The following is a 70,489-nucleotide window of genomic DNA, read 5'->3' as shown; positions in this document are numbered from 1 at the left end:
CTTTATCTTCTAGGAAAACTGCATTGTGTGTCTCTTGGATCCAAGTGTGACCTTGGGGGATATAGAACATGTATCCTTTTGATTTCTCAAGATAACCAATAAAGTAACATGACTGAGTCCTTGAATCCAGCTTTCTTTCATTAGGATTATACAACTTAGCTTCTGCTTTACAACCCCAAACATGGAAATAAGTAAAACTAGGAACTCTCCCATGCCATAACTCATAGGGTGTGGTAGATACTGCCTTGCTTGGAACTTGATTCAATATATGATTAGCTGTTTTCAAAGCTTCTCCCCACAAGAATCCTGGCAATTTTGATCTGGACATCATGCTTCTAACCATACCAATAAGAGTCCTGTTTCTTCTTTCAGAAACACCATTCTATTGAGGCGTTCCAGGTGTGGTGTACTGTGCCACAATACCATTCTTCTCGAGATAGAGAGCAAATGGTCCCTTTTGCTGCCCGGATTCAATGTACCTGCCAAAGTATTCACCTCCCATATCCGATCTAACAACTTTTATGACCTTCCCTAACTGTTTTTCTACTTCTGTTTTATAATTGACAAAACAATTAAGGGCTTCTGATTTTTCTGTAATAAGGAAAGTATAATTGAGCCTAGAAAAGTCATCAATGAAGTTAATAAAATACTTATTGCCACAAATTGTTTTGACTGGGAAAGGACCACAAATGTCAGTGTGTATGATCTCTAATAACCCTTGACTCCTCTTAGCATCCATTTTTCTAACATTAGTCATTTTGCCCTTTAAACAGTCAACACACTCATTTTCAGAAGTAAAATCTAATTTTGGAATTAATTCCTCCTTTGAAAGTTTCATTATTCTTTCTTTATAGATGTGCCCTAGCCTCTTGTGCCAGAGAATATAAGATGTGTCAGTTTCTAGCATCCTTTTGTAACCAACATTCAAAATTGAGTGATTATTTGACTCTACTGAACATTCTAAACTCCACAGATTGTCTAATAGAAAAGCAGTACCTAAAACAGAGTCTAGACAGTTCTTTTTAAAGATTTTCAAACACTCATCATCAGCAAGGAAGGCAAAACCGTCTTTAACAATTTTAGAGGCAGAAATTAAGTTTCTTCTCATCTTTGGCACAAAGAGCACATCTTTTAATTTTAAAACAAAACCAAAAGTTAACTTTAAATTTATAGTCCCAATTGAATGAACTGCAACTCTGGTCCCTTCCCCTACATAAACATTATAAAAAGTATTACCAATTTCCTTTTGATTTTGAAAACCATTTAAAGAGTTAGTTATATGTACTGAGCAACCAGTATCAAACCACCAAGAATCAACAGGTACTTCACAAAGATCTGACTCAACCCAGACAAGTACTTGTTCCTTTTCTTTACTCTTTACATAATCTTTGAAAATTTCACAGTTAACTTTTAAATGGCCCTTAGTTTTGCACCAAAAACATTTTAGTTTAGACACATCTTTAGGTTTAGCCTTAAACTTGATAGATTTTCTCGGGGAGTCAATTACTTTAGCAGAATTATTGAACTTATTAGAATTCTTAAAGGGCTTAAAACTCTTACCGGAACAAGAAAAGCCTTTGTTGTTAAACAGCTTCTTCTCATTTGTAGTCTGCACGAAGTTGATATCCTCATTTTCTTTGCCTCTTTCTTGTTTTTGACGAGCTTCTTCTTGCACACATTGTGCAATCAACTGGTCAACATCCCAGTTTTTGTCTTGAGTGTTGTAAGAGATCTTTAATTGGCTATATCTGCTGAGAAGTGCCTGAAGAATCATGAATACCAGCTGCTTTTCACCAATATTTATATCCATTGCATTGAGTCTTTCTGCAGCATCGGTCATCTTCATTATATGATCCCTTATAGAGCCAGTACCCTCCATCTTGTAAGTAGTCAATAGAGACATATACTGCTTTTTCAGATTCTTGAAATTTCTTTTCTATGGCATTCAGATAGTCAGCAGCTAAATCATGTTTCTTAATTCCTCCTCGAATTGTATCAGTCATGCCACTCTCTAGAATGGACAGTGCCACCTTATTGGCTCTTTTCCATCTCTCATAATCAGCCTTTTCAGCTCTAGTGCTCTGATCATTGATGATAGGCTTGGGGTTGTCAATTGCTATATCGAACTCGTTCAGAGTCAACAGCAAACTGATATCCCTTCTCCACTCCTTGTAATTACCCCCACCAGTGAGGATTGGGATGTTGACCAAATTGAGAGTCTTCATTGATATTGCAGACACTGAAGAATCAAACGAAATCACAATACAAACTTTTAGGTTCCTGATTTCTATTATCAGTCTATTGCACATCATGTTATCAAAATCAATTATCCATATACATAACCATAACAACAAAAGCTTATAAGTATATATAGAAGAAAGGATTCCCTTCTGAATGCTTAGGACTGAAAATTATGTAACCTTGGACAATCATTCCATTAAAATAGAATTTGTCGCATACACAACCCAGTACATTGGTTTTGTTCTGCATTTAAATCAGAAGTTCTGAAGAAGACTAAAGCCCTAAATGGCTTTCTTCCACAGATGATCGTATAATCAACAATAACAAGAAAAATCATCCTATGTTGTTCAAATCATGTAATACCAGTAGAATCGAAAAACAACTGAACTTGACTTTCAATTTTAATTTTAGTTTCAAAGAACTTACTCCGGAGAACAAGCATCAATATCCAGCAGCGGAAGCATTTATCACAGATATTATAGAACTCGAGATCAGGTTTGAACCATCATGAAACACCCAAATTATTAAAATTGAAATCCAGAAAGGAAGAGGAAGAACAAAGAGTCGTAATTCCGATTCAATAAAAACCCCAAACTAGATAGGTTTCAAATTCTAATTGAAGAAAATCAAACAATCATATTTTTTATTAAAACACACCGTTTTTCCTATGCTCAGTTTTAGGTCTGAAGCCAATTTCGAAACCTGAATAATGATGTTTTTTTTTTTCTCGAAGTCTGTTCAATTTTATTGATTGAATTTAAGAACATGAACCCAAGACTCTGATACCACATGTTAACTACTTACACCGATAAGATTCAGTTACATAAATCACAACCAAGATCAAAAAACAGAACACTAATCCTTATAAAAGTAAAACATACTGACCTGAAGAATTTCCATTGAATGTAGCCATGAGTGTTCACTGCTAATCTGAACGCAGCAACTCTTCTTCTCTCTGTCAGGATACTATTGCTCTAACCAAGAATATGACTTAGTTCTAACAAGAGCGCATACCTATGAGAGAAGAGATTGCCATATATATATATATATATATATATATATATATATATATATATGTACACGCATATCCTTCTCACATTAGAATATGGATTCCCTATTAAAATCCTTATGGAAAACTACTTAAGTCTTCCTAATTCAAATCAGTTTTTCTCTGCAATAGAATCCTCTACTACCAAGAACTGAATTCCATCTTCTATAAGGTTTTCTTATTCTTATTGGACTCAAACAACTAATGCCCAATCATCTTATCTCATATTCATATTCTTACAGTTTATAGTCATCATTAGTTGAATGATCATACCCGAATCATTAGTAATAACTAGTCTCCAAACTTAGTGGTGGCTTAGACTCAATCTCAATGGGTGGGAATGGATTCTTCTTGAAGTTTTGAATTGCCGGATTCCACAAAACAAATGTTCGAATGAATCTCAAACCGTTTTGGAGTGGCCTCGTATGAAGCCCATGCATGCTTGTTTCAAAGGCTCCTCTCCGTTGCTGCCAATGGTATCACCGTTGTGAAAAGGCAATACCAAGAACTCATCGGGTATATTCAACGATCAATGTTCTTGACTAAAATACTGCGAAAAGATCGAGTTGTTTGGAAGGAGCGTTGGAGATGGGTCCTGATGAACTTTTGTTCATGAATGGTAGCATTTCTAACTTTGCAAACACACGTAGAACTCCTCAGAAGGGAGCCGTACAAGGACTTCAACAAGTAACTCCGGCGGTAAGTCTGACACTTGAGGTTAAGGATTAGAGTTCAGTTATGCAGTTTTAGGGTTTAGGCCCTGGTACGCCTTTTCTGTTCTGGAAACAGAGAAGCGCTTGTGGGTATTTAGACAATCTTTCATCATTAATAAAACTTGAATAAAATGATAAAGATTGAAAATCAAAGAAACAGAGTGCAAAGAGCTTTGGAAACAGAGGGCTGATGCTTTTTCTTAAAACAAAGATCTTATCTTTTCATTCAGATATTTCTGATATATATGGCTCCATACATAAGCCGACTGAAGTAATTGGGTCAACTGATAAAGAGAATGGGTCGACTGATAAATGCAACAGTCAGCCCTTTTACACAGAATCATTTTCAGTCAGCCCTTTTACACATAATCAGTTTCAGTCAAGTTGAATCAGTTTAAGTAAAGCATTAACTTTTAACACTCCCTCTTAATGCTTTGTTGCTTCACTCCCAAAAGTTCTCTTAGGTAGATGAATATGTCCTTTGGTAATGCCTTGGTGAAGATATCAGCAACTTCATCTTCTGTCTTGCAGTAGACCACATCCACTTCCTTGTCTTCCACAGCACCTCTGATATAGTGATGTTTCAGAGCAATATGCTTTGATTTACCATGACAGACAGGATTCTTGCTCATGGCAATAACTGACTTATTATCACAAAGGATATGAGTTGCTGATTCTTGTTTCTCACCAAAATCTTGCATAATTCTTCTCAGCCACATTGCTTGAGAAGTTGCAATTGAAGCCGACACATACTCAGCCTCTGCCGTTGATAGTGCAACTGATTTCTATTTCTTAGATGCCCAAGAGAATACACCAGTCCCTAATGTAAAAGTATAGCCAGATGTGCTCTTCAAGTCATCCACACTACCTCCCCAGTCACTATCACAGAACCCATACAATTTTGGTTTAACATTCATTTCATACATAATACCAAAGTCAAGTGTATCTTGTATGTATCTTAGGATCCTCTTTGCAGCTCCATAGTGAATGCAAGTAGGCTTGTGCATAAATCTGGACAACAAGCTTGCAACACACATAATATCGGGTCTAGTCGCTGTCAAATACAACAAACTCCCAACCAGGCTTCTATTCACAGATTCATCAGCATCACCACTACCATCTTCTCTTTGAAACTTTTCATTCACAACTAGAGGTTCTGCAATAGGCTTGCAACCAACCATTTTGAACTTTTCTAGAAGTGTTTTTGCATATTTCTTTTGAGTAATAAAGATACCATCATTTGATTGAATGATACTAATTCCCAAAAAATAATGCAACATGCCTAGATCACTCATCTCATATTTCCTCATCATGTCATTCTTGAAATTCAAGATCATATTATGACTACTTCCAGTATAAACCAAATCATCAACATATAAGGAAACAATAAGGATATCTGAAATACCTTCTGTTTTGACATAGAGGGCAGGTTCATTCTCACTTCTTTGAAAACCTCTTTCATTGAAATATGAGTCGATCTCTCCATACCATGCTCTCGGAGCTTGTTTCAGGCCATAAAGTGCCTTCTTAAGCTTATACACCTTGTGCTCTTGTCCTTTAAGAACAAATCCTTGAGGTTAATCAATGAACACCTCTTCTTTTAGGACTCCATTTAGGAAAGCCGACTTGACATCAAGTTGGTGTAGAAACCACCCCTTCTGAGCAGCTATGGAAATAAGGCCTATGATTGTTTCATACCTAGCTACCGGTGCAAATGTTTCTTGGAAATCAATCCCGGGTTTTTTTAGAATAACCCTTTGCTACCAATCTAGCTTTGTTCCTTTGAACGGAACCATCTTGATTGAGCTTAGTCTTATAAATCCACTTCACTCCAATGACGGAGTTGTCACAAGGTCTGTCCACTAGTTCCCATGTCTTGTTTTTCACAATGACATTGATCTCCTATTGCATTGCAGCCTTTCAAGTCTCTTCTTTCACTGCATCATCAAAGTTTTCTGGTTCTTCAACACAAAAATTGCAGCTTTCATAGACTTCATTTAAGCTCCTTAACCGAACCGGCGTTGAACTTGGACTTGAAGGTGTAGGAGAGTGAACTTGAGGACTGTTTTCAGGTGATAATTGTGGAATTTCTGGCTCAATTTCCTCTTCATTTGGTTGATTTTCTTCTTCAATTCTGATTATTGTAGATTCCTCTCGGATGGTTGCTTGATTCCAATCCCACGAAGATTTCTCACTAAAAAGAACATCTCTACAAACCACAACTTTCTTCCTTTTTAAATTGTAGAGTCTGTAACCTTTTGTGTATGAAGCATAGCCTACGAAAATGCATATTTCACTTGACTCATCAAGTTTTTGTCTTAGTTCTTTCGGAACATAAGCAAAGCAGATTGACCCAAACACTCTCAAATGATTCACGGAAGGTTTTCTTCCACTCCATGCCTCAAATGGTGTCTTATCTTCAACTACCACTGTTGGATGCCTATTCATCAAGTAGACCGCTGTATTAACTGCCTCACCCCACAAATATTGAGGTATTCCCTTGTCATGTAACATTGCCTTAGCCATTTTGACTATGGTTCTGTTTTTTCTCTCAGCTACTCCATTTTGTTGTGGAGTGTAGCTGACAGTAAGTTGTCTTTCCAAGCCAATATCTTGACAAAACTTATCAAATTCTGTGGATGTGTACTCTCCTCCTCTGTCACTTATAAGAACTTTGATTAGATACTCAAATTGTCGCTCAACCATAGCTTGAAACTTCTTAAAGATTGAGAACACTTCTGATTTCTGTCTTAGAAAGTATACCCAAGTCATTCTAGAATAAGCATCCACGAAGATTACGAAATACTTGTTTCCCACTTGAGTAAAGCTCTTCATGGGTCCGCAAACATCTGTATGAATCAATTCCAATGGAACTTTTGCTCTTCAAGCTTTACCATGTGGAAATGAATCTCTATGATGCTTCCCAAGTGCACACCCTTCACAGATTTCTTCATTTTCTTGGATACTCGGCAACCCATGCACCATTTCTTTTTCTTGTAGCTTCTTGAGACTTTGAAAATTCAAGTGGCCAAGCCTTTTATGCCATAACTTTGAATCTTCTTGCACTTCCATCTTGAATGCAGATTGAGTTGCATACTCAATTGTGAGAGGAAAACTTCTACTCTTCCTCATCTCAATCTTAGCCACGAGTTGTTGACGATTCCTCCTATCATATATCTTGCAAGTATTGTCTCCAAAATATAAGTAGTAGCCATGCTCAATGAGTTGTCCAAGACTTAGCAAATTTTGCTTCAAATCAGGAACTAACATGACATCCTTGATGAACATCTTTCCATTCTTCGTATGCACAGCAATAGTACCTCTTCCCAATGTATCGACTAGCTGCCCATTTCCCATCTTCACTTGGGTTAGGTTTGTAGTGTCAACATTATAGAGAATGTTCTTATTTGCCGTCATATGATTGCTACAGCCGCTGTCCACAAACCAAACTTTAGCTTCTTCTTGGACGGTTGTATCATGACCAACATAAAACATATTGGTTTCTTCATCTTCTGCTTTGGTGTAGTGAGCAAGCTGATTGTCTTTGTAGGTACAATCCTTTTGCATATGCCCGAATCTGCTACATTTGTGGCATTTCACTTTTCCTTTGAACCAACATTCACCGGAATGAGCTTTGTCACAAATTTTGCACTTCGAAACATACAAACTCTTCTCAACCTTTTTCTTCTCTTCAAAATTACCCTTTTCCTTCCCAAACTTTGTTTTTGCCTTTCCAATTCTTGTTGGACTTGGCTTTGCTTTGACTTGAACTAGCTTGAGTTTTTGGATTCACTATAAGTGTTTGGAAAGCATTTTCTACATCATTATTGTCATGCCTAGATAATCTCTGAGCAAAACCTTTGAGAGAACCAATCAATTCTTCAACACTCAAAGTTGACAAATCCTTAGTCTCCTCTATGATTGAAACTATGTTGTCATACTTTCTTGGCAAGCTAATTAGATACTTCTGAACTATTCTCTCATCAGACAAGATTTCACCATAGATTTTCATTTGATTAATAATCTCAGACAATCTACTCAGGTAATCATCTAGCAATTCATCATCTTTCATTCTTATATACTCAAAATCTCTTCTCAAAGATTGGAGTTTGACAGCCCTTACCTTAGTAGAGCTTCTGTAGACTTTCTCCAGCACATCCCAAGCTGATTTGGCACTTGTCTCATTTGAGATTCTCGGAAAAATTTCATCTGAGATAGCATTTTGGATGACCCCAAGAGCTTTTGCATCTCTCTTGATGTTTTCCTTCAGCTCCCTTGTTTGAGTCTCTGTCAAAACCACAGTACTTTAAGGTACAACATAACCATCTTCAATCAAGCTCCACAAATCATGAGATACAAAAATTGTTCTCAACTTTGTCCTCCAGAAGTCGTAGTTCACTCCACTGAAGATAGGAGTTCGAATCTCACCACTGCTACTTGAACCAGCCATGAATTTGAAAATTTTTTATTCTAGGGTTTCACTTAGAATTTTCCCCCTTTTGAGAATCAAAAAACGCCCCACTCTTTGATCAGATTGGCTCTGATACCATGTTGGTATTTAGACAATCTTTCATCATTAATAAAACTTGAATAAAATCATAAAGATTGAAAATCAAAGAAACAGAGTGCAGAGAGCTTTGGAAACAAATAGCTGATGCTTTTTCGTAAAACAGAGATCTTATCTTTTCATTAAGATATTTCTGATATATATGGCTCAATACATAAGCCGATTGAAGTAATTGGATCGACTGATAAAGAGAATGGGTTGACTGATAAAGGCAACAGTCAGCCCTTTTACACAGAATCATTTTTAGTCAACCCTTTTACACATAATCAGTTTCAGTCAAGCAGAATCAGTTTAAGTAAAGCATTAACTTTTAACAGCGCGATCTTAACGAAACACGAAGCGGTCCGGCCGGGTCAAGTCCTAATGAACCCAACCATTGTCAGCCCACATTTAACTTTCGGATCCGACGCCTCGTGTTTCTTTCTTGGCTGTTGTCAATTAGGAGACAATTACATGCGGAACCCTAGAAATTGAGGTTTAGCCTACCGATGTTAGAAAGCTCTCACTATCATTATAACTTAAAAAAATAAAATAAAATAAATAAATATATATATATAAAGCTTGAGAAAAAATTCACTACGGAACTCTCACAAAGGGGAAGTCGTATGCATTAAAAGTCGAATGTATGTTCAATAAAATGGATTAAAATACTGTGGAATTCGTTCCTTTGTGAAAGTATTAACTATCTATCCAAAATTTTCTCTTGTAATTATTAGATTATAAAATGCAGGGCCACTAGCAATAAGTTGTAGTAGTTTATTTTTAGTTATAACTTGTAATTGATTGGGTTTTAAGTTCAACTCGTCTCGATAGCGGGTTTGATATGGTTACTGATATGCGGTCTCGATAGCGAGTTTGATATGGTGACTGATATGCGGCTTCGTCCACATCCCTTACTACTTAGTAGGATATCGTTGCATATAAAACCAAATATATGAAACACTTGCAGAGATTGTGTTCCCATGTTGATTTTCTTCAATTAGTCTAATTTAACAGTCAAAATTTGAAATCATATGTGTATGATAAAAACGGATGTGTGAATATCATCACCCAACATCTTAATCATAGAATAACTATTGATATAAAACAAGAAAAAGATTATTTTTAAATTAAATCAATCGTTACATAATAATAATAATATAGCTAGTTAGGTTGTTGTATTAGAGAAAATTCAACACCACGTGAAACTAGATTTGCATTTGATTACTTAAACAAGAAGCTGATTAAAGTCTGTTTTTTTCCTCTTTAGTGTAAATCAACCCGACATTACCAAAGACTGTTGAAAAGGAGGGAAGGAATTCTTGTCTATATCCATCGAATGGGAAGGATTCTTCTCTATATTTCAACAAACTAGAAACAGGTTCACAATTCCCAACCCACATTTTTTTTACGAGTCAATTATAATCAGATACTGAACTCACTATTTATACGAATCCAACCCCAGCCCCTCCATTACAAATATAAAAAAAAGGGTTAATCTTTGTTTACTACTCTGAAGTTTCGTGGTTTTCAACATTTGGTACATGAAGTTTTTTTCATCCCAGAGTCATACCTCAAGTCTTAATTTTGGGACAGTTTCATACATCCGTTAAGTTTTCTGTCAGAACCTCCGTTAACTGATGATATGGCGCCTACATGGACAATGACTGAGCGCCACGTGTCAACATGGGTCCACGTGGAAATTAAAAAATATTTAAAATTAAAATACATGAAAATTTAAATGAAAAAAATTTAAAAATACAAAAAAAATACCCGTCTCTTACCCCACCCCTAGCCCTCCCTCCCATCTCTCTCTGCAACCCATAAGACCCTCCATTTTCACCTCTGCAAACCACACCAGCCTCCATTCTCTCCTCTGCAAGCGTAGTCTAGTCCCACCTGCAGCTTCTCCTTCCCAGCCTCCCCAACTCTCTCTCTCTCTTTCTCTCTCTCTCTCTCTCTCCCTTTTTAACCCATAACCCAGCACAATGTTCACCGAAGGCCTCAACGAGAGTGCAATCAAATGGATCAAACAAGTACCAAAATCCTGAAAGTTCATAAATTTTCAAAATTTTTGAGATTTTAATTTTAATTTTTCAGTTGAATACCTGCAGGGATCAGAAATGGAAGTGCAAGAACAACAACAACAAACCCCACAAGCAATCCGGTCGCCTCTCGCAGAGAAACTCACTTCCGACACATACCCAATATTGCCTCTGCGCTTCGGCACCAATAGCGGTGGCGGTGGTCCCGCTCTACCTCCGCTCAAGTTCCACTCCGGCCTGCTCACTCCTCACAGCTTGGTGGCCCCGTGTCTAAGCAGCGACGACGAAAACGACTATGATGACGACAACGAGAGCTGATAACTTCGATATGGGGGTTGAGGTGGTAAGTGACGCTGATCGCTTCGAAACTGCAGTATACCCAGATAAACCAGCCGAGCTTCATCCTCACCCGGCAGCACATCAACCTCCAAACCCACCTCTTCCCTCACGCGTTCCAAGAACTCGGCTTTGTTCACTGCAAAAGGGGTTGGGTTTGATGATGATGTGGTGTCGCGGCCGAGAACCACCGGCTCTTTGAATTGATCGACGGTGAAGAATTTGCCGTCTGGGTATGCTCGGACTATGAGCAGCTTGAAGGAGTTGGTGCCTAAGTCAATGGCTGCCAATAGGGTCGAGAGGGTTGGTGCGTACGGCGTAGGAAACGCCATTGCTGTTGGTAGCAATTGGTATCTGGGTTTTTGATTTGGTGGGAAAATTCGCACTGGTACGAATTGAGAAAAGCGTTTTCCTTTTTTAATTTGGTTGCAAAATCCCCAACCCAGATCCCACCCTCCCTCTCTCTCATCCCCATTCGCACACTGAAGGTCGTGGGTTGAGGCTAGAATTTGTAATGGCTGCAAAAATGTGGATCTGGGAGTCGCGGGTCTACAAAAGTGGTGCAGCTGTTGTTCTATTTTGAAGTGGCGAGAGAGACGAGATGCTGAAGGTTGCGGGTTGGTAGCTGCAAGTGTTGGGATTGCGACGAAGCTGTGAGTTGCTCGAGGGTTTGTTTATTTGACTTTGCAGAAGAAGGGTGCAAGTTGCATAGGAAAGAAGGAAGGGGAGGTAGAAGATGGTGGGTTTTTCTTTCTTTTTTTTTTCTTTTTTTTGTTGTTGTGTTTTTGTATTTTTTTTTTAATTTTTTAATATTGAAGTGGGTCATATTGACACGTGGCGCTGAGTTATTGTCCACGTGGGTGCCACGTCATCACTTAACAGAAATTCTAACGGATAACTTAACGGATATATGAAACTGTCCCAAAATTAAGACTTGAGGTATGACTTTGGGATGAAAAAAACTTCATGTACCAAATGTTGAAAACCACGAAACTTCAGGATAGTGAATAGAGATTAACCCTAAAAAAATATCGAAAATGCTCATGAGATGATTAATTCAATTTTAAATTGTTGACTCTGATGAAAGAGTAACAATTGACCCATAGTTTTTTACACTCCAGAGCAATGGCGGAGCTAAGATTTTTTGTGAGGATGGGCCTCTTACAAAGGTTCTTAAAAAACGATGCATCAAAGGTAATTAAAATTCCAAAATATATATGCATCGATAATATTTCATTCACAAAAATTTTACGAACGATCTTAACTCTCTTGTAAGTGTAGAATAGAGAGGAAACAATAGAGAATTAAAGAAATTTGAGACTTATTTGTTGACGACATTTCGGATTTGGATGATAAAATGTATGAGATTTCAAAGAGAAAGGGGAATAGTTTTGGAGTCTGGCTGCATTGTAAAAGAGGACTGTTTCTTAATTTTTATGACTAAAACTGAACTATTACTCTTCAAAGAAAGGTGAATTGTTGCTTTGATTTTAAATGCTATTAATTTGTATTAGGGAGATAGATAAAATATTAAATTCAATTGTGAAATGGACCGATAGGGTTATGTTTGGAATTTGAAAAGCAGGGCTTCAAGCAAATAAAAGATGCATAATTTCCAAATGCATAAAAGTCAGGATAGGCCTCGGCCATCCCTAGTCTCAAGGTGCCTCCGCTAGTGCTCCAGAGCGTTTTACATTTCTACAAGCGCAATGGGAGGAGGTCAGATGTTAAATTAGTATTGTGAATTGTTTAGACGTCAATTATTTTATACATGATAAATTTAAAAAAAAAATTAGAAATGAAAAAATGACTGTTTTTCGATACTAGTGATATTGGTGGAGCGGGATTAGAATTTAAAACTCCTACTGCATAAGATACATGTAACCAATTGAGATACAAGCCTCTTAAATCAAAATATGACCTTTAAAACATGAATAATTTAGAATTTTATTTGAATGCGCATGAAATAGAAAAATCATAAAGTTGACAAGATGAGAATGAGAAGGGATGGACTCTGTTCTAATTTACACAGCGGGGTAGAGATTATAGTATACATATAAAATGACCAAAAAGCCCTTATCCCCGCAGGATGACAGATGCGTAAAATGCAATGCAGTTTCCGAGCGGTCAACAATCCACATTGTTCCCATTTTGAGGTTATATTTTATTAGGCTAGTTTGTATTAATGCATCGAGTGCGTACAAAGTACAATTTGTGCAAGCATCATCAGACGGCCGTCGCGGATTACGTTACAGCCAGAATCCACCATCTTCTCCTCCCCCTCCTTCCTTCCTAACACCAATACCAACGTCAAAGGCCGGTCCTTTTCTCTTCTTTTCCCCTCTGCAAATTCAATCAATAACAAAGCAGCAGTTTCGGTTTTTGACAATACCAGCCTCCTCAGCCGCCTCTCACTGTAAATTCAGGTGCTTTTTTTTTCTTTCTGTTCAGCTGAGCTGCTTATAGATTCATAGTACTGGTTTGTGTAGAGAATTTTAGATGTTGGGTTTTGGAGTTTGACTGGACTTTTGTACAAGTTTCTGGTTTTTGTGAATTGGGTTTCAAGCAATTCGTGAAAGTTTGGAACTTTTGGTGGTTTTAGGTGTTCGGATTGGTTTTTGAGGTACTTTTTCAGCTGGGTTTTCTGTGGAGCTTCTGAATGTTGGGGTTTTGAGTTGACTGGATTTTCATATGAGTTTGTGGTTTTGTGAATTGGGTTTCAAGTAATTTAGTAAAAGGTTGGAATTTTGGTGCTTCCAGGTGTTGGGATTGATTTTTGGGATACTTTTACCAGCTGGGTTTTAGATAGTTTTCCTATTTCCAGTTGTGAATGGGCTATTGAAGGCTTTGGTTGAATTCGTGGGCACGTCAAGAAATCGAATTCTCTAGTGGGGAACTATGTGAAGATATGTAACTCAATTTTCATCCGTTTCGTTTGATGAGGATTTCAACCACTGTGTAACGAATCGAGGTTCGAATTGCTCATTTCAGTGGCTGTTACATAAGAATCTTGCTGGTTTGGAGCAATTTGAGGTCCTAATTATCGGTAACAGTACTGGCAGAAACGAAAACTGTCAGTAACTTTGATCAGCTCCTTTCTTGTTTTTGGGATTCTCTCATCTGTCAATCTGGTGACCTGAGTTTTGTATAGACTTTGGTTGAATTCGAAAGTGATGGCCAAACACTAAATTAGTGGGCTTTGGAATTTCTATATAGGTTGAACTACAAAAGGTCTGTGTTTTTTCGCATACTCTGATCTTTGGGCTTTTCTTCGCAACAACTTGACGAAGAATAGAATAAAGTTAGATGTTCCATCATTCTGTCAGTCCCAAAACGGGAGTTGAACAGATTATCCCCTTAAGAATGGCCATCACAGTGGTAAGTCTATTGCTGTTTGTGCAGTTGCCAGCAATCTTTGCCTCTGAGTTTGTTATACAGTCAAGGGGATGTAGCGATCACATTGCCTATTCAAGTTCTCATGGTCACAAATTGTTTTACATAAATGGGAATTCAGTGGAAAAAGCTTTATTCTGCACGGCTTTTCAGACATACTATGCAAATGGTTGCATTTTGGAAGGCGACCTTGGCATTTACCATTGTGCTTTGGACCTTTCACGTGGTATGATTGATATGATATATTACTTCGGTTGCTTGTTTTAAGTTGATTTATTACTTATGTAAAGCTTTTAGGACCTTCATTAAGTATTGCTTCTCTTGCAGTTGATTTTCCCTCGAGGACGGTGAGGAAACTTTTGCAGAAGGAGTCAAGGGATAAATCTACTTTCGACAACAAAGAAAAGAAAGATTTTGCATCTCTGTCTGCGACGACAAAAGTCGGAATAGCAGCAAGTGGAATGTTTCTCGCGTGTTGTGTTTTTCTTTGTCCTTGCTTTTTCAAAAAAAGGAGAGAAAGTGCTCACAAAGTTCTTGCAAAGGAGCCAAATTCAAGTGAGTCTCTTGCATTAGCCCATCTATCTACAATTCGGAGAACAATTGCATTTTTGTTGCCTCTTATTAGTTTACCTTCTATTAGTTTCCTCACTGACTTCTTTATTTTGTTATTGATGCTAAATTGATTATCCTTTTGCAGTGGATTCAGTTTCTTCTTTTGAAGTGAGTTCTGGTCCTGAAAAGATCCCGGCCAGTCCACATCGTGCGCCACCAAGTCCGCATCGTGTGCCACCAAATCCACATCGTGCGCCACCAAGTCCGCATCGTGTGCCACCAAGTCCACATCGTGTGCCACCTAGTCCGCGATTTTCAATGTCTCCAAAACTCAGTAGACTTGGATCAGTGCATCTCAGTTTGAATCAGATTGCAAAAGCAACTCGCAACTTCTCTCAATCACAACAAGTTGGTGAAGGAGGTTTTGGAACTGTATACAAAGCCCGGCTAGATGATGGCCAAGTGGTTTCCATTAAACGAGCAAAGAAGGTATGGACAGTTCTATGTTAAAACTTTGTTGTGGGTTTTCAATGAAATATTGGTAATTGCCAGTTTGTTTATGAATGGATCCTTTGGGCCCTAACAGTGAATTGACTAGTTGTGTGTACTGGGTTCAGTTAGAAAACTAACATGCTGAAGTTGTATGCTTGTGACGTGGTTCAATATTTCAACATTGAAGTAGGCTTACATGGTCGGATTTCTGCATAGCATTATTTGTTGTGGAATTACTAGTGTTCGTGGTGGCAATATTTCTATCGAACACTCAAGTGGATTTTTAAGGAAGTTTTTATTCTCATGTCAGTGATTCAATCAAATGATTGCTATTTTGTTAACATGGAAACTTTGTAACAGGAATACTTTGAGAATTTACAAACTGAATTCAGCAGTGAAGTTGAACTGCTTGCCAAAATTGATCATCGAAATCTCGTAAAGCTACTAGGTTATGTTGAAGAAGGAAATGAGCGCCTTATCATTACGGAGTATGTGGCAAACGGTACTCTTAGAGAACATCTGGATTGTAAGCTTACTCAAATCCTTTCATAACATTAGCTAGTTCTGATTTATAAAGTGATGAGATCGTAAATAATTATGCTGCTACACTGGCAGGTCAGCATGGGAAAATCCTAGAGTTCAACCAGCGACTTGAAATTGCCATCGATGTTGCTCACGCCCTTACCTATCTTCATTTATATGCTGGTAACAAACTCTTCATTTAATGCATGCATCACAGTTTTTTCTTACGTTTTATTTTTCGGGATACGAATGAAGAATTGGTTTTGATTTGTCAACCTGATTGATGCCTAATCTGTTATCCATCTCGCAACAGAAAAGCAAATCATCCATCGGGACGTGAAGTCCTCCAACATTCTTCTGACAGAAAGCATGAGAGCCAAAGTGGCAGATTTTGGATTTGCAAAGCTTGGCCCGATGGACTCAGATCGAACACACATTTCAACCAAAGTGAAGGGAACTGTCGGTTATCTTGACCCTGAGTACATGAAAACCTATCAACTCACCCCAAAAAGTGATGTTTACTCGTTTGGGATCTTACTAATAGAAATTTTGACTGGCCGTCGTCCAGTGGAGTTGAAGAGACCTGTTGAAGAGCGGGTGACCCTCAGATGGGTAAGTTGCGCCGCTAAGAAATATTGACGAGAAATAGTATAGTCAACATTCAACAAGATAAAAATCACTAATTATATAGCGTGCTATTAAAATGTGATATGATTACGTGGTATTATAATGTCATGTTGTTGTAACGATTATATCTGGTTTCAACATTTTGCAGGCCTTCAAGAAGTTGAATGAAGGGCGCGTGGCGGAAATGGTTGATCCTTTGATGGAGGAAAATATAGATGCAGAGGTTCTGATGAAAATCTTCGAATTGGCTATCCAATGTGCAGCCCCCATCCGAGTTGATCGGCCGGAGATGAAATCGGTGGGAGAGCAGTTGTGGACAATAAGGGCAGACTACCTCAAAAGTGTCAAGAGAGGGCAGTAGAGAAATCTTTCTCCATTCTTATTCCCTCACTGTTGTTTTCAACTTACCATGTAAAATTTAATTTGGTCAGACTCACAGACACAAGTTTGCTTTTCGTTTTGGCCATTTTCTCGACGTCGTTTTCGCCTTGAACATACTTTGGATGTGTAATTCTTTGATTACCAAATCGAAGCAAGTTCCGACAGGGTTCCAATTTTTTTATTTTCGCCGTGATTTCGCATGTTTAACTTCCGGCAGCGGTTGTTTAGCTGTAGTTTCTTCACTATCCTGTGTGGGATCAACCATTTAGTTGGGAAAATGAACAAGTTAAACTGTAAAAATCTACGAGGCATTGGGACCGTCGTAAATATTACAAGAAAAAAGTAACTAAATTATAGCTTTTTACAGTTGCACCTTGTCTTATTTTCCTTCTATTTGGCTGGGTACAAATTCCTGGTTTATCATGCTGTCTAACGATATAAACTACTGCCCTTCCGGTCTTGAGCTCTCGAGGCCATGACAAACTCGAAAAATAACGACATACCGGACGTGTCATGATTTCATACCGTCGAATGAAGATTATTTACGAGACCTTCTTCAGGGGGGAGCTACAATGCTAGGCTGAAAATGCCCCTAAATGAGTTTTGGCGGAGGTGGCAGCTGGAATCTTAGTCTTTTCCACCTGCTACTCACCAGCATAGGGTGCAAGCTCAATATATGTTCTGGCATGAAGTCGTGCCTCGTCAATATACCCACCACGGGAGTTCTCTGCAATCGAGCAGCGTAGATATGACAAGCAATTAGTAAGAAAACTGCTATAAAATAATTAGCAATTTAGCATAAGATCGTGATGTTAGCTACAAAAACTTCAAGGAATTTGCACTTACGTTGGACAGCTTGGGTATCACTAGAAGGTGCCTTAAGCCAACTTCTCGGAAAAGTATAAGAGCCTTTGCCAGTGACATCGTTTCCACAACAGTGTAAGGTGAAGTATTAGTAAAGGGATGCAAGTCGATGAACATTTCCATCTCTTCCTCGGTCAGTTCTATATCTTCTATCTTGTCCCCTTTGCCTGAACCCCTCTTGGCAAAATCCACTGATGAGAAGAGTTTAAAAGAATCGTTGCTCGCCAGAACTGGGTTGGACACGAATGCTTTCTTCTTCAGCAATTCAATAAGATGGGCACGGAGGACTATACCAAACAAAACGGGCGTTTCAGAAAGCGGAGGCTCATCAATCACAGGGAACCCATTATGCCCTGTAGTACGGAGGACGTGTACTATGTTACCAACCTTCTCAATGCCTTGAAATAGTTGAAGTGGCCCTGTTACTACATCCGCTACTGTCAGCTGCCGCATATATGGTTCAACATGACTTTCCAGATAGGGAAGACCCTTTGCTTTCATAATAAGATCATATATATTGCTATTGAAAGCATCCGCCGTTGTCTTTGAAACAAGAAGAACCACCATTATTAATGGCAGCAATAACAGATTATTGGTCAATTCCAGAATAATCACACATAGAGAGACCGTCATCCTCATGGTTCCACCAAGAAGAGCAGCAGCACCCAGCACAGCATATAGACCGTGATTGAGATTCGAGTGTTTACCAACCAGCATTCCGAAAAAACGCCCATAAGATGCACCAGTCACAATAACAGGTACGAAAAGACCAGCTGGCACAACCACCCCGTAGCTAAAGATACTCAAGAAAAAACAGGTGACGAAAAATATGATCATCGAGGAATATTGAAACTCAGAATCAGTATTCTTGCTGAAGAGGTTTCTAATAGCATCATCATTCGTGTTAAATATGAGGCTGGCAAGGTCATTATAGTGACCAGCAGGACATTGAAACTTCTTGTAGTTACCAGACCGTCCAATGGTAGGGCAGGCTTCTACTGCATCACGTGGGCAAGGTCGACAAGTTGCAAGCCACGGTAATCCAAAAAGAAGACAAGATGTGAAAATGGAGACTGTACAAGCTATAAGGATTTTATAAACGACACCTCTCCTGGCCAAAGGAAAACATCAAGGGGATCTCAGTCAGCAAATATAGCGTTTTAGAACATTTTGAAAATACTAATCTGTGCATGCGTGACTAAGCTGAAGTGCTTACTCATGGATGATATTGTATATTCGGATAACTTTTGTTAATAGAGAATTGTATAGGCTGCCCAATATGCCGCCTAAAAACCCAAGGAGAAGCACGGGAGGCACATCGGTAATGTGATATGATATATTTTCTGAATAGACATCAAACATTATCAGTCCCCCAGTACCAAAAAGCCCACATTTTCCGCTGTAGCAAACATCAATCAGAGCTCGAAGCACAATTGCGATTACAGCTGTTGTAAAGAAAGCTCTCCACAGAAGGGCACTTCTCCACCTACAAAACAAAAGCTTGGTTGAATAAAATGTGCCAATCCGCTGGATCCCAATATGTATGGTTAAGTATTGAATATTGATACAAACGGAAAGACTTAGGGTTATATGCAATATATATATAATTGGAAATCCATTTTACACCCGTATGTCACGAATGCAAAGTGATGACATGCAAATGTATAGGATGTTTAGTATAAGAGAATTCAACTTGTTAGTACTATGAATGAAAAGCAATGACCAAACAAACGAGTTCAGATAGAGAGCTTGATGTACCAAGATGCCATTTCTTCAAAAGCAAAGAGTACCCCACCGACAGGGGAACGAAAGGATGCACCAATTCCAGCAGCTGCTCCACACGTTACCAGATCCCTACGATCGCGATCATTCTTGAAATATCGCAGCCATTTCCATGTCAAGCCATGCTTCTTCGATCCTCCCTGACCCAACAATGATGCAACACACGCACCGGTATGTACCATGGGCCCTGCCTTTCCAATAAGAAGAGAGGACGACACTGCAGTAACACTGCCAACAATCTGAAACAAAAGAAAAATATGAAATTTTGCAATCCGAATTTCAGTTGAGATCATAAATTATCATACGCAGAATTCACATAATATTTCCATGTGCAAGGCTAGCCGACATTCACCTCTCCCATACCCTGCGTAAAGCGGGAGCCTTGTGCACTGGGTACGACCTTTGCAAGTTCGGATTACATGAGTGTGTAATTGCAATACCTACTATCAAGTTGCTGACTTTCGTACACATTAAGCAAAACTCAGTTCACAACGGAAATTGGCAAAAGCTGCTTTGCTGAAAAGCAATTTACACAATGCAACAGCACTTGTAAAAGCAAAAGCAGAGTCAGTTGGTCACCTTAACAAGCAAAGTCTTTATTGAATATATTCCGGGCGCATCGACGCCGTTCAGGTACGCCTTCACCTCCGGTATACCGGACCCTGCGGCGGCGGGCGCCACGAAAGCGGTGACTACAACCGCGAAGAAAGTCAAACCCAAATTTGAGAAGAAGAAGACGGCAAAAGCCAGCCAAAACCTGTAAAATCCCCATCAACAAAAAGCAAAATTGAAGACAACAACTCCACAAAAAACAACCAAAATTCAACCCTGAAGTAAAAGTGGAGCAACCTGCGCTGCAACATCATGTTGGACGTGACAACAAACTTAATGCCGGCGATGTTTTCGACGGCGAGGTTGTTGCAGAATGCAATGAGTCCGACGACGATGCCAACAAGGAAACACGAGACCCACTTCATGAATATGTACTGTAACACGTGGGCCTTCCCGCAACTCCGCCAGTCCTGCTTGAAGAACTCGTCCTCGAGAATCTCGTAATCGAGGCTCTCGATTGGGCGGACATTGGCGCCGACCAGCGCCACCTGTGACGTGGAGTTCGGGGCGTACCGCTGGCGCGAGATTAACGGGGCGGTGATGGATTCCGGGTCCTCCGCCGCATTGAGGCTGGCGTTGGTGTTGCCGTTGATGAACATGGTTCTGTGTTTTTGGGGTCGCGGCGGCGGACGGGCGGAGCGTTTAACTCGGAGTCATGAGTCAGAACTCGAACTCGGTTGGAGTGTTGAGAGTAAAGTGGCTGTTTGTGTTTGTATATGTTTTTGTGTTGGTGGGCGCTCCCTCTGTCTCTGTCGATTCTTATTTGCAGAGTTTGCTGGAATCAGGACTCTTCCGCTTTTGGGCAACGCTACGCTTCTCCTCCTTCCAATTTTGGTTCTATTAAATAGTTTATTTTTTTCCGACTTTTATCGTGTTAAATACATGTAAGCATTTTAGTCAAATTCGTGTCTAAAAGTGAAATAATTATTTAATTACAATTATTTCTTTAATTATTCAAGTTCTCGCATCCTAATTCGATTTAGTTTATGGGTTGTGGTGCATTTGTTGTCACATCCCGGTCCGGGTCCCTACCACATCTCAGGCTCAACTCCATTATAGCACGATATTGTCCGTTTTGGGCTCCAACCATGCCTTGCTCAACTCCACTATAGCACGATATTGTCCGCTTTGGGCTCCGATCATGCCTTCACGGATTTGTTTCTGGGAACTCACACGAGAACTTCCCATTGGGCCACCCATCCTGGGATTGCTCTCGTGCAAACTCACTTAACTTCGGAGTTCCTACAGAACCCAAAGCTAGTGAGCTCCCAAAAAGCCTCGTGCTAGGTAGAGATGAGAATATACATATAAGGCTCATCACCCTCCTTAGGGGCCCGACGTCCTCGTCGACACACATCCGGCCTGGGCCCCACCACATCCCAGGCTTGACTCCACCGTAGCACGATATTGTCCGCTTTAGGCCTTGACCACGCCGTCACGGTTTTGTTTCTGGGAACTCAGACGAGAACTTCTCTGTGGATCACCCATCCTGGGATTGCTCTCGCGCGAACTCACTTAACTTCGGAGTTCCTACGGAACCTGAAGCCAGTGAGCTTCTAAAAGGCCTCATGCTAGGTAAAGATGAGAATATACATATAAGGCTCATCCGAGGCGTGCTGGCCGTCACACCACGATTTGGGTCGGGATGTGTCACTTATTTTTTCGTTTTGAAAGTGTGATATGATATACGTTTATTGTTTTGAAAATCTTAACCGTTTTTTACAATAACAACACTTCCTATTTTTGTCTGAAAATCGGTTCACTAAGCACGAAGCAAAGGAAAAACCCAAAGGGAGTAACATTATAATTCATAAAAACATAGGAGTATCAATCCATACGCATAAGGAAGACTATCATGAATAAACATGAGCTAAAAAATAACATGCAAGCAAACGATGATAACAAAGTTAAATTTTCAAATCATACAGATCAATGATGTAAACCATTACAGAAGCATCAAGAATAAAAAACAAAGACTGACACGACATAAACACTTTAAAAAATAAAAAAATTAAATACTAAATTACTTTATTTCATAACTGATTATTTTCGTGACACGATCAAAATGCATTTCATTGTCAACAATTAATAATAAGTATTGTCAGAGGTCAACAAGATCACATTGAGTCTTAGTAAAGATTGGATGCTCCGACCACTTTCCAACTTTTTATTTTTTAAAGTATGAGTCGAAGTCCAAGTGGAATTTTTTGAAAAAAGTAATTGCTCAAGGAAAAAGACATACCCAAAAATGAACAATAGCTAAAGTTTAAATATAATGCAAAAAACTAAAACTGAAAAATGTCTTTCCTATTTGTCACAAACCCAGGCTGTCCGTGAATAAGGAATATTACTAAGTTAGTGACATCACATCATTTATGGCAATACAATTTATTAACTATACAATTCATTACTAAGTTAGTGACATCGCATCGTTCATCGTATTGTTCTTGAATAAAATCAGAAGGATCCCCTAACCATACAATTCATTACCAATGGAGATGGCAAACTTGGCTAATCCATGGGCAACCCCATTACAAATTCTTGGCACATGCACAAACTAGACCGGGAAAACCAACTCCGCCACAAACTTGACATCCTCCACTAGCAAACCAAACTTGAACAAATTCGGGGAGTAGTTATTAATAGCAGCAATAGCAAGCGCATAGTCACTCTCCATAATAACCCGTCTAATCTGCAACCTCCCCACCAACCGAAGTCCCTCCAAGATAGCCTCGAATTATGCCCCCGGTGCTATAAACTGCCCCATATCCCATCCTGTAACACCACTTCCACACCCCCAGAACTCCACTCCAACCAGTGGGAGCCATCCATTTAAGTTGAGAAACCGGTCTAGAGACCCTCGGCACCACCTGGGCTGCCAGAAACACTTGATACCAACTCACCACATTCTGAACCACTTCCATTGGCTTCCCACGCTGCCCCTCCCATACCAGGGAATTCCTAGCCTGCCACATGCCCCAGAGAACAATACAAACCAGTTCAAACTTAGTCTTTTGAGTCTCAACAACCGATAATAGCCACTCCCGCATCAACACCCCCGGCTCCGGCAATACAATGTTATATTTATATTAAGAGTATAGATCGACTAAAGCACACAAGTTATAATAATTTGATATCAAATTTGTCATATACAAGAATCGAAACTAAAATTTCTCGCTTACAAAAAAATAAAACTATTTTCGAACAGTAGTACTAAATGAATTTTCCTTTTTTCCTCGTTAATTAAATATCAATTGTCTTTCGAAAAAAATCACTTTGTAACACAACTAGTTCCTTGTTTTTATTGAGCACCTAATATAAATTATAATCGTTCGAGAATTTAAAAAAAAAAAAACTATTTTATAACTAAATTGTTATTTTGCTACTTTAGGAATGTTAAGGAGACTTTTTCAAAAGTGGGAATATTCATGTACTATTTGTTATTTCGCAGTTTAACATCAATTCACATGCCAACATTATAAACATTTTGCAAAAAACATGAGTTGACATAGAGTCAATGGAGAGTTCCACTTTTGAAAAAGCCCCATTAACATTTCTCTGCATATCACATAAACGTATTATATACAATCATCATCTCAACAGTTGCATGATAATTGTATTAAATATATGTAATTATTACAGTCAAATTCATAATTTATAACTAAAAGTAGAAATCAAATATTAGAAAATTAGTAATTTCGAACTAAAATAGATAAAAAATGATAATAAACAAAACAAAAAACATATGACCCCTGAAAAGAAAAGGACAAAAAAAAGTCACGTGCACAACACGTGGTGTGGTTGAGTGCGCGAAGTGTTGATGCGAGGCCGCATGCGGTTGTCCTCATGCAGAAAACGTAGGCGCGAGCGCAGGACGTGGAAACTTCGCACGTGTGGGCCCCGTGGTGGTACGTGTGGCGGAGCGCTGAGGTGTTGGTTCTTTTGCGCGGCTAACACATGTCTCGACGCGACCCCCGTACGGCGTCGTCTCTTCATTCGTTCTTCCGCACGTGCCATATCCCATCAAATATTCTCGTCCATTTTTGTAAAAATCCCAACTTAACGAACAAAATGGAACATGTAGGGCCCATCTAGGATCGCGTGCCCAAGGCAAAACATAAGTGGTTGTCATTACCTAGTACTTTCTAAATTATTAGGCTAAACCTTAAACCTTGACACCTGCTGAATTTGAGGAATTTACAATCCTGTAGGATCTGTTTGGTACTCTACTTGAATCCAAAATTTTAAACTCAAAAATAAATTTCAAATTTTAGACCTTAAAAACTTGTTTGGTAGGATTATTTTCAAAAACTAAACTCAAAATTAACTCAAAAATATAGTTTCTTATTTCTCTTTCCTCTTTTTTTTAAAATTTTTTTTACCTCTTTTGTCTCTCCATTAATCCGCTCTCTTCATTCTCTCACTCCTCTTCCTCTCCATCTCGTCTGATACTCTCCCTTCTTTCTTTTTCCTTCAATCATCTCTTACTTTATTTCCTCATCTCTCATCTTTCTCCCTCTCCTGCGACCCGCTCTCTTTAGATTTTTTTGTCTAGTTTAAGTCGTAAGATGTAAAATTTTTAAATCGCAAACCAATCAAGTTTTTTAATCTTAAAGAAAATTGTTTTCAAGAAATGTTCTTAAAAAATGTTTTGAGAAATGATAAAAAAAATTCAAATAGGATAGCAAACAAGCCCTTAGTTTTTAGTTTTTTATTTTTTTATTTTTTTATTTTTGTCGAAAGATAGAATTTAATAAAGACGAATATAAATGTTTACATCTTCCGCAGGGGTATTAAACAAGAAATCTAGGCAAGAACGTTCCAAATAGAAAAATTCCATGCAAAGCAGTAAATGCAGCAACCTTATGAGCAGCCATATTCCCAGAACGTTTGACAAAAAGAAAGTTCACGACAGACACCAATTTGAGCAACTAACAACCAGATATCATGAAGAAAGCACTCCAGAGTCACATCTTCAAATTCCAGCCTGTTAAGAATTTGCAGCAAGAAAAACATCGAATAAAAAAAACCACAAATTTCATTTACCGTATTTCCTTTTCAATCGTGAGGATGCGTTATGCGATGTATTAATTGTTCATAAACTGCGACATGTATATAGGGTTTAAAACTCGACCACAAGAACTAAGAAGCCTAATGATGACAATATAGCTCTCCATTAACTGAAAAGCAATGTGCTTAGTTTTGGGCCGTCTATTTAACACGAATTGGAAGAGTTGATATCCACATAAAGTTTCTGCTCCAATCTGCAGTGTGTCAAGAAATGGCCCAATATACATGGGATCGTGTTTTGCTGAAGTTATTGAGAGCAATCTCTTGTGTAGTAACATTTGGGAAAACTTGGTTGGGTTTTTTTTTTTTTTTGTTTTTTTTTTGTTTTTTGTTTTTATCAAACTAACTCCGCCTATGTAATTTTACATTGCCGGTCCCAAGCCCGGATAAAGGAGGAGGGGGAGGGCGTCAGGTAGTCGACAGCCGGCACTCCATGATCACGTCGAATCCTTATGAAAATGAATCCAGAACAAAATCGCGCTAAAGCTAGGGCGTCACCCGTAAGTGGCGCGCTGTGTGGCCCGAGCACAGTGATAAGTGAGCAAGGGTCGCTGTATCTCCATCGGCACCCGGATGCAGTGTTAAATGAGCAAGGGGGCCGTAGAAACTTCTTTTCGAACGACTCCACTCAAAGTTGTTTGGGAGCATATGCTCCTATCAACTTTACACGGGACACACAAAAGAAGTACTTTGATCCTATTAGACGGGGGAGGGTGAAGAAGCTAGGACAGAAGGGTAGAGTTCAAGAGAGCAAAATGCGTTTAGGAACGTGGAATATAGGAACCTTAACGGGAAAATCTATGGAAGTAGTGGAAGTTATGGTGAGGAGAAGGATAAATATTATGTGCCTACAAGAAACTAAGTGGGTTGGTAGTAAGGCAAAGGATCTAGAAAACTCAGGGTTTAAACTTTGGTATTCGGGCACAAATAGAACGAGAAACGGTGTTGGCATCATCGTGGACAAGACCTTGACACAAGATGTTGTAGATGTCAAGAGGGTAGGAGATAGAATCATGGCAATCAAGATTGTAATAGGACAAGAACTTATCAATGTGATTAGTGCGTACGCACCTCAAGTAGGGTTGGATACGAGTTCGAAGGAGAAATTTTGGGAAGACCTTGGAGACTTGGTGCAAGGAATTGCTCAGACGGAGAAGTTATTTATAGGAGGAGATCTAAATGGACACGTGGGCAGGGAGACAGGCAACTATGGAGGTTTTCATGGTGGCCATGGTTTTGGGGAGAGAAACGAGGATGGGGAAGCTATCTTGGATTTTGCAATGGCATATGATCTCTTCTTAGCCAACACCTTCTTTAAGAAGAGAGAAGAACATGTGATCACCTACAAGAGTGGGTCGTCAAAAACACAAATAGATTTTCTTCTAATGAGGAAAGGGGATCATATAACTTGTAAGGATTGCAAAGTTATACCAGGAGAGAGCGTGGCTAATCAACATCGCTTGTTGGTGATGGATGTACATATCAAAAGAGGGAGACAAAAGAACAAGACTTGGAAGTGCCCAAGGACTAGATGGTGGAATCTAAAAGAAGAAAAACAAGCCATTTTCAAAGAGAAGGTAATCACCCAATGTGTGTGGGATAGAGAGGGGGAAGCTAGCCAAATGTGGGATTCCATGGCTAGTTGTATCCGAAAAGTAGCAAAAGAGGTATTAGGAGAGTCCAAGGGCTTTGCCCCACACCAAAAGGAATCTTGGTGGTGGAATGAGGAGGTACAAACAAAGGTGAAGGCTAAGAAGGAATGTTGTAAAGCCTTATACAAGGAGAGGACCGATGAAAATGGTGAAAGGTATAGAAAAGCGAAGCAAGAGGCGAAGAAAGCGGTCAGAGAAGCTAAGTTAGCGGCTTACGACGATATGTATAAACGACTAGATACCAAAGAAGGAGAGTTGGATATCTATAAACTAGCTAGAGCAAGGGAAAAGAAGACAAGGGACCTAAACCAAGTGAGGTGCATCAATGATGAGGATGGAAAGGTTCTTGCTACAGAGAACGCGGTTAAAGACAGATGGAGAGGTTATTTTCATAATCTTTTCAATGAAGGACATGAAAGGAGTGCTTCTTTAGGGGAGTTGAGTAACTCAGAAGAGTGTAGAAACTACTCTTTTTATCGTCGAATCCGGAAGGAAGAAGTGGTTGTAGCTTTGAAGAAGATGAAGCATAGAAAAGCAATAGGCCCAGACGATATACCAATCGAAGTGTGGAAAGTTTTGGGAGAGACAGGTATAACATGGCTCACTGACCTTTTCAATAGGATTTTGAAAACGAAGAAGATGCCAAATGAGTGGCGAACGAGCACTTTGGTGCCTATCTACAAGAATAAGGGCGACGTACAAAATTGCATGAACTATAGGGGTATTAAGTTAATGAGTCATACAATGAAGCTCTGGGAGAGAGTCATTGATCATAGATTGAGGCAAGAGACACGGGTTTCGGACAACCAATTCGGGTTCATGCCAGGGCGCTCAACCATGGAGGCAATCTATCTCTTACGAAGATTGATGGAAAGATATAGAGATGGGAAAAAGGATTTACACATGGTCTTTATAGATTTGGAAAAAGCGTATGATAGGGTCCCAAGAGACATTCTTTGGAGGATCTTAGAGAAGAAAGGAGTACGAGTAGCATATATCCAAGCTATAAAGGATATGTATGAAGGAGCAAAGACTGCCGTAAGAACTCATGAAGGACAAACCGAAAGCTTTCCCATAACTGTAGGATTACATCAAGGCTCATCCTTAAGTCCTTACCTTTTTGCGTTGGTAATGGATGAGTTAACAGGACATATTCAAGATGATATTCCTTGGTGTATGCTTTTCGCAGACGATATAGTGTTGATAGATGAAACTCAGGAAGGGGTAAATGCAAAGCTTAACCTTTGGAGAGAAGTGTTGGAATCTAAAGGTCTTCGCCTAAGCCGATCAAAGACAGAATATATGGAGTGCAAGTTCAGTGCAGATGGAGGCCAAAACGAGTTAGGGGTGAGGATCGGAGATCAAGAAATACCAAAGAGCGACCGTTTTCGTTACCTAGGATCTATCTTGCAAAAGAACGGAGAATTAGATGGAGATCTCAACCATAGAATACAAGCTGGATGGATGAAGTGGAAGAGTGCATCTGGCGTGTTGTGTGACCGCCGTATGCCACTGAAGCTCAAAGGAAAATTCTATAGGACGGCAATAAGGCCGGCGATGCTGTATGGCACAGAATGTTGGGCGGTGAAGCATCAACACGTACACAAAATGGGTGTAGCGGAGATGAGGATGCTTCGTTGGATGTGTGGGCACACGAGAAAGGATAAGATTAGGAATGAGGATATCCGGGGTAAAGTAGGAGTAGCCGAAATTGAAGGAAAGATGAGAGAAAATCGGTTACGGTGGTTTGGACATGTGCAAAGAAGGCCTACTGACGCTCCGATTAGAAGATGCGACTATGGGACAGAGGTTCAGGGCCGAAGGGGTAGAGGAAGACCTAGGAAAACTTTGGAAGAGACTCTAAGAAAAGACTTAGAGTACTTGGATCTAACGAAGGACATGACACAGGACCGAGCACAATGGCGTTCTAAGATTCATATAGCCGATCCCACTCAGTGACTTGGATTTTCCAAGTCTCCAACCGAGAAGTTTTCCTCACTCGAAAAATTAAGGGAACACTACCCCAACCTACATGCTCCACTCAGAAAGCTTCAACATACAAGCTTCAACAAAAGAAAATTCAAAGAACTTAGCGAAGAAGGCTTTGGTGTATTTAACACAATACGTTGAAATGAAGGAAAACTTATTTATTGATATCCCCGATAAGCTACAAATATGTACATATACATGAGTCAAAATAAACAAACAAGATGGAGCCTTCACAAAGGTTGCTTAGGAGAAGTCTCAGCAGTCGGTAGAGCCCCAGAAAGAGAAGGCATCGGAGGGGGATCATTCGGAGCCTCAGTACTGGACAGAACCCTAGAAGGAGGAGGCATCAGAGGTTGATCATTTGGAGCTTCATTACGCGGTACAGCCCCAGAAGACGAAGGCAATAAATGCCTTTGGAACAAACCCACAAATCTCTGATGATCAAGTAAAACCTGACCATCAGTTTCCTTCATCTGGTCAAGCTTCCTCTTCATGTTTGTAGCATAGTCATGTGCGAGTCGGTGCAACTGTTTATTCTCATGCTTGAGCCCTCTAATCTCCTGTTTGAGACTCATCACTTCGGCCGCCAATGACTCAACTTGGCGGGTTCGAGCAAATAGGCGTTGGGCCATATTAGACACAGAACCTGCACACTGAACACTGAGAGCCAGTGAATCCTTAACAGCTAACTCATCAGACCGTTTGGAAAGTAGTCTGTTATCTTTGGGAGTGAGAAGGTTCCTGGCCACCACCGCAGCGGTCATATCATTCTTCATCACGGAATCCCCAACGGTAAGAGGACCAGTAGGGGAGACGAAGGATGGGCGCCATATGTTGTCTGGAGAAGGCGGGGCTGCCTCTTCAACAAGGTTCAAGTCAAAACGACGGTCGGAGGGGCCAGACATTTTCAAAGGTATTGAAGAGAGAAGAGGTCGGACAAATCAAGATCTTAGAAGTGCAAGAATGGAGCTTCTACTGGTGGAGATTCAAGTGTGCTTTGGAACTTAATGCCAGCCCCTATAAAAAGCTGCACTCGACGGAGCTTCAGACATCGAAGAGGCGCCTGCTCAGAAATCGAAGAGGCGTTTGCTTTCTCAAAAGCTGGGCTGCTTAGAGACCACGAGGGTTGATCTCATAAATCGAAGAGGTGTTTGCTTTCTCAAAAGTTGGGCTGCTCAAAGACCACGAAAGCCGATCTCAGAAATCGAAGAGGCGCTCGCTTCCTCAAAAGCTGGGCTCCTCAGAGACCACGAGGGCCGATCTCAGAAATCGAAGAGGCACCTACTTTTCCAGCCTTGTCAGCACCTGTCACACGTACACTCAGCTTTGCGGAAATTATGGGTATTCTGTCGAAGACTTCTGGGGAAGTAGAAAACACATGAATCTTACTGTCCAATCACCCACTTCCCACACGCAGCAATAGCTCATGGGTACCACAGATAACTTTGCCAAAGTTCTCTGCCAAAGTTGAGCACGTGAAGCTTGCAGCTCCCACTACATCGCTCTGACCAAGAAGGGTAAAAGAATAGCAAAGAAACAGCACTAACAAAGTTTAGACCCATAAATTTTGAAGGTCTAGCTACCATATTATTACCCACAAGGGTAAAGGAACAGTACCACTGTTGGATAATTGGAAAGTCCCTGTGTGTCAACCTCTGTGCCTCGTGGCAAGGTAGACTAGCAAACATGCCCAACCTTTACTCACATTCGAGAAAACACTCCCAATAAGATTGCTTGCTCCAAAATCGAAGAGGCACCGTCCTCCGAATCTCGAGAGCCAGACTCCCAACATGACTACTTTCTCAAAAATCGAAGAGAGGGTAAAGGAACAGTACCATTGCTGGATAATTGGAAAGTCCTTGTGTGTCAACCTCTGTGCTTCGTGGCAAGGTAGACTAGCAAACATGCCCAACCTTTACTCACATTTGAGAAAACACTCCCAACAAGATTGCTTGCTCCAAAATCGAAGAGGCACCACCCTCCGAATCTCGAGAGCCAGACTCCCAACATGATTACTTTTTCAAAAATCGAAGAGACACTGCTCCCCGAATCTCGAGAGCCAGACCCCCAGCATGATTGCTTTCTCAAAAATCGAAGAGGCATCGTTCTCCGAATCAATCGAAGAGGCGCTCGCTTTCTCAAAAGCTGGGCTGCTCAAAGACCACGAGGGCCGATCTCAGAAATCAAAGAGGCACCTTCTTTTCTAGCCTTGTCAGCACCTGTCACACGCACACTCAGCTTTGCGGAAATTATGGGCATTCTGTCGAAGACTTCTGGTGAAGTAGAAAGCACATGAATCTTACTGTTCAATCACCCACTTCCCACATGCAACAATAGCTCATGGGTACCACAGATAACTTTGTCAAAGTCTCTGCCAAAGTTGAGCACGTGAAGCTTGCAGCTCCCACTACATCGCTCTGACCAAGAAAGGTAAAAGAATAGCAAAGAAACAGCACTAACAAAGTTTAGACACATAAATTTTGAAGGTCTAGCTACCATATTATTACCCACAAGGGTAAAGGAACAGTACCACTGCTGGATAATTGGAAAGTCCCTGTGTGTCAACCTCCGTGCTTCGTGGCAAGGTAGACTAGCAAACATGCCCAACCTTTACTCACATCCGAGAAAACACTCCCAACAAGATTGCTTACTCCAAAATCGAAGAGGCACCGCCTTCCGAATCTCGAGAGCCAGACTCCCAACATGATTACTTTCTCAAAAATCGAAGAGACACTGCTCCCCGAATCTCGAGAGCCAGACCCCCACCATGATTGCTTTCTCAAAAATCGAAGAAGCATCGTTCTCCGAATCTCGAGAGCCAGATACCACATACCACTTTTTCAAAGTGCTCTGACAGAGTTAAAACATGTGAAGTTGGCAGCTCCCACTACCGTGCTATGACCAAGCAGGGTAAAGGAATAGCATTACTACTTGTTGTTAGGGAGACTCCTATATATGTCGACCTCCATCCCCAACGGACAGGCAGACCTGCAAAAATGCTCAACCCTTCCTCATATCTGAGAGGGCACTCCCAACGAAGCCTTTCGAAATATTCAGCTTTCTTTCCTCCCGATAATACCTCTGCAAACAAGCTATACTAGAGCAAGAATATCTCATATCATCAGGGTTAAAAGCAAGAGTATCCCATATCATGCTTTTTCCCTGTCTTTTCCTTTGGCCTTGTTTTTACCTGCAAGACAAGGAGAAAGAGAGCAATCAGTCAGCACTTGAAATCAAGCTCCCAGCCAGGAACTGACAGCCTAGAACCCCTTACCTGATTACTTACCTGGCATTGCTCTCGAGTACTCATCTTCAACATCTTATGTTGCCAGGGAAGATACCGTATCTGCTTGAGGAACAGATAGGGCAAGTGCGAAGGATACAAGGAAGCATGTGGAGACAAGCGTAACAGCACACGTGCCGATCCATCCATTACTCTGTCAAAAGCAAAAGTATCCCATATCAGCAGGGTCGAACGTACTCTAGATTTGATGGACTTGTTTTGACCCTCAAATTCTTCAGTCGGCCTTATACTCTGAAGGAAACCAGAAAACCCTCCAGCTCAGTTCAAGAATAAGCCTGTGGAAAGTTACTTCTTCAAAAGCAAAAGTATCCCATATCATCTCTTCTCATTTTTCTTCTCTTTATCCTTCATGCTGCTGCAAGATGGGGAGAAGGTGAACAATCAGCCGGAGCTCTGATTGCTTACCTTGTCTGTCACCTCTTTCAGCAAATCCCCTAGCTCGGCGACTTGGGGGACTCCTACTACATGGTTTGTATCGCGCTTGACCAAGCCTGAAACTACAAGTAAGCTTCAAGTGAAATTGATACATTACCTTGTGCATCTCCACCAGTTAAAGATACCACCCCTGGATGGAGGAAAAGTACTTCCAGAGAAGCTGCCACATCTACCTATGAGACAGATAAGGCAAGTCGATACCACACTCCGATACTTAGAAGTTTCGTGATTACGAGATCATTCTCCCACAATATTTCCTAATGTCATTTGTACTCTAATGTCATTTGTACTAAATCATTCACTTGTACTCACTAAAGGAGAGCTTGAACCTATGTACTTGTGTAAACCCTTCACAATTAATGAGAACTCTTCTATTCCGTGGACGTAGCCAATCTGGGTGAACCACGTACATCTTGTGTTTGCTTTCCTATCTCTATCCATTTATATACTTATCCACACTAATGACCGGAGCAATTTAGCGAAGATCACAAAAAGCGACCGTTTTCGCTACCTAGGATCTATCTTACAAGAGAACGGAGAATTAGATGGAGATCTCAACCATAGAATACGAGCTTGATGGATGAAGTGTAAGAGTGCATCCAGCATGTTGTGTGACCGTCGTAGGCCACTGAAGCTCAAGGGAAAATTTTATAAGACGGCAATAAGGCCAGCGATGTTGTATGGCACAGAATGTCGGGCGGTGAAACATCAACACGTACACAAAATGGGTGTAGCAGAGATGAGGATGCTTCGTGGGATGTGTGGGCACACGAGAAAGGATAAGATTGAGAATGAGGATATCCGAGGTAAAGTAGGAGTAGCCGAAATTGAAGGAAAGATGAGAGAAAATCGGTTCCGGTGATTTGGACATGTGCAAAGAAGGCCGACTGACGCTCCGGTTCGAAGATGTGACTACGGGACAGAGGTTCAGGGCCGAAGGGGTAGAGGAAGACCTAGGAAAACTTTGGAAGAGACTCTAAGAAAAGGCTTAGAGTACTTGGATCTAACGGAGAACATGACACAAAACCGAGCGCAATGGCGTTCTAGGATTCATATAGCCGACCCCACTTAGTGGGAAAAGGCTTTGTTGTTGTTGTTGTTGTTGTTGTTGTTGTTTTTATCAAACTGATTTCTTAAGTGGCCCAAAACATCTTAGAGCCCATAAGGTACAAAAATGGGCTTCTCATTCGAATTCGGCTAAAAAGGAAAAGGTGTTTTGAGTTTTAGCATAATCAATTCCAAGAGACTAGGGTCTTTTTTCAACGTTTCTTTTAAGAGAAATGTTGAGGAAACTCTCTTAAAGTGAGAATTTTTATGGTTCTGTCATCTCACATTTTAACATTAATTTTCCTGTCAATATTAGTGCAAGTGGTGACAAAAAGTCCACGTAGTGTTCCATTTTTGAAAAAAATCTCCTTAGCATTTCTCTTCTTTTAAATTCCACTCAATAATGTCATGTCTTTTCCCAATTTCTTCTTTTTTTCTTCTTTACATTTAGTATTCCTTCCCCCAAAATAGGCTTCATGAAGGCTTAACCTCAAACAAGTATACATAAGAGTTTTTTCAACATAAAATGATATAAGATGGATTACTCAACCAAAAGTTCAAAACAATCTAAAAAATAACAAAAATACAGATAAAAAGTTCCAAACGTTCAATTAAAGCATCAAATTTCAGTTTACTCGTTTAAAGATGATTTTAAAATGACTGAAAGTATTTTGATGAAAATGATTTTAAAACCAATCATTAATAAAAATCTAAATCGATTATGAAAAAACACTTTAAATACTTCCTACAATAAGCATATATATAGCGTTTCTTCATAAATTAATTTCACAAAAATATCATTCAGTCACTTTAAAAACATTTTCAAACAAGCATCATTGCAAGACTTTGTTTTACTTTTCATTTGAAGATAAGATTGAGTGAAATACAAATAAAAGGATCGATGTCATGAACAAATAGGTGGCGCATAGCTGCCACATGGCCAACGGTCGCTTGCCCGACGTCAACTTTTTTTTCTCCCATCTCATGCATGAAAAAAAATAATATATATATATATATATATATATAAAAGAGAGATCCGAAATTTTAAATTATTTACTTTGCTTTTTAATTGACTTGTGGTCTTGTCGGCAAAGCAAAGAATTTCGCTTTCACTTTCGCAGCCGGAGACAGCCAGCTGCCCCGCCCTCCACCAACCGATTCCTCCGCCCAAGTCCTCATCACGCCAAAGAAAATTAAGAAAATCGAGATTAATTACCTTAATTAACACTCCATAATCTTAATTATATATATTAGCATTTACGACTCCATATCCCCCGTCCCCAGCCCCCACTCTCTCTCTCTCTCTCTCTCTCTCTCTCTCTGTGTTTATCTTACCAACCGACTAAGCATCCCCAAATCTCGACCAAACCAATGGCCTTCGTTTTCGGATTAGTGCTCGGAATACTTGTCGGGCTCGCAATCATCGTCATCTTTGTTCGGTTCGAGAACCACCGGTCCAAGCTCCGGTCCGAGCTCGCCACCACTGTGGCTGCTTTTGCTCGAATGACCGTCGAGGATTCCAGAAAGCTCTTGCCTCCTCAGTATTACCCTTCCTGGGTCGTCTTCTCTCACCACCAGAAGTTGAGCTCCCAACTCTCTCTCTCTCTCTCTCTCTCTCTCTCGCTAGAATCTCCCGGGACTAATGTGTTTTCTTTGAAATTTTCAGTTGGGATGGCTCAATTCTCACCTCGAAAAGATGTGGCCTTATATCAATGAGGTAAAAATCCATCTGGGTTTTCTGCAATTTTTTCAAAATTTTATGAGTTTGTTAAATTTTGATGATCTTTTGAGGTGGGTTTCTAAAATTGGTGGTGTAGGCAGCGTCTGAGCTGATAAAGACTTCAGTGGAGCCAATGCTGGAGCAGTATAGACCAGTCATATTGTCCTCGCTCAAATTTTCCAAGTTTACTCTTGGTACGGTGGCACCTCAGTTTACAGGTGAGTTCAATTCATTTAATGATTGAAAAAAAAAAAAAAGTTATCTCATTTCAATTCATTGTGCTTGTTTGGAAAGTGGGTTTTCCTTATTTTTCACAAAGATGTCACATTTCCTTATTTTTTACCACAACTTCATTGATTGTGTAGGTAATCCCTAAATATATCTATAATTCATTAATATAGACATACTGGCACAAAACCAAGCGCAATGGGGTTCTAAGATTCATACAGCTTGGGATAAGGCTTTGTTGTTGTTGTTGTTGTTGTTGTATGTATTCTATAGATGATAGCGGATTAAAATCTTCCATTTTGTTATGGTTTTAGTGTCATTAAAAACGGGAGCTTTAAATGAAGGTTTTGCAAAGCAATAAGCATTCATTAATGTTGGGGTTTTAATGAGATTGTTTCTTTCATTAGGGGTTTCTATAATTGAAGATGGAAGTGACGGTATCACTATGGAGTTGGAAATGCAGTGGGATGGAAATCCAAGTATAATACTTGCTATCAAGACTTTAGTTGGTGTAGCACTACCGGTGCAGGTAATCTGCAACTTAATGCCTACTTGCTTCAGTCAGTGTAGGTTTTTTCCAAAGCTCATGATGATAATATATACAATTTTGTGTCTGCATATGTCGATTTCAGGTGAAAGATATTGGATTCACGGGGGTATTCAGGCTGATTTTTAAGCCTCTGGTTGACGAGTTTCCGTGTTTTGGAGCTGTTTGCTATTCATTGAGAAATAAGGTAGCATCCATTTCAAGTTCCAAGTTTAAAAGAATTTTAAAGGGAGAAGTTTTGTACAGATAATATAATTTATTTTACACATGAAAGGGGAGTTCCAAGAGACGAAGGTTTGCACTAACACAGCATATTTGTAGGATTATTTAAATATTCTGTCAGTGAATAGCTAGCTATGCAATTAGATTACCAGAGACACTCAACAACACTAATGTAGCAACTGTGTTGTTTTATTTGCAGAAAAAGTTAGATTTTAAGCTTAAGGTTGTGGGTGGCGACATATCTACATTGCCTGGGATATCCGATGCAATTGAGGTTTGAACTATTCCATTAATTTTTCTTTCATTAATTGATTCTTGCACTCATGTATGATTTTATAATGTCTTGTGGCATGATCTTTATTTGAGTACTTGCATGAGTTGGAAATGTAAATGTCATACTTAATGTTCTGGCTTGTAGTGAAAATTTCAAGTATCAGTTGGGAAAACAGTATTTAGGATTGACCTGGTCAATAGAGCTAGGATTTAGAATTACAGAGTGCAGATACTCCCGTAAAAGTGTGCCTTCAGTTCAAGATGAGGTTGTAGTGTTTCCATTATTGTCTGGAATATGCAGACATGGGGTTCCATAGATCCTTGCTTGTGAATTACATTAAACCAATACCAATTGTGAAAGGGCTGCACTGGATGAGTTTGCGAGAAATGTATAGTAGTCCACTAGTCTTTCAGCAATAAAAGACTTAATAGGTCTTATTTCATGCATGATTATCATGCATGTTTCGCATAATATGCAGGATTTGTTTTATCATACATACTTGGTTTAATTGAGATGCAAAATTTTTATACAGGGGACCATACGGGATGCTGTTGAGGATTCAATTACATGGCCTGTTCGGAAGATTTTTCCCATTTTGCCCGGGGATTACAGGTAAAGCAGAACGCACAGGATTGTCCCTCTTTTACCTATCAATATTGTTAATCGTTTATTCTATGGTTTATGTTTTTAGTTTATGGTTATTTTCTTCATATTTTGATTAACTTCATTTGGTTAGTGATCTGGAGTTAAAGCCAGTCGGAGTGCTAGAGGTGAAACTTGTGCAGGCAAAGGAGTTAACAAATAAAGACATGGTGGGAAAATCAGATCCCTTTGCAAGACTGTACATACGACCTTTACCAGACAGAATGAAAAGAAGCAAAACAATTGTAAATTTCGGATCCTCTTATATATCCATTCATTTTACTTATTTGTTTTTCTTTTAATTGGTTTTGAAGAAATTCTATGTTTTTGTCTTCCTCTACAGAACAACGATTTGAATCCCATCTGGAATGAGCACTTTGAATTTATAGTTGAAGATGAAACGACTCAACATTTGGTGGTTAAAGTTTATGATGATGAGGGACTTCAGGCGTCTGAGCTCATTGGATGTGCTCAAGTACAACTGAGTGAACTTGAGCCTGGTAAAGTGAAGGATGTATGGTTGAAGCTGGTTAAAAGCTTGGATCTCCAAAGAGATAATAAAAACCGCGGGCAGGTTAGAAGACTAATATTCATCCCTTGGGTCAATAATAAATAGCAACTAATTTTGAAATGCATTCTGGATCCTACTATGGTTGGCTATTGGAATTTATACTTTTCTGTGGATGGCTATTGGGTTTTCAAATTAGAAGACCATTTTATATGCTCCCACCCGCTATAGCTGTTTTTTCTTTCTGATGTATCCTGAAAGAAAATTTCACTTTTTTTAAATGTTTTTCTTTCTGTTTTAGGTGCATTTGGAGCTGTTATATTGTCCATTTGGCATGGAGAATGGCTTTGCTAATCCTTTTACTTCCAACTCCGCAATGACCTCTTTGGAAAAGGCACTTAAAAGTGAAATGAACGGAGCAAATGCTACTGAAAGTGAAAAGGAAGCCGCACAGAAGAGAAGGGAGGTCATAATTAGAGGTGTACTAACTATTACTATAATATCTGCTGAAGACTTGCCACCTGTTGATCTGATGGGGAAGGCTGATCCTTATGTGGTGCTCACCTTGAAGAAATCAGGAGCGAAAAACAAAACTAGGGTAAGATTCTGAATGCCAGAAGACTGTGGATACCTATTTTTCTTCTTTTGACAAAATTATTCCTGTAGTTTTGATTCCTCATAGAGCTTGCTGCCTTGTTTCATCTCTAGGTTTTGTTGATCCTTAAATTTTTTTTTTTCTGTTCTCAGGTTGTTAATGATAACTTGAATCCTGTCTGGAATCAAACTTTCGACTTTGTTGTCGAGGATGGATTGCATGACATGCTCATACTTGAAGTCTGGGACCACGACACTTTTGGCAAGGTAACAGTGTTTTCAGTTCTCCATTTGGTTTTTCGAGCGTAGTGGCAACGTTTCTAAAGTGTCTCATGGTAGCTTGGACCTTTACTTTTGAACTTGTGCTAACCTAGGTCCTTTCCATATTGTGCAGGACTATATGGGCAGATGCATCTTGACCCTCACTAGGGTCATCTTAGAAGGGGAATACCAAGACTCGATACCGCTAGATGGAGCCAAATCTGGGAAATTGAACGTGCATCTTAAGTGGAATGCCCAACCAATTTACCGCGAGTCTTGATTGATCTCTAACAACTGTTGTATGGATGACAGTAGATGGACGATGTACTACCCGCCCGGAGATGTATACAAAAAGCACCAAAGACACCTTCACTTCACACATGCTTGTTGATTCACAAACACGGAAAGCACTCAGATGGTGTACATAGTTGTTTCATAGTACCTGTCATAAATGTAGTGAAGTTGTAGCATGTATACCAATCAAATTCACGGCCTCGGCCGGGAATTACTCGGTTACTGTTTGCTTGGATTGTCGGATTATCGACCTCTGTGTTTGAAGCGGGATTCTGCTTCTTCACCTTTGGTTACCCCGTATTATTCCATGTTTTTATGCCTCGATACGACGGAACTGCCCGCCTGACTGCCGCGGAAAATGCAAGTTAATAGGATCGGATGCCACATCGTGAGCTTTGGCGACACTTAAACATCTTGACCAAGTTACTTTTAGGCTGGATTTTCTCACGATTGAGTGGTCTCCAACGACTTGGTTCCCTTATTTGCTTGCATTTTTTTTCTCCAATTACAGTTATGTGGGACTTAGTTCTACTAATTTGAAATGTTAATGCATGTTTGAGTTCATAAGATCACATCTTTTTTATGTACGGAAAATGCCGACAACCTTCCTAGCTCTTATACAGCAATGTTGCACGATAATTTGAACAATATTTTTCAAGTCGCCTTTCAAAGATTATCTTTGCAAAAATTAACTAAATTAAAATCGTGTAGGCATCCAACGGCTATTCAGCTTATTGACAAAACATGTTTCTACCTAAAACACTTGAATTTTGGAGGTTGTAATCATCAAACAACATTTGTCATGTAAAACGAAAAGCAGAAATGGTAATCCGAGCGAACATCACTTTTTTGTATTTAAATTTAACTCCTTGAAATAGTCGAAACAGTCGCAAAACAAAATAAAAATCCAATGCTATAACATATTTTTCATTTCAAAACTATGTTGCCACACTTAGTGGCAGCTCCAACACCATGAACAAGTAGCCAAGCAACAAGGGATCGTATTGCTTATTGACGCACGTCTCTATACAAGCTAATCCGATGTTTCAACTTTCACGCATCTCTGCATTCTTCAATCAGATATTCATCAAGCAAAAGACCCCTTAGACGCGATCGATCTTTTTTTCAATACATAGCAATTTCGTCCATTGTCTTCCTAACATTATGCTTCTTCAGTTTTCGCCTCCTGTGATTCGTACTCCTGCATTACCAAAACTCAAATCATATCAAACACATTGACTAATTTGCATTACCGGAAAGTGAGTTGCTCGCTGTTTTGGCACCTAAAACATGAATACAGTATGGCTATACTCACCAGTACTGGTTGTCTAATATAAATGCGTCCATTGCGGTTTTCTTCCCATCATCATTGCGGTTCCAATGATAGAGTGCGTGTGTCCTGTTTATAAGCTCAAGCGTGGAATGCCCGTAGCTGGCTTCTCGGAATGCAGAATAATCTGGTTGTGGATTCCTAAACCTACAGAAACCATTGGAGAAATTGTTAGTCATGACTGTCCGCACAAAAAGAACTTGATTTCCCTACAGATTGTTAGTCGTCTACTCTGCGTAATGAAATTATGTCTCTTAAATTATGCTATCATGTATTTCGACTGATCTTTAAATTATTAACGGAACAAAAACATAAAAGAAAAAACTAGAATAAAGTTCTTACCTTCCAGCAAGTCCTTCTTGGTTCCCTCCATCTCCAACAGTTATGTATACAGGAGCCGATTTGTCTGGTATCGGGTACTGGTAACCGCTTGTTACGTTGTATCGTATATTGGAGATTCGATACTGAAAATAAAGGCGAAAGGAAAACATAAATCTCAATCTAGCGATGAAATGAGTAAATTTATATAAGATGAACTGGCACAATATGTATGAACGAAACAAAAATCCCGTTAAGTATTTACAATCTTCAATGGACCTCCATACCAGAATAACAGACTGTTTGTGTACACACGAAGATGAATGGAATTGTAAGACTGTACTCCAATGTTGAACGCCATAGTCATGACTATAGTATCAACTACACCATATCATATAATAGGATGTGATAGAAAAACATAAAAGGTAAAGAATCATACCGATCTCTCATAAGCATGGACATGGCCAGCAAACACCACATCAACTTTGTATTGAACGAACCATCTCTCAAACACTGCTCGCATGCTTTCACCTTCCATGTAATGAACGTCATTACTATTGTATAATGGAACATGCATAAGGACTATGAGCCAAGGTGTCTTTTCCCTGTCAACCCTTTTCAATTCTTCTGCTAGCCACCTCCATTGAGGCGTGTACTTCACTGGTGACAAAGTTAATAATTGACGTAAGGTATAAAAAAAAAAAAAAAAAGGTCGTACCCAGTGCACAAGGCTCCTGCTTGACGTAAGGTATACCAGCACAAAATAGTCTGTTCACATATTTGCAAGTGTAGGAATGTACAATTACCAAATGGAGAGTAACTGGACAACACGATTATATGAGCTGATGCACATCTGATGGCATACCAAAGAGGATTGCTACTATTAGAGGCCAAATGAGGAGTAGCATACCGATGAAGATAGTTCTTGAACGGAGTAACTTCTCCCTAGAATATGTACAGAAGTATTGGTTAGATAAAGCAACAATTTTTAGGTTGCCCTGTTAACATGATTGGAGTTTCGGAAAACAACAAATCATGTACATAAACTGATTTGGATATCAGTAGAATTTTACAACTTTTTTATGTCATGGATCTATATTTTCATCCAATATGGTTCTAGGCATTCTAGGATTCATACAACCGACCCCACTTAGTGGGATAAGGCTTTGTTGTTGTTGTTGTTTTTGTTTGTACGGTTCTAGGGTCACAAAATAATAAAAAGAGACTTATAGCTACAAAAGTAACTCAGACAGTTCTGTAAAGCTATGCTTGATACTTTACCATATAAGGCATGTAATCAATTTCATGATTGCCAGCAGACCACATCCATGGCTGATACGCAGTACTTTGCTCGATGAATCGAGCCCATGTGTCCCACCGTAAACCCACTTCATTATACTGATATCTATCAGCATAGGAAAGATCTCCAACGAATAAAACAGCCTGTCCTGAACTCTTCATGTAGTGCTCAAGAGTTGACAGAGAGTTATATGTCTGACCCAAATCACCTGCAACATACAGATAATGATTTATCAGGAGAAACTACAATATTCAACATTATTTTACACACAATGATAAGAATCTTACGATACAAATATATCAGGCTGTGGTCACAGCATAGAGAAACTAACTGTTATCGGACACTTTCCAGAGAGAAAACAACTCACCTATGATCCCAAATGTGTAATGAGAATTTGGATCGATCTTTGGAGGTGTTGTAAACCAAAATTCTCGAGATGAATCGCCTTTTCCAATTTTGTAATAGTACTTTGTGTCATACTGAAAACAATACATAATTGAAGGTTTAGTGAAACTATAAGCAAGAGAACGAACAAGTTTGTATATTGCGTCTAAAACATTGAACATGGTGGGAACATAAGTTGGGAAACTTGGAGACACCAATTCACAGAGTCGATTAAAACTTTAAGTTTACGTTGTTAACTGAGACAAAATCGTTGTCACACGAGTGAACATTTCACCACATATGCTTGTACTAGTATACTTCACAAAGTATTAATCATCGTTACCTCTAGGCCTTCGACAAGACAGTGATGGATGTAGCCAGACTTATACCGGTAGAAGGTGTAGTTTGTCACGACACCCTTAGCAGAAAACTCGTATTTTTTCTCTGATGTACCATACTGCACTTTACTATCCCCTGGTTCGTTGGCCGTAACCCATGAGATGATTACAGCCTTTCCATCATAGTCACCTTGGGTGATATGCACCTGCAACGAATGTTTAAAGTGTGTAAGAACATTACAGCTCAAAACATCAACATTGGTAAAGGATTTTCATCCTATTCGTATTAAATATAGCACTTTTGATTTAATCAAAATTGTTGGACAAAATCAGGAACCGTAACTTTCCACATCCCGAATTCTGAAAACCTGTAAAATGTGCCTATTTTTCTACAGCAATATCAAACAGGCTATGAATTCTCACTTGTTGTGGAGCATTGTAACCCTTCGGCACCGCAAATACTTTATTGTTCAGAGGGATGTCAACCGATGGATGCTCAGATCGAATGAAAGTACTCGTGATTCCTGCAGCATTCCCACTCCTCAAAAAGCTCAACAAGACGAAGGAGGTAAGGATAATTCGAAGCAGCGTGGACTCCGTCCTAGTAACCACTGCCGTCATTGTTCATTCAGCAAATTACAGTAAAACTAACTCCACTACAAGAAGAATAAGAAACAAGAAATAAGCAGTCAGCCATATCAGCGACCGAGTGTCGAATGCCAGACAATTCGCTCAACCAGAAAAACCAACTAAAGAAGAAACATTCGACGAAAAGGGATAAGGGACAATTTCTGCTCCTGCCCCGGAAAATGATCCTCCTCTCAATCGAGGCCACATCAAATTTTCAAATTTTCACAAACCCTTCAACTTTTACTTGAAAAACTTTGCAGTTGCAAATTCCAACAATCCAACAACATTAAAGCACCAAAATTTATTCAAAAAAATCACTTGTTAGAGTTAGATATGGATATAAACAGATGATTTGGGTAAATCAAATATAACCAAACCCATTAAAATTCCAATTGAATTTCTGCTGAATACAAACATTTCCAATCCACATTAACACACAGGAACACAACTAAACAACTAAAAACTCATTATAATTGAATAATTAGCACTAATATTCTGCCAAATTAAATAGATCAAACAGAAAAAGAAAAAGAAAAAATTCAAAGTTAGAGAGAGAGAGAGAGTACCAGAAATTCATAGCTTGGAGTGGTTGAGGAGAGAGAGTGTGTGAACTAATTATTAGTTAGAGGGGGAAGGCGTGTATTAGGGGCATCCGATGAGTTGACGTGGTGTGGCATAGGTTAAGAGGAAACTATAACCTCGGACCGTTCGGGTACAGGCGACGAGATTGGATTGGTCTGTTCAAGTCTTTATGAAAGGGACCCACACACTGTACAGGCGACGAGGTTAGAGGAAACTATATCCAAAGGACGTGAGATTTTGGGAAAATTACATTTTACCATTCAGGTTTGGGATCAATTTCAATTTCTTACAATATCTTAAAACATTTTAATTTCATATATTTACTTATCATTTTATTTCAATTTTATACATCCGTTAGAAAATTTATTAAGTAAACCGTTAAGTGATGATATGGCAAATATAAGATCCACATTTGTGCTGGCTGCCACATTTGTGCCACGTGGCAAAAAAATAATTTTTTATGCATTTAAAATATAATATTATTTATTTACCCTATTTTAAAAAAAAAATTAAAAAAAAAAAAACAACCAAACAAAACAAACCCAGAACCCCCCTCTGACGACCCACTTCTCCATCTCCTCCCTCTTCACCTCTCATCCTTTCTCTCTCCTTAAACCCACTCCTTCCTCTTAACCCCTAACACACCTTGATCATCGAGGCCCCAATTGAGACTTTCCAGAAGACGACGATGTCGATAATCGCGAGATCAAGAGAATCAATGAATAGTAGGGGTGGGCAAACGGATACTAAACCCGCAGGGCGGGGCGGGTTTTAAAATTGTAAAACACAAACGGGGCTGGGCGAGTTCAAGAAATTAACAAGGCGGGGTGGGTCCAAAAGATCATAGAAACAGGGCCCTGGCCAGACCTGTTTCTCCCAAGCCCACTCAGTTTCCCGGTCCAATCTTCTCTCCAAAGTCCATACCACCCATTATTCTGTCTTCTCCTCCTCAACAACATCACCCATCTCGATTCTCTCATCCTCGTCGGCACCACCCATCCTTCTCATCTTCTGTCTTCTCCTCCTCAACGACATCACCCATCTTTCTCTCCTCCTTGATGATATTCCAAAGCACCCAGGTCCTAGAACCACGATGGCACAAACCATCTCGATTCTCTCCTCCTCGTCAGCACCACCCATCTCGATTCTTAGACGACAGCACCGTCTTCGCGATCATCATCACCCCATCACCGCCGTCGCCTGCTATAATTTTGGTAATTTTGAATTAGGCGTTTGTTATTTATATGAATTTTTGGTTTAGGGATTTAGGGTTTTTGAATTAGGAATGGTATAGAATATGTTTTGGGTTCTAAATTTCTAGGTGGGGAATACAAGATTTGTAGCTGTCACAATGAAGGTTGTGGGGATGGAATTACATTCATTTGATATATGTGTGTCTGTTCTTTAATTTTGGTTTCACTGTTTGGTGCAATAGGATCGAAATTGAAATTGAATATCCCTTTAATTTGTTTTTCGTATCGTTTTCATTCCACTGTTGGCTGTTTTGAATAATTCACTGACATATTTTTCGATTTGATGGAAACATTCCACCATGAGGATGATCCACAGGTGGCTGCAATTTCGTCGGTGCTCTTTGGAGGATGATCCAACCTTCTTTTCATCCACTTATGGCGCTGTGATCAACTTGAATTATGGTGGTTGTTGGAGGCTCAGTATGCAGCGCTCTGGCGACGGTGGTAGATGCAGACAGTTATGGTTTGTTTTGGGTTTCTTTTGGGCTGCGCTCAAAACTTTGTTTTGGGCTTTTTTTCCGTTTGCTTTTGGGGTCCATTTTTGTTCTGTAATTGGGCCTCATATTGTGTTGTTATTGAATATTTATGTTCTACTTTGTTTATACCATATTCAGGGCCTCGTATTTAAATCTCATACAAATACTCGGGGGACTTAAATATAATTATGTGATAAAGGAATGGGCAAATATGTAATAAGTGAGGAGTCATTATTCTATAAAAGGATACCTCACCCTCACAATTAGAAGAGGTCATCTCCTAGGCCATCAGAGACCTCACTCTCTCCCTCAGAGGCTCTGAATCTCTTTCCCACACTTCTCAGATAAATACATAATCAGTGTGGACGTAGTTCAAACCTTGGGGTGAACCACGATACATCTTGTGTTATTTACATTACTTGCAGATTCACGATTAGATTTACGTTGTTCCAAGACCTCCGATTTTGTGCATCAACATTTGGCGCCGTCTGTGGGAATCGATACGAAAAGTTGTGTCGGTTCTCTTTCATTTTTTCACCTCCACCATGAATCTGCAAAATCACAAAAACTCAGAAACCTAGTAACCTCTCTCTCTCTCTCACTCTACTATCCTCTTACAGACAAGTCACAAAAAACCAAACACTCTCTCCCTCGTCCTCACCATCCTCGACCTCTATAACAACAACCTCACCGGTGACCTCTCCGTATTTTGGGCTTACTGCAAAATGTCTCCCCCAGTTGAGTCTGGGGTATTAATCTTGTCTACCATATCTGATTTCATATTTAATTCTTTGTAGCAAAACTTGGAACACAGCAACTCATCCCAGCTTTAACAAAGCAGATAGGGATTCAGGAGAGGTTGACCTGCAAGTCCCAATTCCCAACCGCAGTGATGAGAATCCCTCATCCCAATCACCACCCATCCAAGTCGGCCACAGCCTCAGCGGAGGACGACTCTGACCCGACCCGACCCACAATGCCCGGCCTCTACAACCTGGGCTTGCCCGTTGGAGTCCAGAAGTAGCCATGGCCTCACGCCAAGCCCATTCTTCCGCAGCCCGCCGGCCACTGATAGGAGCATATTTATGCGACTTAGTTGGCTTGTTCTTGTGCATTTATGTCGTGTTTCCTTAGTTATTTTAATGTTTAAAGTCATTTTCGTGTGTTTTCAGACTCTAAGTACAAAGTATGCAAGAAGATGCATTTTGGAGGCCTTTGGAGCATGTTTCGGGCTTGGAATGGATAGCAAATGCATGGGCCAAGTGGATGGACGAATTTGAGAACTAAAGAGGCCAAGAATATGAAGAATTATGATCCAAAAGATGAAGAAAACAGCCCAAAAATCTGTCACCCCAACTTGCATTCCTTGCCATGCAAACCACATAGAATTCCCTTTGGATTCCATGCCATGCTTGATCACTCTTGTCCCCTACATAATTTCTAATTTCATGCTTCAATTCATTTAATTATTACACTCAATTGCTTGATACCTCTTGTTCCCTTCACTCATTAGATTTTAGACAACATTTACATCCATTACATGCACCAATTGATGCTCCATCATTCACATTTGGAATCCCATGCCTTGTGTACCACATGTTGCTGCACCTTTGACCCATTTATTGACACATTTTCACCTCCCTTTCCATCTCTATGCAGTGTACACAATCATTCATGCTCCCTAGCTTCAAGACCACTCCATTTTACCCTTCACACTTTGCATCATCACTTCATTTTCACCCTTGGACCATTGCACACCACACACACAAATTACCATGCATTTCATCCTTAACCTAACCTGATTTTCTAAGGTTTTTGGGGCCTATAAATACATGTTTACACCCCTTGGCCAAAGGACAATCCCCCATATTCATCATTTTATCACAGAAATTCGTCCATACACACCCTAGGAAGCAAAACACCCCAAAAACACCATTCTAGTGCCTAGAAAACATAACAGCCACTCCACCTTCTTCCACCCTCTTTGCCTAGTTCTCCACCACTTTCCAACCATCAAACACTCTTCCACACTCACCCTAAACCCCTCCATATCATTCCCCATCCATTCTACACCATAAATCCACCCAAAAATCTGTCCACAAGCTTCATGCCGCAACAAGGAGGAAGGGAGATCCATTGATGCACTTGCTTTCCAAGTTGGAGCATTTTAGGTGTTTTCTTTCCTTTGATTTTAATGTCTAATTTTATGTATCTTTGTATTGCAAGAATGAGGAACTAAACCCCCTTAGTTGGGGGGTGATTCGAAACCATGTACATGCTTGCAATATGATTTGATTACATTCAGTTGTTATTTCATAAGTTGTGGATTCAATTCGTTCATCTACTTGATTGATAACTTATTTGTGTATGTTGATTGAGAGTGCACGCTTAGTTTTCATGCATGAATATGATGCTAGATTATGAGGGAGTTTCACCTAATAGTTACAATCTTATAATCACAAGTAGTGAAGGTCGCTTGAAAACGATCGCGTTGAATGAATTCTTGGCACTAGTTTCATGCTCATCATAGTAACGAATGCCTCGTCAACACTTATAGTTCTCATTGTGCTTCATGATTCTTGATTGTATCTTTATTGTGCTCATCACGTAAGGAACCTTTGAGGAATGCTTTGAATTGTTGTATGCGTTTTTCCATCCAATTCATTAACTTAAGGAGAACTTGAAGGTTAATTTAAGCGTATCTAATTAACTTGGGGTGTTGAGTTTCATAATTTATTGAAAGAACAACTGAAAATCATTTTGTTTGCAAGTGTGTCATGTGTGGAGAAGAACCTCCTAGCTAGCCTTTTATCCATCCTTTTCATCCAAAAACGTTTTACAATCTGTTTTGTTTTAAAGTTTCTGTTTTGTTTTCAATTTTCGTCCAAAACAAATCCCCCTTTATTTTGAAGTCTTAGATTAGTTAGAAAGTGTTTTGATTTGTGTTTCTAAGTGTTTTGATTCAAGTTTTCATCCAACTTCGTCCAAGTTCTTGTTAAGTTCTCAAAACTGCCCAGAAAGTGGTTTTTAGGCAGTTTTGAGTCATTAGGTTGCTGTTTTGAGTTTTATGTTTGTTTAAGTATTTTAAAGTATAGTTTTGCATTCTTTGAGTCTAGTTTAGTGTTTTAAATTTTGTTTTTATGTTTTTAAGTCAGTTTTCAAGTGTTTAGCAATCCCTCTTAATCCCCGGCCTAGAACGATCCCTACTTACATACTTTACTACAATTGATAAAAAGAGGGTTTAATTTTGTGTGTTAACTTATTTTTCACATCAAATTTTGGCGCCGTTGCCGGGGATTAGCAACTTTGCTTATCTCTTGGATTGTTTTCTTTCGAATTATTGTATTTTGTTTAAGTTTCTGTTTAAGTTGCTGATTTGTTTTGTTTTCTTTGTTTTTAGGTACTAGTTTATGACCCGTAGCTCACAACCTGTTCGTGAGCATATCTCCGACTTTGACGGTGATTTTGAGAGGACTTTGAGAAGGAAAAAGAAATTGCAAGAGTCTAATCCTCCTAGTCCCGAGCCTGAATTAGAAGAGCAAGAAGTTGAGGTTGAAGAGAAGGCCACGACACAAGTGGGTGGAGAAGAGCAAGGTATAGCCATGGACAACCGTACGCTCAAGGAGCTTGCCGCCTCGGGTTTGGATAATGCCGCACCATTGTGTATCCAATATCCCATGGCTGCTCAAGGTAAAACCGAAGAGTTCGAGTTAAAGTCAAGTTTGCTCCACCACATTCCAAAGTTCCATGGGCTTTCCATGGAGGATCCGAACAAACATTTGAAGGAATTTGAAGTGGTGTGCTCAAGTATGACTCCGGTTACCGTTGGCGGAAGTATTTTAAAGATGAAGGCTTTTCCATTCTCTTTAATGGACAAAGCCAAGGATTGGTTATACGAGTTGGCTCCCGGTACAGTTACATCTTGGGAGAGTATGAAGAGGGCGTTTCTGGAGAAGTTTTTCCCAACTTCTCGCATCATTCTTCTTCGTAAAAAAATAAGTGGAATTCAGCAAAGCCAAGGTGAATCTTTTCCATCTTATTATGAACGATTTAAATCACTTGTTGCTTCTTGTCCACAGCATCAGATGAAGGAAGAGTTACTTCTTCAATACTTTTACGAAGGTCTTTTACCACTTGAACGGCAAATGTTGGATGCTTCCGCGGGAGGAGCTCTAGTGGATAAGACACCTAGGGATGCCAAAACTCTCATTGCGAATCGAGCACTCAATGCACAACAATATGAAGGTGTTGGACAAAGAGACACCCCACGGCCACATCATGTCAATGAGGTAAGTTCTATTTCTGAGTTACAATCCCAAATGGCTAACCTTACGTCTATGTTATCGCAGTTGGTTGAAGGCCCCAAAACGCAAAGAACTACAATCTGTGGTGTATGCTCCATTCAAGGACACCAATCTGATCAATGCCCTCAATTAATTGAGAATGGAGGATGGGAATCGGCCAATGCTGTGGGTTATGGGAATCAAAACCAACCAAGGAATAATCCTTTCTCCAATACATACAACCCGGGATGGCGTGACCACCCCAATTTCAGATGGAGAGATGCACCACAATATGGCCAACAAAGTGGATTCCAACAACCCCCGGGTTTCTTTCCAAGGCCAATGGAACCACAACCACCTCCTCAGGCACAATCTTCCCAAACTAACCCAGGTACGTCTATGAATGATGATAAAACATATCAGTTACTAACCACCATGGCGCAGGGAATGCAGAACCAAGCAAAGGAGGTTAATGAGTTGAAGAAGCAAATGGGCCAAATGGCCGAATTTTTTGGGCAATTCCGTGAAAATGGTAAGCTACCAAGCACTACGGTGGTCAATCCAAAGGGTGGCTTCGAATCTGCAAAGGCTATCACATTACGAAGTGGAAAAGAGGTGAGAAACAAGGAAGATGAGAAGATACAACTCAAAGAAGATGAGAACACCTACACTATGGCAAGGGTACCATCACCCATGCCGCAGCCATCTAAGACATCCCATCCGTCCACCTCAGGTAAGAATGTTCCAAATGTTGTGATTTCGAACACTAATCTGCCCAATGTCCCCTTTCCTAGCAGATTTTTGCAATCAAATAACGAAGAGGAGGAAAAAGATGTTCTAGAGACATTTAGAAAGGTGCATGTCAACATTCCCCTCCTTGATGCCATAAAGCAAATCCCGAAGTATGCCAAGTGTTTAAAGAAGCTTTGTACAACAAAGAAACGTGTCCGGGAGAAAGAGGTGGTACATGTAAGTGAGAATGTCTCCGCCATCTTGCAACATAAACTACCCCCCAAATGCAAAGACCTGGGAAGTTTTACAATTCCATGTGTCATTGGTAATACCCGTTTCAAATCTGCCATGCTAGATTTAGGAGCATCTATTAATGTTATGCCATATTCTGTGTATGCATCTATGAATCTAGGAGCACTTAAACATGATGGTGTAATCATACAATTGGCCGATAGATCTAACGCTTATCCAAAGGGAGTTTTGGAAGACGTTTTAGTGCAGGTTGATCATTTAGTCTTCCCAGCGGATTTCTATGTCCTCGAAATGGATGAATCGGACCATGCCCCTTCATTGCCCATCCTCCTTGGAAGGCCATTCATGAAAACGGCTCAAACGAAGATTGACGTGGCCAAAGGATTAGTCACTATGGCATTTGGTGGTGACATGATTAGTTTTAAAATTTCTGAATCCATTGAGACTCCTAATATTGTTCATTCTTGTTGTGCCATTGGTAAAATTGAAAAGATAAGACCGGACCATTCAGCACCAAGCACGAAGGATGCATCAAGAACCATGCAAAACGAGGGAATTGGAGTGGAGCACAAGGATCATACGGCCACTGCTCTCAAAATGCTCAAATGGGCCGAACGCACCATGGGGAAAAATGTTCACATTGCTGCCACTTCATCACAACACATAGGTAAGCCACCTAATCCAAATCCAATTTCCATTAAAGTTGATAGGTGGTTCCCTTCTTTGGTGCAGGTACCTAAGCAAATCCTCGATGGTGGGCGTATGAACATGAACCTTAGACAACACAACGCACCCATCAACAAACATCACTATCCATTTCCGTTCAAGGATGTAATCTACGAGAACTTTGTGGAGCATGTTGTGGAGGATATCCCACTTCATGCCGTGGGTTCCAAGGAGAAGTGAAGGTGTTCATCGTCCGGCTGGAAGACGTTAAAGCAAGCGCTTTAAGGGAGGCAACCCATTTATTCTGCTTGATTGTCAATTTTATTACTTGTTTAATTATTTTTGGTTATGATTTTCTATTTTGAAATATTAACAAATATGCAAGGGATTTTTGACATTAAACTTCATGAAATGAACAGGAATCTGGGAAATAAAGAAACATAACATAATACAAGAGGAAGAGCCTTCACAAAGGCTGCTTGGGAGAGGTCGTAGTAGTCGACGGAGTCGCAGTAGTTGGCGGAGTCTCAGCAGTCGGTGGGGCCACGGAAGGAGGAGGTATCAGAGGTTGATCAGTTGGAGCTTCACTGCGCGGTGCCGCCCCAGAAGACGAAGGCAGATGCTGTTGGAACAAACCCACAAACCTCCGGTGATCAAGTAAAATCTGACCATCAGTTTCCTGCAGCTGGTCAATTTTCCTCTTCATGTTTGTGGCATAACTGTGTGCAAGCTTATGCAATTGTTTATTTTCATGCTTGAGTCCTCTAATCTCCTCTTTGAGACTCTGTATTTCAGCCACCAACGATTCAACATGACGGGTTCGAGCAAATAGGCGTTGGGCCATGTTGGACACAGAACCCGCACACTGCACGCTAAGAGCCAGAGACTCCTTAACCGCCAATTCATCAGACCGTCTAGCGAGCAGTCTATTATCTCTGGGGGTGACAAGGTTCCGGGCCACCACCGCAGCGGTCATGTCATTTTTCATCACCGAATCCCCAACGGTGAGGGGACCGGTAGGGGATATGAAGGATGGGCGCCATATGTTGTCTGGTGAAGGCGGAGCTGCCTCTTCACCAATGTTCAAGTCAAAACGACGATCGGAAGGGCCAGACATTTTTCAGAGGTGGTGAAGAAATAAGAGAGTCGGACTGATTAAGATTAAACAAGTGCAAGAAGGGAGTGTTTACAGGAGGGAGCTCAAGTGTGTTGAGGAACAAATTTAACGCCTCTATAAAAAGAAGAAATCAAAGAGGCGCTCCTCAGAGAAGCGTCCTCTCGCAAATCGAAGAGTCGAGACTCCTTTCTCAAAAGTCGAATTCTTTTCTCAAAAGAGGCGTTTCATTTCTTAAAGGCTGGGCTTGCTCAGAAACCACGAGCCGAACACCGAATTTCAAAAGATCAAATTGTCCAGACGTGTCGTCACTCGTCACATGCAATTGGCAGCTTTGCGGAAATTACGGGCAGCTTTGTCAGAAAGCGCGTAATTTGTACTATTCATCCATCCACCGGCTGCCGACAATGAGTGAGGGAATAGTTCCGGTTGTGAAGAAAAGTCCTATAAGTATCTACCTTCGCCTTCCACAACAAAGGCACACCCTCTCAGCACTTCTTCATCTCCGAGAATGTATTTCCAACACACCCTCTCAAGTCACTCTGTATTTCTCATTCCCTGGGATACCCCTGCAAACAACCCATCCAGAGCAAAAGTATTTCATATCATAAAGGTTGAAAGCAAGAGTATCTCATATCATGCATTCTCCATGTCCTTTTCCTTGTCTTTGTTCTAACCTGCAGGACATGGAGAAATTGCTCTCGAGTACTCGTCTTCCACTGCTGATGTACTTCCAAAGAAGCTGCCACATCTACCTGAAGAACAGATAAGGCAAGCGAAAATGATACCAGCAGCATGTAGAGACAACGTACAGAAGAAACAAGCAGAGAAGAATGCAGCTCGTACAATCAACCCAGCACAAGGAGTCCGAGCTGAAGAACTAGAGAAGCTGCCACATCTGCTTGGAGAACAAATAAGGAACTGCAACATCACCAAAGAGCAAAGCTTCGCCGTACAATATCATCAAATCATCACTTGCAAGTAAAAAGCTAAGTGTCACCCCGTTCAAGAGCAAAGCTGTGGAAAGTCAACAAGATCAACTATCTCCAAAACCAGATTTACGTTCTTAAACTCTACTCTGTCTGGTTTTTACTTTGCCATATTTGTCATGTTTATTTGTCGTTTATTATTTGCTTGTTTTTTGTGTGAGTATATGCTTGAAACATTGAGGACAATGTTTGATTTAAGTGTGGGGGGGTAACCATTGTTTTGCATGAAATTCGTAGAAATTTATCACCCATTACTTCTAGTGTTGTTCCTTGTTGTTTTAAGTATTTTTTTTAAGCTGTTTTGGAGTGTTTCAGTGTGTTTTGACATAAAAAATCCGAAAATTCATAAAAAATTGAAAAATTGTTTTTGAAAACCCAAAAAAAGAGTTGTTTTTGTGCACTTATTTGTGTCTTATGGTACCTTCCAACACAATGATGAGGATTCGGTTTGTAATTGCATGACTGTTAAAGAGAGTTATAAACATGGATGAAAGTTTGATTTACTCTTTATTTATGCGTGGTTGTGGTTATAACTTATGAAATCACATGTAATCATAAAAGAAAAAATTAGTTTTTGTAACATGCTTGAAGGAAAGAACTCAAACTAATGCTACAACCTTGTGAGACTTGAGCTTAAACGTTTATTTGGAGAGTTAAAATCTGTGCATTCTTGTTTTCTAAAGTCGTTGCATGATCTCATTATTCTTTGCTTGGCTATTACTTAGAAGGTGTTTCATCATTTAGTTCCAAATGCTAGAACTCATGCCTATTTCATTCAAAGCATGCTATTGATTTGCATAAAACATATTCAAGATGAAGTTGTGTAGTTACCACCACCAAAGCCAAACTTCCATGTATCCCATATCGTTATATGTTTAAGTTAACCCCATTGAGCCTTGATAGCCTACATTCTTTGTTAAACCACATTATCCTTACCTAGCCTAGTTTAGGACCATCCATACCCTTGTTCTTGAAGCATAGTAAAACATGATTCAAATTGAATTTCTTTTGATTAATGTATGGCAGAAAACAAGTGTGGGGGAAGTGTGAGTTATTATGCTTGTTGAAAAGAAAAGAAGAGTTGAAAAAAAAAAAAAAAAGAGTTTTAAAGTGCTGCTTGTTGAAGAAATGGTCCAAAACATAGAATTCGGCCCTAATTATTGCTTGAATTTTCCCTTCGTGTCTAAAAGCTGATTTCTGCAATCTAAGTGAATTCTAAGTTTCAATTTCATTACTTTACTTGCTATTGCTTTAAGAACGATTGTTATCCTTATCCTTCATTTGTTAGCCATCACCCCAAGCCCCGTTACAACCCTTAACTTCATCTTGAGTGTCATGCATTTCAATATGTGGAGTTTGAATTTGGTATGAGCATATGGTGTCACTGGTTCTCGCATCTAAGTAGTAGCATTCCATTCATGAGATCATATCTAAACATGCTTATTAACTCCAGAAATTGCTTTCTTTGTGATACATATATGTGAGCGTTCGTTTTCATATCTACATCAATCTTCTCACATATAACTAGTATAGGGTGTGTAGTTAGAAAATCTGAGTGAAAATTGAGTGCATATCTTGTAAGGAATTGAGTGATTTCTCTAAGGCATGTTACTACATCAAAAACGTTATTTTAATCGATTAATTGTGAACAAGTAAGTGGTGACTATGATTAAGTACGTGCTTAAGTGTGAAGATGACTCAAATCTGTGGGGATAATGATTTTTAACATGTCATGTGCATTGGAAATCCCTGAGGCAAATGTTGGAAGGTTTAGGTTGTGTTTTATTTGTTTTGTTTCGTTTTATCTCTTTGTTTTGCTCGAGGACTAGCAAAAGCTAAGTGTGGGGGAATTTGATAGGAGCATATTTATGCGACTTAGTTGGCTTGTTCTTGTGCATTTATGTCGTGTTTCCTTAGTTATTTTAATGTTTAAAGTCATTTTCGTGTGTTTTCAGACTCTAAGTACAAAGTATGCAAGAAGATGCATTTTGGAGGCCTTTGGAGCATGTTTCGGGCTTGGAATGGATAGCAAATGCATGGGCCAAGTGGATGGACGAATTTGAGAACTAAAGAGGCCAAGAATATGAAGAATTATGATCCAAAAGATGAAGAAAACAGCCCAACAATCTGTCACCCCAACTTGCATTCCTTGCCATGCAAACCACATAGAATTCCCTTTGGATTCCATGCCATGCTTGATCACTCTTGTCCCCTACATAATTTCTAATTTCATGCTTCAATTCATTTAATTATTACACTCAATTGCTTGATACCTCTTGTTCCCTTCACTCATTAGATTTTAGACAACATTTACATCCATTACATGCACCAATTGATGCTCCATCATTCACATTTAGAATCTCATGCCTTGTGTACCACATGTTGCTGCACCTTTGACCCATTTATTGACACATTTTCACCTCCCTTTCCATCTCTATGCAATGTACACAATCATTCATGCTCCCTAGCTTCAAGACCACTCCATTTTACCCTTCACACTTTGCATCATCACTTCATTTTCACCCTTGGACCATTGCACACCACACACACAAATTACCATGCATTTCATCCTTAACCTAACCTGATTTTCTAAGGTTTTTGGGGCCTATAAATACATGTTTACACCCCTTGGCCAAAGGACAATCCCCCATATTCATCATTTTATCACAGAAATTCGTCCATACACACCCTAGGAAGCAAAACACCCCAAAAACACCATTCTAGTGCCTAGAAAACATAACAGCCACTCCACCTTCTTCCACCCTCTTTGCCTAGTTCTCCACCACTTTCCAACCATCAAACACTCTTCCACACTCACCCTAAACCCCTCCATATCATTCCCCATCCATTCTACACCATAAATCCACCCAAAAATCTGTCCACAAGCTTCATGCCGCAACAAGGAGGAAGGGAGATCCATTGATGCACTTGCTTTCCAAGTTGGAGCATTTTAGGTGTTTTCTTTCCTTTGATTTTAATGTCTAATTTTATGTATCTTTGTATTGCAAGAATGAGGAACTAAACCCCCTTAGTTGGGGGGTGATTCGAAATCATGTACATGCTTGCAATATGATTTGATTACATTCAGTTGTTATTTCATAAGTTGTGGATTCAATTCGTTCATCTACTTGATTGATAACTTATTTGTGTATGTTGATTGAGAGTGCACGCTTAGTTTTCATGCATGAATATGATGCTAGATTATGAGGGAGTTTCACCTAATAGTTACAATCTTATAATCACAAGTAGTGAAGGTCGCTTGAAAACGATCGCGTTGAATGAATTCTTGGCACTAGTTTCATGCTCATCATAGTAACGAATGCCTCGTCAACACTTATAGTTCTCATTGTGCTTCATGATTCTTGATTGTATCTTTATTGTGCTCATCACGTAAGGAACCTTTGAGGAATGCTTTGAATTGTTGTATGCGTTTTTCCATCCAATTCATTAACTTAAGGAGAACTTGAAGGTTAATTTAAGCGTATCTAATTAACTTGGGGTGTTGAGTTTCATAATTTATTGAAAGAACAACTGAAAATCATTTTGTTTGCAAGTGTGTCATGTGTGGAGAAGAACCTCCTAGCTAGCCTTTTATCCATCCTTTTCATCCAAAAACGTTTTACAATCTGTTTTGTTTTAAAGTTTCTGTTTTGTTTTCAATTTTCGTCCAAAACAAATCCCCCTTTATTTTGAAGTCTTAGATTAGTTAGAAAGTGTTTTGATTTGTGTTTCTAAGTGTTTTGATTCAAGTTTTCATCCAACTTCGTCCAAGTTCTTGTTAAGTTCTCAAAACTGCCCAGAAAGTGGTTTTTAGGCAGTTTTGAGTCATTAGGTTGCTGTTTTGAGTTTTATGTTTGTTTAAGTATTTTAAAGTATAGTTTTGCATTCTTTGAGTCTAGTTTAGTGTTTTAAATTTTGTTTTTATGTTTTTAAGTCAGTTTTCAAGTGTTTAGCAATCCTTCCTAATCCCCGGCCTAGAACGATCCCTACTTACATACTTTACTACAATTGATAAAAAGAGGGTTTAATTTTGTGTGTTAACTTATTTTTCACATCAGCCACCGATATGCCCACCTCCGTCTACTTCCGATGCTGTTGACGAAGACTCCATGGTTATGTTGGAGCGCTGCTTCGTGGGAAGTTGTGCCACTAATTCGAGTTACAGTTCACATTTCATACACAGATCTAAGTTGCAGTTCACTATGGCATCCCATCCATGGCGTCCATTCTTGTTTTTTTTTTCCTTGACTCCCTACTGGGTGTAATCACGGGGCAAAAATTGGCCTGAACATCACCAATAACACCCACCTCGAGAAAGTTCTAGACGTCTGCGAGGGCCTGTTTGAAGGCGTGGTTGACAGACTCAACGACTCGCTGACCTCCATGGATGTGAATCAGGGCAACAAGCTTTCCCTCACCGCCAAAATCAACGACATCAAAGACGTGGCTGAGCACCAAATTGACTGATCATGAGACTTGTTTGGACTCTCTGGCAGATCTCAACTTGACCTTCGTTCAAGAATTCAAGGCGGCGATGCAGAATACAACTGAATTTTCGAGCAGTAGTTTGGCGATTGTGGTGAAAATCCTGAGCCTTCTTATTAGGCTTCTGCAGCTCTCAGCTCTCAGCTCTCAGCTCTATGTGATTCTCGCATCTCTCAGCTCGTTTCCCAACGAACCTTTCTTCCACGGGAGTGAGTACAGTTGACACGCCGCTGCACCGACCGCATAGGCTCTGCTCCACTCCGACCGTTGAAATTTTCGATCAAAGTGTGATCGGCTGCCTAGCTTATGCAGTTTATTGTCATAAACAGGAATATGAGAAGGCAATTGTTACTAAAGAAGATATCTTGGATTATGAGTTGCATTCAGATCCTACATTTTCAGGCCATTTTGGGAACAATGTCGCAAGTTCATCGGGTAGCAATTTGAGATCAGACTTGATTGGAATGAGATTTTCACCATCACTCGTGGTAGGGATTGAAGAAAAAGGTAGGTCATGCCAAACCCATCTCGGAGCTCAAGCAGCTCATCTGCAACCTCCAGGTCTAGTACGAGCCTATCATCTCCCTCCACAACGGCTCCGGACCCGTCGTCTTCATCGCCGACCGCTTCCTGTAAATCCTACTGCAATAGAGGGAATTATGCAGCCTATTGTAGGTCATGATGGAAAGAGGAAAGAGCTGGAGAGTAACGTGCAATCCGCTATCAAGTGGGCTTGCTGGAAAAATGAACAGAATAGAAAAAAGAAAATATCATGATGTTGTTGAGAGAATATTTCAGAAAAAAGAAAAAGGGAAGAAATGGACAGAGAATGAGCGAGGAGATTAAGAAAAGCAAAAGGAGAAAGCAAAAGTGATGAATAAACACCCTACCAAAATGATGTAATTTATTTTCCTTATCTTTTGGAAACATCTGTATAAACCCTATCAGAGGGTAATATGTATAAACCCCATCAGAGGGTAATCATAAAAAATAAAAAAATAAATGGCAAAGCCCAAAATAGCACCAACCAAGCGACCAAAAGTACACCCAGTACTACCAAAATTATTCGGCAACATGCCGCTATTACCACCAACCAGGTGATCAAAAGTATGCCTAATACTCCAAAATTATTCGACAACCCGCCGCTATTACCACCAACCAGGTGATGAAATGTACAACCGGTACTCTAATATCATTTGGCAACTAGCCATTCATACCACCAACTAGGTGATGAAATGTACAATCCGTACTTTCCTTCATGCCACCAACCAGGTGATCAAAAGTACGCCCAGTACTCCAAATTATACATGAGCATTACTCATGTCATTCATACATAAACATTCATGAGCATCACTCATGACAATCATACATAAACATTCATGACAACATCCATGAGCATCACTCATGTCAATCAACATAAACATTCATGAGCATCACTCATGTCAATTAGCTTCAAAAGCTTCATTTACAGAGCTCTAGCTTAAAAAGCTTCATTTACAGAGCTCTAGCTTCAAAATCTTCATTTATAAAAGCTCCAGCTTCGAAAGCTTCATTTACAGAACTCTAGTTTCAAAGCTTCAGTTGCAAAGCTTCACCTACAAAGCTTCAATGCAGGGTATACAAATACCGCCTCCGAACAACCGCCACTTCGGCCCATACATGGATTCAATTTGAAGTCTCCAGCCAACAGACACTATTGACCAAAGACTTGGGGGACTACATTATGTACCATATATTGGGCCTCAACTGGGCCTCATGAAAAATACTTGGGGGACTTAGCCCATTATTTATGTATTAAGGAGCGAGCCCTTATTCTATAAAATAGACTCCCTCACTTTCATTAGAGAGCACCCATTATTCATGTACTGAGGAACGAGCCCTTATTTTATAAAATAGACTCCCTCACCTTCATTAGAAAGCAACGCTGCCAGCTGAGCAACCGCCTCGCCACGAGCATCACTCCTAACCCATCACTTATGTATTGAAAAGCGAGCCCTTATTCTATAAAAGGGACTCCCTCATCTTCATTAGAGAGCAACGCCGCCAGCTAAGCAACCACATCACCGCGAGCATCACTCATAACTTATCACTTATGTATTGAGGAGCGAGCTTTTATTCTATAAAAGGGACTCCCTCACCACCATTAGAGAGCATTGCCGCCTACTGAGCAACCGCCTCGCCGCGAGCATCAACTTTAACCCATCATTTATGTATTGAGGAACAAGCCCTTATTCTATAAAAGGGACCCCATCACCTTCAAACGCCACAAGCAGAGCCAACCAAGGCAACATAAGCCACGAGTCGAGCAGTCTCGCAGCGTGTGCTACTTCTAGTTGAGCATCATTTCAGATTAAGCACCGCCTCATATCGACCATCAGTTCAAGACAACATCTAGTTACTTCGGCCCACACTTGGACTGAATTTCAAGTCTCCAACCAAAAGACTTTCTTGACTGAAGACTTGGGGGATTACTGTTTAAACCATATTCAGGGCGTCGTATTTAGATATCGTACAAATACTTGGGGGACTTAAATGTAATTATGTGATAAAGGAATGGGCAAATATGTAAGAAGTGAGGAGTCCTTATTCTATAAAAGAACCCTTCACCTTCACAATTAGATGAGGCCATCTCCTAGGCCATCAGAGACCTCACTCTCTCCCTCGGAGGCTCTGAATCTCTCTCCCTCACTTCTCAGATAAATACATAATCAGTGTGGACGTAGCCCAAACCTTGGGGTGAACCACGATACATCTTGTGTTATTTACATTACTTGCAGATTCACAGTCGGATTGAAGTTGTTCCAAGACCTCCAGTTTTGTGCATCAACATACTTTTTTATTTTGTAGTGTTGATGGTGATTCAAAGCGTTCATTTTATATGTTACTCTTTACCGATCAGATTTGTTAAAAAATGATGTTATTTAGTCGTCTAATAATTATCTAATAAATACACTAACTATGTTGTTCAATTAAACAGTAAAACTTTGTGAAGTGATCAGGGCCAGCCCTGAGGGTAGCCTAAGTAGGTGCCTACCTAGGGCCCTCACTTCGAAAGGCCCAAAAAAAAATTTATATCCTGTAATTAACATATAAATATAAAAAAAGGTAAGAAATATCATAATTCATTTGTTAGTGCAGTGGAAATGTTGGCTTCATTTTTCTTTGGGGTGTTGAGTTTGAAACACGAAGCTGCCTTTCAGTCACTAGATTTTTCTTAAGTTTTCTTGTTTTTCAAATTTACTGCCAATCTATCTGTCCAACTCCCAATCCATTTGTCCAAATGCATATAAAGTTATAAAACTCAAGTCTCTTTGCAATCTTTTTTCTTTCAACTTCTCATTTTCTCCATTTCTATCGAATGTTTAAATTAACTTCCCATTCTCTTCATTTCTATTGAATGTGTAAACTAACTATTATATGGTCTTAAAGATTGTATTTTAAGGTAATCAAAACTTTGAATTTTATATTTTTCTTTTCAATAACTTTTTATTCAATGGATTATTTTAATATTCTATTTGTTAATGTGATGTTGATTTTAGAATAACAAAAAACACAAGAGAAACAATTGGCGTTGAATTTATTATACTCGTCAATCAAGTTTTATTGTTAAAACTCTCTTGATCATCAAGTTTTATTGTTCTTCACTCTCAATCTTAAACAATTAACTGCAAACGTTTAGTATATTTGTGTCTAAAAACGTGAATCGTGTAATGTTTAAATAATGTTTGTATATATATCTTATTTTGATATTAGTTTTTAATGATATTTGATGTGAAAATATAACTTTTTATGTATTTAGCGAAATTTTTTTTTATATAAATCAATGTACAAAGAACCGGAGATTAGAGAATTTTAGGACCCCACTTCGAAAGCTCGCCTAGGGCCCCCAAATTCTCAGGGCCGGCCCTGAAAGTGATCTTTGTGAACTATGACATTATAAAATAGGGAAGTGTTATTGGGACTCCAAAAATCTCATTCTACACTCTTCACAAGTGTATTTTTTTTTTCCAAATATAGAAAGTTTGGAGTGTAGAATGAGATTTTTGAAGTGCCAATAACAATTCTCCTAAAATATTGCAAGATGATTAGAAGAGTTGAAAAAGAAAAATAAAAGTACGACTAAGAGGGTCAGTAACATATCCCCAACTTGAGGAATGACAAGGCATATAAGTTCCGTGATTTAACAAAAGCATTGGATTATCTTAAAGCCACTGTATTTGAGGTTCAAATCTTCACTTTTTTATTAGTGTAAATTAATATGGAGCATCCCTTGTTATGAATTAAAAAAAAAAACATTGGATTGTTTTTTGGCTTTGAAAAGGACATCTCCAATTGAAATGGCTAAACTAGCTTCGTCTAAAATGATAGCCTTGCAAAAAATTATTTTTAAATTAATAGTATCACACCATGCTCATATACCATCTCCAATCGAATAGGTAAACATAGCCCCTCAATAACTTATTAGTTTTAAGTTTATACTTTAAATTTATTGATTAATTAAATTAAATTATTGTTAGATGTTTTTAAATCTAATTGTTGAATTTGAATTAATTATTGTAAGCGAGTAGTTGGACCCCAAAAAATAGGCTAAGAGGGGGAGGGTTACATTTGGCCAAATAATGGCCAAATGAGCTCTGTAGAATTATAGCCCGTCATCGGTTGGAGATGGATATTTGGGCAAATCATACCATTTTTTTACTTTTGGACCTTTAACCCTATCCAGTAGAGATGGCCTAAACTTCATCTCAACTTAGTCCATTCTCAAATTTGATGATATTATTTGGATGGTGTTATCAAAAAACATAGCTTTTTACCTTCTACACATACCTTTTTAATCTTCATCATTCCAATTCAATCATCGAAAATTAAGAAATGAGTGGAGAAAGTAAAAATGGCTTGTGAATAACACCATCTTAATTTGGGCTTTGTAGTATTTTGGATCATGATTGGAATTGCTTGATAAGCCCATAAGACTTCGGGGTGGGCGGGCCATATCTTACAATATATTTTTTTCCTTTTTCAAATAGGTGGAGTAGTTGGGGGGGGCATAGACTCATCATAGACGACGATCCCCAAAACATCAGAACCTCATGCCCATGCGTGGCCCAAACACAATGATACCATTGCATTTCTTGAGTTAGTTCTTTCTTGCAAAACTCTCTTTCAGAAGTAAAACCCTAACTCCATTTCCAACCACTTTTGTATCAATAAATTAATGTATTTCCAAACCCAAGAATGGTCGTTGAGTTGAGTTGAATTGAAACAAGAAAATCCCATCTTATTTGTTTATTTTTATTTATTTCATTTCAATAATTTAATCTCCGTATCTTTTTCTTCAGAAAATCACTACAGCTTCTGATGGCCATATCCATGGAGGTCAAGCTCCATCAGAAGGAAGACGGCCCGCGAGTTCTCAAGGTCCTAGAAGCTCTAAAACAAGCCTCCCACGAGCTACAGACCCACCCGATTCCCCACTCAAACTCATCCTCCGCCATTAACGCCCTCCTCGAGCTCGAGACCGAGTCCGACAACATCCTCTCCCGGGACCCACAACTATCCGCCCTCTCCCAGCACCTCGCCACCCTCAAAACCCTCGTCGAGTCCCTCCGCCAGTCCAGCGGCCACCTCAGCATCCGCTCCTTCCTTACTCGGTGCTGCTCGACTCACTGCCTCTCCAAACTCGCCCGGTCTATCGAGTCCGAAATTCAAGCTTGGATCGACCGCGAGTGCTTACATAGCTTGACGCGAGCTCTGGAAGAAGACCCAATTCGCGACGAGGACGAGTTGATCAAACTACTGACTCGGTTCGAGGACCGAGTTGCGCAGGGGTTCAACCATGAGTTGCAAGATTTGATCTTGAAGTCCAAAGTTGTCACCTCGCTCGAGTCTGTTCTGTGCGAGTCGACTTGGTCATCGAAGCGAGTCAAAGAACACATTGCTTTCGCCATTGCAGCTCTGATCAAGTTCAATAAAGATGTTTTCGTGGGTCAAGTTTTGATTGGTCGGCCGACGATCAGCTCTCTGATAAAAATCGCGTCTCCGAACGCGATCAGAGTACTCTGCGCGCTCGTCAGGCTGATCAAATCGCCGCTCGTCGACGAGATCGAGTTCAACGGAGAAATACCCAATATCATAAGCTTCCTGAATTCCGAAGATTTGGAAATGCGAGTGATGGCGATGGTCTGCGTGTTCGAAATCGGGTATTTCGGGCGGAAGGAGGCTATTGACGCGATGCTACAGGAGGGGTTGATTGAGAAGCTTGTGGAGTTGCAGAGGTCGGAGCACGGCGGTGATTTGATGAGGGAGAGCAGGGAGAAGGGGTTCTTGGAGAGCCACCCGTTTTCGAGCTGCGTGGCGAGGTTCGCAGTGCAGTTAGAGGTGGGGGAGGGGCTGAGGCAGCGGGAGAGGAGGGCGTTTAAGCAGCAGATATTGGTGAGAGTAAGGGAGGCGTCTATTTCCGACGCGGAGGCTGCCACCATTTTTGCGGAGGTTTTGTGGGGAGCTTCGCCTTAATTAAGGGGGTGAAAGAGAGGATAAATTTTTTATTCTGACGGGGCGGATGGTACACCACGTGTTTTTATACAAGTGGTGAGAAATTTTATTTTTTAATTTATTAATTTTTTAACACATATATTTATTAATTTTTTAACACATATATCATATTATTTGTATAATGACACGTATTGTAACACCTTATATGACGGTGACAGTGAAAAATCTCTTGAAAGGGAGAAGGTGATATGATTGGCTTTGGTGTAATTCAAAAGGGTACACAAAAATTCAATTTATTTGTTTTATGTGACTAATTAGTATTTGGTGGTTCAAAACATTGACCCTATGAAAAATTGGTTCAAATACATATCGTGCCCTAAATTGGTTCAAATGCAACCGATATTATTTCAAGTTAATCACGTATTGTTATTGATAATTCGATTGGTTTCATGATATTTCTCACCTAGACTCCCAACAGTTCACAACCTCACCCCATCCTGATTCATGATGAATATTTTGTTCGAACACACGTATAAGTGTGTCACCTGTTTGCGTAAAAAACTTGCCTACATCCCTTAAGACACCAGCATCACATGACAGACTAATAATACAATGTTGCACGATTTAAATTTCACACAAACACGAGGTTTTAAGACACCGATACTTTGGCCTCTTCCTACTTGTTTCCGACTAGCAGAGGAGAGCCTTTTGTAAGGTTTTAGGAATCAGAATATGTATGTACGAGGGGATATTCTTAGCTTAGGCATATGTTTCTGGGCTACCACAGATTCAGAATACGAATGATTGATGACAAATCTCTGAAATCTTTTACGAAGTCTGCTGAAAAAGTCATTAGACAAGTTATCTGGATGTTCATTAGACAAATTCAAAATCATTAATTTGTAGTTAAAAAATGATCGAATATGGTTCTACCAAGAAATACAAATTTCATCCAACAATCATAAGATTTCGGATTTGGATAATTTTTGGTAAACATGATTTTTGAAGTAAGACATAAAAAATAGACCGAAGAAAGTAAACAATAACAATATAAATAACATGGACCATAAACATCATATTGATTTCCACCTATTGCTAATCCTATTTCAAATTATTTTGTGAATATCATAGACATAAGACAGACCAGCTCTACGATTTAACTGTACACTTATTGCCTCAATTTACTTCACTACAAAAACCTCTTCAGTGAGCTTACTGCTTCACCGCTGCTCGGAGGCTGGCCGCTTCACTCAATAACACGTCGGATAAACGCAAAAGAATGCTGCTAAACAATGGCCAAAAACAGATGCAGCTCGTTAGGATTCTCCCGTGTTGCCATTTTAAGCGAGAGCGAACATTTAGAAGTTTGGAACAAAGCTTCTGAAATTACCTTGTGTCCTCTTCATACAAAAAACAGCAACCAAAACTCATCCAATCTCCCTTTATTCATGAACTGTACTTTTAACATCCTTCTTCCGTAAAAGTGCCCAGAAAATTGTGAAAGCCGCAACCATACTGAACTGCAAATGATCAGTGCTACTTGTTTTGATGCTTATCTTACCCATCCTACGGTTATTCATATTAGCATTAACCGACACTCTCATATCTCGCCCCAGCCGGGACTCGGACTGTAAATTTCCACCCAACACCATCTCTTTATTGAAAGACAGGATAGTCATCATCAGGCTCACATTGTCATTTCTCACAGGGTAGTCTCTACCCCTCAACGTAGCTTCAACACTGCCACCATACGCCACTTGCTCAGGACCCATCATTTGGCCAACATTCATCACAAGTTTCAATCTCTTCCCAACTGATATGGTGTCTTCAAGCTTTCCGCCAATGTAATACTTGTTCCCAAAGGACGTCAATGAGAATCCACTTTCAGCAACATTGTGCCACAACTTCCTCAGCTTCGTGTTGCTGTGAAGCGTATAGATGGTATCTTTACCAGCAGACTGAACATCAAGACCTACAGAATATGTGGTCCCACTGTGGTCTAAGTAAGCTGCAGCACACTCAGATTGAATGCTAAAATCCTGCTTGTCCTTGCTCATCTGCCCTGCGACAGAGGTAAACACATTCCTGTTCACCTGCATAGCAGCTTCCAAGCTAACCCCATCCAAGCCCACATCATTATCCCATCCATGGGAATCAAGAACAGGTCTCATAATCCACTGATCACTTGTAACAAGGCAACGATACCTGTGTGCAGGGCAATTAGAGCCAAAACTTGGAGGGACCTCCATCTCTGGTAATAAAACAGCCTCTTCTTGGGAAGCCTGCTGACTGTCAGAATTATCACCACTTGCCATATTTTTCTCTTTGGAAAGCTTAACCTCCATCTGCCTACGATACTCTTCTTTCAACTGTTTCTTTAGATAAAGAGTCTCTCGATAATCCAATTCATCAAGATAGTCTTTTTTCTGTGATTTTGTTAATCTCTCAAACTGAGATTTTGTTAGAATTCGGATTGGAGGTAATTGATCATACTCATCTTCCTCCTGCGTATATGAAACCAAGCTCTCATCAACTTCAACATCCCCTCCACTTGGACTAATGGTAGAGCGATGACGTAGAAGAGACGAGAGGAGATGCGGCAGAGAAGGCACGTGAGTGGCATTTGAGGGCCCCAGATGAATGCTGTCTTGAAATTTCATGAGGATATTGACATCACTCAGAACTTTAGTACAAATGCATAATAACAAAAACTGGGATTTCCAAACCTGTCCGTTTGGAAGTATCTTTTCACCGGCGATATTTTTCCTACACTGAAGATGATTCTCAACTAACAACACAGGGTTTTCAATTCTGGAGTCAAACACTGCCTGGTGTATATAGTGCTGCACCATATCTGTGCTTTGCCTCACATATGATTCATAATTGACGGGATTCCCATCAAGTCCTTCTGGAAGTGCTAGGGAAGAATGTGTCATGACAAGAATGGTGTTAAACCAAACTGCAGGACCGAATACTTCGGTTATTTGCTTCAAGAGGGAGAAGTCATTGTAGCTAGTACTCATGAGGTCGAGGCGTTCGAAGAACAAAACAATGTCAGGTGGACTTTTTCTAATAAATTTCTTCACAGAGAGCATAATCTTCTTATTTCTGCGGAAATTACCAGTACATGATGGCAAAAAACCAGGGGTATCGATGATAGTTACTCGAATCCCATTCACAGTTCCCACAACCTCTCGAATACGATTTGTGCCAGGTCGAAATGCATTGGTTTCAGTCATCGTTTGGTCAAATATAGAGTTTATTGTAGCACTCTTGCCAACTCCTGTTTTCCCTAGGACAAGGATTCTGAGAGAGAAATCCATTTCAGGCAGGCCGGATGCCTCTTGTTCTGCTGCCACTGTTCTAGCTCTATCACTCCTGAGATTAACTCTTTTCAAATCTGATTCTTCTGCTCGTATCAAAGTAGCCAGGTGAATACGATAAAGAACCTTAGCCACCAGAACATTGTTCTGCGACAGACCAAGCCGTAAGAGGAGGCGCAAAAACTTAACTTGAAGATCGTCAATTCTTACCAAAGGATCCATCTTTTTCTTACCAGAGCGATTATGAGAGTGATCCAAATTTTCAACTACAGCATGCTGCAGGGAAGGACCAGACTGATTTTCCTGATCACTATTAAATGAGGTTGATGCGGCAGGATGGATGCGTGGTGTTACCAAAGTGTTCGAGTGAGCAGCACCTGAAAATTAGAAAACATTGATCTCTCTTCACATAGTCAAACAAAATTCTTTAGTTTAAACCCGTACATTGATATTGGTTTCCACTTTTTAGCATCAACTAAGGATTTAGTATCTTTTACACTAAACAAAATTCTTAAACTAAAGAAGTGCACATCTTACAGTCAATCTTAGGAATCACTCATTAAGCACGATGGATGAAGTATCGGAAGGGCGGTATTACCTTGGTCATCAAACTCTTCATTGGAGGATTCCTCTCTAAAGAAATTGTCACTGCCCGACAATGGCCGAGGCAAAACCAAAGGCATGGAAACTAACTGAGAAGAAATCCAATCCTTAAGACTCTTCATCCTTCCTGCAAAACATTCCCAGCTGAAAATCACATATGTGCCTAACAATATTCCATCTTTCTGTAAATCTAATTCAAATCATAAAACAAGAAAATACAGAGAAAATTAAAAAACCCCTTTTCATATTTTAGTTTAAGCTTCTAATAATTGCAACAAGTTTGCTTCTTTACTTAAGTAATTATAATACAAAAATGAAAATTTTACAGCTAGAAATGAGAATTCAATTGAAATTCATGAATTTCCTGGCTAATTTGAAAGAAAGGGAAGTAGAACTTTACCTGGAAAATACGAATTTTGCGATGAATATGCTTTTACTCTACGATTAGGAGAAGATGAGTATCGAAGCCATGGGAAACGAATCGAGAATTGGGGCAGCTCAGAAACCCTAATTCAGAGAGCCGAGGAATCGTAAGGGGCGACGAAAGAAAGGGTGTGAGAGGCTGAGGAGGAACAAGATGATGACGATGACTAGGAGCTTTAGCCAGATAAGACAGAGACCGGAACCAAACACTTCCAAAACCAAAATATTAAAATATTGAATAAATTGTAGAAATGATCAATTGGAACCATGATTATTCAATTAAAAATACGTCGATCAACTTATCAAAAAGTGCAGTTATAGTCTCTCAACTAAAAATTCATTATCAATAATCTCTTAACTAAAAATTCATTACCAATAGTCCCTCAACTTTAATCCAATTAGAGAAATTGTGCCTTAATTTTAACCCAATTGAAGAAATGGTTCCTCAATTTTAATTATAGCTACATGTTTTTATGAGTTGAGGGACCAATGGTAATAAATTTTTAATTGAGAAACCATTACTCAAATTTAATTAAAATTAAAAGACTATTGATACAATTTACTTTAAAATATTTGGGATACTTTTTGTGCCCTAGAGAGAGGCGATTCACAATTTCAATTTTCACAAGAAAAATGAGATTTGTGCCTTTTATTTTTATTTTATTTTTGAGAAAATCATAAAAATAAATTCTCTTACTTTATTTTAATTTGTGGGTAAGTTTTTTTTCTTTTTTTTTTTTTTGTCTGGAAAGTGATTTCTACATTTCCTTTTTTTTTTTCCTCTTGCATTGGTTCTTAGATTGAATGGATGGACAGTGGATCGACAAAAATGAGGTGAGAAAAGCATAAATAAAAACATCATAAACTACCAAGAGTAGCATTTTAAATTCAAGCACATAATAAGAAGAAGCACATTCGCTCAAACCAATGTCATTACATCCAGGTCTGCACCTTGGCACATGTTCACAAATTCACAACACCATTAGGGTCGCACGGCCCAAACATAAAACAACGTGCCCAATCTTGAGCAACCCATATCAAAGGCCCCATATAAGATATGAGGCAACTTGTAAAAAGAAAAGTCTCAAGGTCCAGGTTGGAAGCCATGGAAGCTTCTATGGATAAGACTTAGAACTTAAGAAAGTTGTCCCACATTGTACCAAAGCGAGGTCCATGCGACCATCCTAACTAGAGTCGAGAAAGTCAACAGATGAAACGCGTTCCAAATTCAATTCAACAAAGAACAGAAATACGTACGAATCCACTTCTGGCTTTTCTTGCATGAACAAGCCACCTCTTCTTCCTCCTCCCTAATTCCTCAGTCACAACTTCCCTATAAATACACAACATACTCTCTCCATCTCCCAATTCATCTCCCGACTCGTAAAAAACTCCGAGGCATTTTCCGGGAAAAGAAAAGAAAATGGCGGTGGAAAGCAATCAGACAAGTGACCAAGAGATGGCGAATTCGCAACCGGAGCAGCAGGAGCTCAAACGGAAGAAGAGAATCAGATTGGCAATCTACATTGCTGTGTTTCTTGTGTTTCAGATCATAGTGATTACCGTACTAAGCCT

At 39.7% G+C, this 70,489-nt stretch overlaps 7 protein-coding genes across 12 annotated transcripts in view; 4 read left to right on the top strand and 3 right to left on the bottom strand.

The window, feature by feature from the left end:
• The first annotated feature begins 13,058 nt into the window (after window positions 1-13,058).
• LOC103400063 (calmodulin-binding receptor-like cytoplasmic kinase 3) lies at window positions 13,059-17,069 on the top strand. Of its 2 annotated transcripts, none has more exons than XM_029093663.2 (8): window positions 13,059-13,355; window positions 13,690-14,548; window positions 14,650-14,877; window positions 15,020-15,363; window positions 15,727-15,892; window positions 15,982-16,071; window positions 16,202-16,500; window positions 16,664-17,069. In XM_029093663.2, exons 2-8 carry the CDS (start codon window positions 14,236-14,238, stop codon window positions 16,874-16,876), a joined length of 1,653 nt encoding a protein of 550 aa, XP_028949496.2. In that variant the 5' UTR covers window positions 13,059-13,355; window positions 13,690-14,235; the 3' UTR covers window positions 16,877-17,069. The 2 variants fall into 2 exon arrangements, with proteins under 2 accessions (XP_028949496.2, XP_028949495.2); XM_029093662.2 differs by having other exon boundaries at window positions 13,063-13,355; window positions 13,532-14,548.
• A 91-nt stretch (window positions 17,070-17,160) lies between these two features.
• On the bottom strand, window positions 17,161-20,993 carry LOC103400064 (putative chloride channel-like protein CLC-g). The gene is made up of 6 exons (XM_008338754.4): window positions 20,392-20,993; window positions 20,122-20,299; window positions 19,519-19,781; window positions 18,977-19,246; window positions 17,743-18,871; window positions 17,161-17,623 (listed from the first exon to the last, which is right to left on the bottom strand). Exons 1-6 carry the CDS (start codon window positions 20,751-20,753, stop codon window positions 17,489-17,491), a joined length of 2,337 nt encoding a protein of 778 aa, XP_008336976.3. The 5' UTR covers window positions 20,754-20,993; the 3' UTR covers window positions 17,161-17,488.
• A 13,860-nt stretch (window positions 20,994-34,853) lies between these two features.
• Window positions 34,854-39,234, top strand: LOC103424894 (synaptotagmin-5-like). Its single transcript, XM_070814505.1, has 12 exons — window positions 34,854-35,235; window positions 35,321-35,368; window positions 35,469-35,589; window positions 36,007-36,128; window positions 36,232-36,333; window positions 36,568-36,642; window positions 37,175-37,254; window positions 37,379-37,529; window positions 37,628-37,858; window positions 38,094-38,390; window positions 38,540-38,653; window positions 38,781-39,234. Exons 1-12 carry the CDS (start codon window positions 35,023-35,025, stop codon window positions 38,925-38,927), a joined length of 1,701 nt encoding a protein of 566 aa, XP_070670606.1. The 5' UTR covers window positions 34,854-35,022; the 3' UTR covers window positions 38,928-39,234.
• Window positions 39,235-39,764: 530 nt separating this feature from the next.
• LOC103400061 (bifunctional purple acid phosphatase 26-like) lies at window positions 39,765-44,012 on the bottom strand. Its single transcript, XM_008338749.4, has 10 exons — window positions 43,808-44,012; window positions 43,035-43,267; window positions 42,617-42,817; window positions 42,257-42,368; window positions 41,871-42,097; window positions 41,396-41,534; window positions 41,029-41,249; window positions 40,614-40,735; window positions 40,257-40,418; window positions 39,765-40,142 (listed from the first exon to the last, which is right to left on the bottom strand). Exons 2-10 carry the CDS (start codon window positions 43,230-43,232, stop codon window positions 40,067-40,069), a joined length of 1,458 nt encoding a protein of 485 aa, XP_008336971.3. The 5' UTR covers window positions 43,233-43,267; window positions 43,808-44,012; the 3' UTR covers window positions 39,765-40,066.
• A 19,167-nt stretch (window positions 44,013-63,179) lies between these two features.
• On the top strand, window positions 63,180-64,861 carry LOC108169401 (uncharacterized). The gene is made up of 2 exons (XM_029095070.2): window positions 63,180-63,319; window positions 63,413-64,861. Exons 1-2 carry the CDS (start codon window positions 63,309-63,311, stop codon window positions 64,584-64,586), a joined length of 1,185 nt encoding a protein of 394 aa, XP_028950903.2. The 5' UTR covers window positions 63,180-63,308; the 3' UTR covers window positions 64,587-64,861.
• Window positions 64,862-65,511: 650 nt separating this feature from the next.
• LOC103400062 (translocase of chloroplast 90, chloroplastic) lies at window positions 65,512-69,171 on the bottom strand. Of its 5 annotated transcripts, none has more exons than XR_523751.4 (4): window positions 68,892-69,128; window positions 68,487-68,618; window positions 65,956-68,265; window positions 65,512-65,850 (listed from the first exon to the last, which is right to left on the bottom strand). XR_523751.4 is itself a non-coding variant. In XM_008338752.4 (3 exons), the coding sequence occupies exons 2-3, from the start codon at window positions 68,611-68,613 to the stop codon at window positions 66,008-66,010; spliced, it is 2,385 nt and encodes a 794-aa protein (XP_008336974.3). In that variant the 5' UTR covers window positions 68,614-68,618; window positions 68,892-69,171; the 3' UTR covers window positions 65,512-66,007. The 5 variants fall into 5 exon arrangements, 2 of the variants coding, with proteins under 2 accessions (XP_008336974.3, XP_017178776.3); XR_523750.4 differs by having other exon boundaries at window positions 65,512-65,847; XR_011576152.1 differs by having other exon boundaries at window positions 65,512-65,847; window positions 68,487-68,681; window positions 68,892-69,031.
• A 1,166-nt stretch (window positions 69,172-70,337) lies between these two features.
• LOC103424893 (late embryogenesis abundant protein At1g64065-like) overlaps window positions 70,338-70,489 on the top strand; it is a 618-nt gene continuing 466 nt past the window's right edge. Inside the window, exon 1 of the mRNA XM_008362980.3 lies at window positions 70,338-70,489. This exon is cut by the window's right edge and continues 466 nt beyond it. Coding sequence (XP_008361202.3) covers window positions 70,338-70,489 — 152 coding nt within the window.

This window comes from Malus domestica, chromosome 15, assembly GCF_042453785.1.
Source record: "Malus domestica chromosome 15, GDT2T_hap1".
In the NCBI taxonomy this organism is placed as follows: Eukaryota; Viridiplantae; Streptophyta; class Magnoliopsida; order Rosales; family Rosaceae; genus Malus; species Malus domestica.
The sequence above is the reverse complement of the archived record's forward strand: the minus strand, read 5'-3'. Positions and strand labels throughout refer to the sequence as shown.

Excerpts from the sequence above, each read along its gene's own strand:
- LOC103400063 (XM_029093663.2), top strand. The coding sequence starts at position 14,236 with ATGTTCCATCATTCTGTCAGTCCCAAAACGGGAGTTGAACAGATTATC. Across the intron at positions 15,893-15,981 it reads TCTTAGAGAACATCTGGATT|GTCAGCATGGGAAAATCCTA; the intron begins GTAAGCTTACTC and ends CTACACTGGCAG. Across the intron at positions 16,501-16,663 it reads AGCGGGTGACCCTCAGATGG|GCCTTCAAGAAGTTGAATGA; the intron begins GTAAGTTGCGCC and ends AACATTTTGCAG.
- LOC103400064 (XM_008338754.4), bottom strand. The coding sequence starts at position 20,753 with ATGTTCATCAACGGCAACACCAACGCCAGCCTCAATGCGGCGGAGGAC. Across the intron at positions 18,872-18,976 it reads ATATACAATATCATCCATGA|GAGAGGTGTCGTTTATAAAA; the intron begins GTAAGCACTTCA and ends TCCTTTGGCCAG. Across the intron at positions 17,624-17,742 it reads TGATACCCAAGCTGTCCAAC|AGAACTCCCGTGGTGGGTAT; the intron begins GTAAGTGCAAAT and ends GCTCGATTGCAG.
- LOC103424894 (XM_070814505.1), top strand. The coding sequence starts at position 35,023 with ATGGCCTTCGTTTTCGGATTAGTGCTCGGAATACTTGTCGGGCTCGCA. Across the intron at positions 35,590-36,006 it reads GGTGGCACCTCAGTTTACAG|GGGTTTCTATAATTGAAGAT; the intron begins GTGAGTTCAATT and ends TTCTTTCATTAG. Across the intron at positions 38,391-38,539 it reads GAGCGAAAAACAAAACTAGG|GTTGTTAATGATAACTTGAA; the intron begins GTAAGATTCTGA and ends TTCTGTTCTCAG.
- LOC103400061 (XM_008338749.4), bottom strand. The coding sequence starts at position 43,232 with ATGACGGCAGTGGTTACTAGGACGGAGTCCACGCTGCTTCGAATTATC. Across the intron at positions 42,098-42,256 it reads TTACACATTTGGGATCATAG|GTGATTTGGGTCAGACATAT; the intron begins GTGAGTTGTTTT and ends TGTATGTTGCAG. Across the intron at positions 41,535-41,870 it reads TTGATTACATGCCTTATATG|GGAGAAGTTACTCCGTTCAA; the intron begins GTAAAGTATCAA and ends TACATATTCTAG.
- LOC103400062 (XM_008338752.4), bottom strand. The coding sequence starts at position 68,613 with ATGAAGAGTCTTAAGGATTGGATTTCTTCTCAGTTAGTTTCCATGCCT. Across the intron at positions 68,266-68,486 it reads TGAAGAGTTTGATGACCAAG|GTGCTGCTCACTCGAACACT; the intron begins GTAATACCGCCC and ends TCTAATTTTCAG.